This window comes from Lonchura striata, chromosome 31, assembly GCF_046129695.1.
Source record: "Lonchura striata isolate bLonStr1 chromosome 31, bLonStr1.mat, whole genome shotgun sequence".
Lineage (NCBI taxonomy): Eukaryota > Metazoa > Chordata > Aves > Passeriformes > Estrildidae > Lonchura > Lonchura striata.
In genome coordinates, this window is record NC_134633.1 from 2336057 (window position 1) to 2406669 (window position 70613).

General features: G+C 51.7%; 2 protein-coding genes across 2 annotated transcripts; one reads left to right on the forward strand and one right to left on the reverse strand.

Annotated features, from left to right (window-relative positions):
• Positions 1 to 13742: 13742 nt before the first annotated feature.
• Positions 13743 to 26485, forward strand: LOC144247686 (uncharacterized). The gene is made up of 4 exons (XM_077789103.1): positions 13743 to 13767; positions 13966 to 14829; positions 26008 to 26103; positions 26454 to 26485. Exons 1-4 carry the CDS (start codon positions 13743 to 13745, stop codon positions 26483 to 26485), a joined length of 1017 nt encoding a protein of 338 aa, XP_077645229.1.
• Positions 26486 to 39597: 13112 nt separating this feature from the next.
• On the reverse strand, positions 39598 to 40185 carry LOC144247687 (olfactory receptor 14J1-like). The gene has a single exon (XM_077789104.1). It carries the CDS (start codon positions 40183 to 40185, stop codon positions 39598 to 39600), a length of 588 nt encoding a protein of 195 aa, XP_077645230.1.
• Positions 40186 to 70613: the final 30428 nt, after the last annotated feature.

Below are 70613 nucleotides of genomic sequence, written 5' to 3' on the forward strand. Positions count from 1 at the left end.
GACTCGGAGCTTTTCCGAGGCATCTCTCCTGGAAGGAGCCATAAATCCAGCAACTGACATGGAGCAGAGACCTCCAAGAGTGCCCAAGCTGGCCTGGGTGGAGGAAGAGGAAGAAGGCCCTGGACCAGCCCCTGCACAGGAGACTGAAGAAGTGGTGCCATCCAAGCAGCTGCAGGAGGGTGAGTGGCAGAGCTGGGCTGCTGGGCTGCAGGGCTGGTGGCTGCAGCCAGCTTGGCCACATCCCATCCCATCCCATCCCATCCCATCCCATCCCATCCCATCCCATCCCATCCCATCCCATCCCATCCCATCCCATCCCATCCCCTGGGGCCATGCCCATGGACAGGATGGAATAGGGGACGGGCAGACACTCCACAGCCGTGCTCCGTGCCCTGGGCCAGCGCAGGGCTGTCCCTGCCTGGGCAGCGCAGGGCTGGGCTGTGTTCTCCGGTCTCTCCCGCAGCCCCTCAGCTCGGGCTGCGCTCGCTCTTTGCCAGGTGCAGCCGTGCAGCGCACACGAGAGCAGAAACGCACCCATGGCCGCTTCCGCAGAACAGCGCAGGTACCTGCAGCCATCCCCACCTGGGCTGGGCCTGCATGCACCGCTCAGCCAAACACCAAGCTTGGAGCATTCCGTGGAACATCCCTGGCTTTCTGCCCTTCTCCTACAGCTGGTTTGCAAATTCATCAAGAGGATTCGGGAGGAAGAGACCGCCATGGGCACAGGGCTCAGAGCATATGCACCCATCTTCAAAACCAAGACCTCTGCTGCCCTGGCTGATATGCTGGTAGAGGAGGGGTTTTCCAATCCGAAGCAAGTAAGCAGTCTGTGGCCAGGGTTTGATCCTCCCAGGAATTGCTTGGCCTCCCAAGCCATGCCTGCTGCTCCATGGAAGCCTTTGAGGCCATGGCAGTGTGGTGGCAAGGGAAGCACTCCTCTGGAGGCTTTCCAAGTCTCCCCTGCCTTCTCCAGGTGCCGGCCATGGTGAGGTACATCCACCAGTGGCTCGAGGCCAACCAGTTTGCTGAGCACAGGCTGAACAGGACCCTGCTGGATCTCACCGAAGAACGGCCCGCTGACGTAGTAATGACACTCCTGCGTGTGGCCCCATCCTGTGACAGGTACGGGGCCCACCTGCCCAGAGGGCTCAGGGCTCCCCAGCCCATCAGCCTGCACAGCCTGTCCCAGGTGTCTGACCAACAGAGAGTCCCAGGGCCCTCTGGCTGCTCCCTCTGCCAGCCCTGGCACGTCAGCCCCCGAGCCTGCTGCCATGTTCCCTCACTGCCCCTCAGGGGCCTGTCCCCACAGGGCTGGGCTGCCTGAGTGCAGCTGGTGAGGGGCAGTGGGCAGAGGCAGAGCTGGCAGCCAGCTCAGCTCCCCACTGCTGCCCAGGCCACGGTGCTGTGTCTCAGACCCTCCTGAGACGGAGCTCTGACCCCACAGAGCTGCTTTGACCATGTGGAAGAGCATCATGTGCTCGGTGAGGACTGCAGAACTGGCCATGCTCGTACTCCTGGATGTGCTGGGGAGCTGGCCAGAGCACAGCACATGCACCTCCGATGGGGACAAATCGGGTGTCTTTGTCCTGGCTGTGAGTTTCTGCCTTTGCTGGCCCCAAGGCCACCTCTCCAGCAGTTCTCCATCCTCCCTCCCCCACGGCGTCTCCCTGCCTCAGGCGCTGGGCTGAAACCTGGCCTTGGGGCAGCTCCCGGGCCACCAGGCCCGGTGCTCCCCCTGCGTCTCTCCGGGACTCTCCCTCCTGTGCTCGTGCCCTGCCACACGAACACCTCAGCACTGAGCCCTGTCTCAGGGGGCTTTGTCCTTTGCAGGCAACTGTGGTGATATGGAAGATCCTCCAGCTGCCCTGTGTCCCACATATGGTGACCGTCTATCTCCCCCACCTATTTGTGCATCTGCTCTTCCAAGTTCTCTTCAGCACTCTGGATATGCCAGAGGAGGTCGATACCTTCTGGAAGGGATGCCAGCAGCAATATGGCCTTGCCACCAGCCCCAACAGGTGCTCCATGCCAGTCCTCCTGTCCTTGTCACATTCCTGGGCAGGAGCCAGTGCTCCCAGCGTGACCTGGCCTTTGCTCTGCACACAGGTTTGCAGTGCAGACCCTGAAGTCCCTGCTCTGCGAAATGCAGCACGAGGATGCGGTGGTGGCAATGGAACACAAGTGTGGCTGGGACAAGCTGCTGTGTGCTGACACCTACCACCATGCCGTGGGTCTGCTGGCCAAGTGAGATCCCCCTTCTCCCCGCTGCCTCTGACATTTGTGCTCTGTGCCTGGGGTGCCCCACACAGTCCCTGGGGCCATGGGCCAGAGAGCCTTGTCACCGAGGCACAGCCAAGCAGACTGGAAAAGGCTGGGAGAGGAGGGTGCCCACAAGGCGCCACCTCCCAAATAGCCCAGGGGCCCTTGCAGGATGCTGGGGAAAGACCAGACCTCTGTGAGTCAGTCCTGGGAGAGGTTTGTCCCCCTGGCCCACAGTCTTGGTTACTTTGTCTCCTGCCAGGGAGATGTCCTGTGTCTCCATCCCCTTGTGCTCCCGGATCGCTCGCTACCTGCTCCGGCTGCTCAGCGCACAGGAGCCACGCTGGGAGCTGCCCGCCTTGGCGTTCTTTGTGGAGGTGAGCCTGAGGGCCAGCGCTGCCTCGCTCAGCTGCCTCCCGGCTCTCTGCCCTCTCGTAGCTGCATCTGCCTGGGACGGAGCCCGCGCCCTGTGCTGCTGCCTGGGCTCAGCCCTGTGCGGTTCTGGGCTCCTGCTGGCCGGTCCCCTGTCACTGCCCTGTGCCTTTCAGGTCCTCAAGTGCCTGGACATGAGTGAACGCGGTGCTGACAGAGTCCTGCAAGTCTTGTCAAGGCACCTGCGGAGCGGGTGCAGGGAGAAGCGTCACCTGGTGCTCAGGGCCCTTCTGGATCTCATCAATGATCCCTTGATGGTGAGAAGGGGGCAGGGGCTGAGGCTGTGGTTGGGAATGCAGTCGCTTGGGCTTGGCTGGGCTTTGGGGACTGGGCCAGCTGCTCCCAGCTCTCCTGCCTCCTGCTTCAGCTGCCCAAGTGCTTCGGAACAGCCCTTTGGCCTCTAGGCCCTGCGGCAGCAGGATGGCCTTTCACAAACTTGTGTTCCGCACAGAGCAAAAAAATGTGGAGCCTGACTGAAGGTCTTGTGGAGCTCCTGTGGGACGCAGATGGAGAGATAGTTAGCATGACAGCCACGCTCCTCAACTTTATCATCTTGGACAAGGACATGCTGATACCCAGCCCCATCGCACTGCAGCTGGTTGAGGCGCTCCTGCCACTCCTTGACCACGTAAGGCTCCCTGCCCCCAGCCATGGCCACTGGCTGCTGCCCGGACACTTTGTGCCCTGCGGTTTTGCAGGCACCATGCTGAGCCCCATACAGCCAATGCTGAGGTCTTTTTCCTTCCCTTCATACAGGACAATGGCCAGGTGAAGCTGCTCTCCATAGTGCTCCTTGGAACACTGGTGACTCATCCACAGGAAAAGGAAAAAGAGGCCCTGATGACACATGTGCACCAGAGCCTGCTGCCACTCTTCTTCCACTGCCATGATGAGAATCAGCGAGTGGCACAGGTGAGGACTCCTGGGCTGCTTCTGTTCCCCTGGGAGGGGCTGGGCTGGCCCTGCCCTGGTGCCTCGCAGGCTGCAGCCTCCTCCAGGCCCTGGCACAGGGACACAGGTCCTGCGCCCTGGGCTGTGGGGCCATCTCTGCATCTCTGCTGCTCTCCAGGCTTCGCAGGAAACACTGCTTGGTGCGGCCGAGTTCCTGAAGAGGAGTGAACTTCAAAAACTGGTGAAGAGCAAGAAGCTATGGAAGTTCACCGAGTGGCTGGTAAGGAGGGCCGGGAAGCCGCAGCCCCAGCCCGGAGCAGCCCCTGAGCGCGGTGCTCGGTGTGCAGGCTGGCAGCTGTGCCCCTGCCCGCTGCTGCAGCCCGAGGCCGCGCGGGCTCTGCTCCAGGCTCCTGCGGCCCGTGCCGGGTGCCCATGGAGCCCCGGCCCGGGGGGCTGCGGGGCGGCACCGCGGCTCCCCGGGCAGCAGCCGGCCCTCTGCCCCTCCAGAGCCCGGCGCCGGCGGCTGCTGGCCGCGCCTCAGGGCTGTGCGGGCAGGGGAGGCCGGGGCTGGCATGGGGAGCGCCCGGCCCAGGGGCTGAGCCCGCGCCAACCCTTCCCTGCTGCCGCTCTCTGCAGCTGGCAGAGGACAGGAGCAGAGTGGCCGAGCACCTGCGCCGGGCCCTGCCCTACCTGCGGAACCTCCAGGAGCCCCTGCGAGAGGCGGCCGTCAGGTTCATGGGTGAGCCACGAGCCCGGGCTCCCTCCCCGCCCCGCCGCAGCTCGGCCCCAGCCCCGGCTGCTGCCCCGGCAGCGCCACCCGGGCCGGTGCCGCGGAGCCCCGCCTGCCCTGGGCGCTGCTGCCGCCCTCTCCAGCCGTGCCCTGGGGCGGCAGCGAGCGGCGAGAGCCCGGCCCGAGCCCTGCCGGGCCAGGAGGCCGTGTGGGCACAGGGCTGGCGGCGCCGCTGGCAGGGAGCTGTGCCCTGGGCTGACAGGCTCTGTGTTCCCAGGGACGGCCGGGCGGCACCTGAGGGGGAGGAATGAAGAGCTCCAGCTCATCTCTGAGGGTGAGCGAGGGCAGCGGGCTGCCGGCGGGGGCTGCCGGGGGAGCTGCGAGCCCTGCCCCGGCTGCGGAGGGCTCTGCTCCCTGTGCGAACCAGGGCCGGCGTGGGCAGAGCACACAGAGCTTTCAGGGCACCTGGAGGATTCGTGGCCAGCAGCTTCGGGCTGATCCAGCTGGTCCCTGCTCCCTGCTGGCCATGGCCAGAGCCGGCTGGAATGGCCCTGGCACAGAGTCCCCTCGGGTCCCCTCAGATATGGGAACTCACCATGGCTCTGCTCCTCTCTCTTTCAGCCCTTGAAGGAATGGCAAATGACATCAGTGTCGCCATCAGAAGCCTGGCAGTTCAAACATTGTATGTCCTCCAGGCAGTAGAGCGAGCTCGATATTCCATCATCGACAACCTGCATGATCGGCTCTGCAGGGCATGGGGGAGATGGCCTCGTCTGTGGGGGCTCGGCTGGCTGCGCTGCTGGAGCTCTGCAGAGAGCTGATCCCTGAGGCTCTGTCTACTGGGGCCACCTGAGCCCACAGGAATGCTTCATTTATTCAAGATTGTTCTTTCCTTCTTTTTGTTTTTCTTTAGCATATAAATATAGAATGTGTTGTAATAAACAGACTGCCAGGATCTTTCTTTTGCTGCCCAGGCTCTGCAGGGCCGAGGGGAAGAGGGAGAAAAGGGTTCCTGGGCTCAGGCACCTGCCAAGGCATGCAGGGTTGCAGGGAAAATGGCCAGAAGACCCTTGGCCTTTGGTGGTTCTGCTGAAGCCTTTGTGCTGCCCACAGAGCAGATGGGCAGGGGCTGGATCTGTGGGGATCTCTGTGAGAGCGGTGCCTGGAGATGGCCACAAGCCCTGTCCCAGGCAGGAAGCGCCATCCGTGTCCTTCTGCCCGTGTGTTGCTGGCTGGATGGCTGAGTGCTCCCAGGTGCCTCTTGGTGGGGCTCCTCTGGAGCTCCTGTGGGGCTGTGGCGCTGCTGCCGGGCAGGTTGGCCGGGCTGGGGAGACCCTGAGGGGACGGGGCCACGAAGGGATGAGGGGCTGCGGAAGCCCTGACAGGACAAGGCAGTGGGAAGGCACAGGGGGGACATGTGAGGAAGTGGGTAACATTGGCTCAGGGAGGAAAGTGGGTTGGAGCCAAAGAGACCACTCACCCCCATGTTGGTGTGGCAAACAGAGCACGTTTATTCCCAAACCCTTCCTTCCAAAGGGCCTTTGAAATACCCAGTCTGGATGCTTTCACTGAAATAAATGGGCCAGGAGACCTGCTCCTTTTTAAGGCCTTTATTAATAGTGACCAGCTCTGGGTGGGGGCCCGTGGGGTCGTGCACACCACCGCTGCTCCCACTTGGCGACGCTGAGGAGGAGGAGATCGGGTCTGCTAGGCAGCAGAACCGGGGATTCCGTCCTCTCGGGCATGCTCAGGAAGGCAGTTTGCGGCTCGTTGCCTGGGGTCCTGATTCCGCAGTCGCACTGTTTACATTAGGGCGGTGTTCCAGTTTGAAAGTAAAACCAGTGAGAGACTCTAAGTCAGAAATACAATTTATTGGGAAAAGGGGAAAAGGACAAAAATACATGCAATAATACAAAGGGAAAGGCTACTGACAAAGTCAGAATACAACCTGGCCAGCGTGCTGGTAGCAGTTCGAATTGGAGCAGCTGCAGTCCTCTTGGGATGGCAGATGTAGTTGCTGTGTTTTCTCAGAGAACCTGTGAAAAGGCTCTCCTCTGTCTAGAAATCTCCACTTTTATCCAGGTGGGAATGCCTAGCTCCTCCCCTTGGGCAGAGCATCTCACAATGGGTTATTATGAGTCACAAGGTGTGTCCTTAATTACCTCCTCCTCCTGGACAGTGTTATTTCTGAGTCATGTGGCCAGGCATTGATGGGGCCATTAACAGCAGATAAGGAAAACTACCCCAAGGCAACTCCTACTCAGATGGTAATTGGAAAATGTTTTGTTTTTAAATCTTGGACATTATCCACCCCTTTTTCTATTTCTATCTTCGTCATGATGAAACCTTACACATAGTTCTTACTTAAGACTAAATTTCCCTGTGGTACACAACGGGTTTCCCCATCTTTCGGCATTACCCACCAAGTATAACCGGGTCCTTGAGCAAAAACAATCCCACGGATGGGTTTGTCTTTGCCTGGGGTGGGATTAATCCAAACAGTCTTTCCTAAAATACCTTTCATATGTACCACAGGGAGTTTATCTCCATCCACTGTCTGCAAGGGTTCAGATTGGGCAGGACCAGCTCGGTTGATGGACCGTTGGGTGTTGACTATCTAGGTAGCTTTAGCCAAGTTCAGTTCTCAATTCTTGAAAGTTCCCCCACCGTGTGCCTTTAGGGTGGTCTTAAGCAGTCCATTGCATCGTTTAACTTTCCTGGCAGCTGGAGCATGATAGGGGATATGATATATCCACTCAATCCCATGTTCTCTGGCCCAGGTGTTGATGAGGCCATTCTTGAAATGTGTTCTATTGTCTGACTCAATTCTTTCAGGGGTGCCGTGTCTCCACAAGACCTGTTTTTTCTAGGCTTAAGATGGTGTTCCGGGCAGTGGCATGAGGCACAGGGTAGGTTTCCAGCCATCCTGTGGTTGCTTCCACCATGGTCAGTACATAGTGCTTGCCTTGTCGGGTCTGGGGAAGCGTGATGTAGTCAATTTGCCAAGCTTCCCCATACCTGTATTTCAACTATCGCTTACCGTACCACAGAGGCTTCATCCGTTTGGCCTGTTTGATTGCAGCGCAGGTCTCGCAGTCGTGCATGACCTGTGAGATGTTGTCTATAGTAAGGTCCACCCCTCGGTCTTGTGCCCATCGGTATGTTGCGTCTCTCCCCTGATGACCAGAAGCGTCATGGGCCCAACGAGCTAGGAATAGTTTTCCCTTATGCTGCTAATCTAGGTCTTGTGATATTTTCACTTTTGCAGCTCGGTCTACCTGTTCGTTTTTGTGATGCTCCTCAGTAGCTCGACTCTTGGGTATGTGTGCATCCACGTGTCAAATCTTCACGGTCAGCTTTTCTCCTCGGGAATCAATGTCCTGCCAGATCTCGGCGGCCCAGGTGATTTTCCCTCTGCGCTGCCAGTTAGCCTTCTTCCAGCGACTTAGCCATCCCCACAGAGCATTAGCTATCGTCCATGAATCGGTGTAGAGATAGAGCCTCAACTACTTCTCTCGCTCAGCAATATCTAAAGCCAGCTGGACAGCTTTAAGCTCTGCAAGCTGACTTGATCTACCTTGTTCTTCAATAGCTTGTGCTACTTGTCGTGTGCGGCTCTACACTGCAGCTTTCCATTTCCGGCTAGTGCCTATGATTCGGCAGGAACTATCTGTAAAAAGGGCATATTGTCTTTCAGTTTCTGGTAGCTCATTATATGGTGGGGCCTCCTCAGCACGTGCCACTTGCTCCTCTTCTTCAGAAGACAATCTAAAAGTCTCCCCCTCAGGCCAGTTTGTTATAATTTCCAGAATCTCAGGGCGATTCGGATTTCCAATACGGGTGCGCTGAGTGATGAGGGCAATCCATTTACTCCATGTGGCATCAGTGGCATGATGTGTAGAAGGAACCTTTCCTTTAACATCTAGCCCAGCACTGGTAGTCGGGGTGCCAGAAGCAGCTGTGTTTCAGTGCCAATTACTTCTGAGGCAGCTTGAACTCCTTCATAGGCAGCTAAGATTTCCTTCTCTGTGGGAGTGTAGTTTGCTTCAGAGCCTTTGTAGCTCCGGCTCCAAAATCTCAGTGGTCGACCCCGAGTCTCCCCAGGCACCTTCTGCCAAAGGCTCCAGGACAAACCATGGTTCCCGGCTGCAGAGTAGAGCACGTTCTTGACCTCTGGTCCTGTCCTAACTGGGCCAAGGGCTACAGTATGAGCGATCTCCTGCTTGATCTGAGTGAAGGCTTGTTGCTGCTCAGGGCCCCAGTGGAAATCATTCTTTTTTCGGGTGACCAGGTAGAGAGGGCTCACAATCTGGTTGTACTCGGGAATGTGCATCCTCCAAAAGCCTATGGCACCTAGGAAAGCTTGTGTCTCTTTCTTCTTGGTAGGTGGAGACATAGCGGTGATCTTGTCGATTATTTTTGTCGGGATCTGACGACATCCATCTTGCCACTTGACTCCTAGAAACTGAATTTCTTGAGCTGGTCCCTTAACCTTGCTTCGTTTAATGGCAAAAACCAGCTTTTAGTAAAATCTGGATAATTTTTTATCCTTTTTCGAAGACTTCCCCTGCTGTGCTCCCCCACACAATGATGTCATTGATATACTGTAGAAGTTTGGAAGCCTTGTTCTTTTCCAGTGCAGCCTGGATCAGTCCATGGCAGATGGTGGGACTGTGTTTCCACCCCTGGGGCAGTTGGTTCCAGTTGTACTGCACTCCCTTCCAGGTGAAGGCAAACTGAGGTCTGCATTCCGTTGCCAAAGGAATGGAGAAGAAGGCATTTGCAACGTCAATGGTTGCATACCACTTTGCTGCCTTGGACTCCAGCTCGTACTGAAGCTCCAACATGTCTGGCATGGCAGCGCTCAGTGGTGATGTAACTTCATTCAGGCCGCGGTAGTCCACCGTCAGTCTCCATTCCCCACTGGACTTGCACCCTGGCCATATAGGGCTGTTGAAAGGTGAATGGGCCTTGCTGACCACCCCTTGGCTCTCTAATTTACGAATCATCTCATGGATGGGGGTCACAGAGTCTCTGCTGGTACGATATTGCCGACGGTGCATTGTTGTCATGGCAATTGGTACCTGCTGTTCTTCAACTCTCAGCAGTCCCACAGCAGAAGGGTCATCTGAGAGACCAGGCAAGGTATTCAGTTTCTGGATGTCTTCTGTCTCTACAGCAGCTATTCCAAAAGTCTAGCGATGTCTTTTTGGGTCTTTGAAATATCCATTTCTGAGATAGTCTATGCCAAGGATGCATGGGGCCTCTGAGCCAGTCACGATGGGGTGTTTCTGCCACCCGTTCCCAGTTAAACTCACTTCAGCCTCTAATACAGTAAGCTGCTGGGACCCTCCTGTTACCCCAGAAATAGAAATGGATTCTTCTCCTACATATCTTGATGGCATCAGGGTACATTGGGCACCGGTGTCAACCAAAGCTGTATATTTTTGTGGTTTAGATGTGCCAGGCCATCGAATCCACACGGTCCAATAGATCCGATTGTCCCTGTCCTCTACCTGGCTAGAGGCAGGGCCCCTCTATTCCTGGTCATGGTACACGTTGCTCTCTTCTGGTAAATAGGTTCTTGAGGTTCCTTCAAGAGGATCAGTTCTATCATTATTCTTATATTGTCTGGAACTCTGTGTTTGAGAGACTGGAGCAGCATTGACTCTTTTTGTGTTAGGTGTTCTTTTTAGTTCACGTACTCGGGCTGCTAAGGAAGAGGTGGGTTTTCCATCCCACTTCTTCATGTCTTCTCCATGCTCTTGAAGAAAAAAACAGAGGTTTCCTAGTGGAGTGTATCCTCTCTCCTTGGCTTGGGAGCGCTGGCTTCTAATGGCAGAGATTCTTCTTGGTTCTGGTGGAATATGGTAGCCTTCTTCCTTAAGTTCTTTTTTCAGTTTCTTATGACTCTCTTCAATTAAGTCACGAAGTCCCGGACTTGCTCAGGCAACCTTGTTTCCACGGACGAGACATGGGTACGAAATGGGGCAGTGACTGTATCCTCGTAAATTCTTAATTTATTGGCTAAGACGCCCACCCTGTCCTCGCCTTCTCTCCACTGCAGTGTTGCCAGGTAACGAGAGTACATCTCTGGTCTAAGCTGTGCAAATCTCAACCACATTTGTGATGTGCATTGGATACAGTCTGGACTCTTAGGAAATCTCTCGTCTTCTGTGAAAATTATCTCTAACACAGCCAATTCCCTCAGGCATCAGATACCTTGTTCCATGGTATTCCATTTTCCTTGGAGCACCTGGAGGTCTTCTTTATAAAGGTATCTGTCCCTCACACTTGCGAGCAGTTGCCGCCAGAGGCTGAGAGTTTCCTGGGTTCTCCCAATCCCCTGGTCAATGACTACATCCCGGGATAGTGATCCCAGTTGCCTGGCCTCACTTGCATCCAGAATGGTGTCATTGGCTGCAGTGTCCCAGATGCAGAGAAGCCAGGTCAGGATGGACTCATTTGTCTGGCGGGTGAATTCTCTCCGCAGGTCACGTAGCTCACCCAGGGATAAAGAGCGAGTGATGATCTCTGGTTCTGTCTCTTCCGCTGGGTGTGAGGGTCCTGCAGTGTCCTCATCAGTCACTATGCGGACTGATTTGCTCCTCGATTTCTTCTTCTGAACAGGGGCAACCACTATGGGTTCAGGTTGCTCTGGTTTGGTGATGGTTTGTGTGGAGATGCTGATGGTGCTTTCGGTTCCTTCCTCCTCTGTGCCGGTCTGTGTAGATATAGACACTTTTGCTTTGCTTTTTGTTTTTTCCTCCATGACAGTCTGCGTAGACACGGACACTCTTGTTTTCTTTTTGGTTCCTTCTTTCTCTATGGCAGCCTGCGTTGACATGGATGCTGTTGTGGTATTCTGTACAGGCACGGACACTGCTGCTTTGCTTTTTGTTTCCTCTTCCTCAAGAAGACGCTGCACCACACTATGTAGTGTTTTGTTTTTAAGCATGTTGCAGATTGTGCAGAGAAGACAAAGAAGAACTAAGAACAACATTATGCTGTCCTTGGCATCCAGAGGGAACTTAACATTTTCAAAAGCTGCTGTGTCAAGCCTGAAAGGTTTGAAAACATCAATCTTTACCCCTCCCCCCAGGGGCTGGGTGAGATTGCCGAGGCCCCAGATGTAGCAGCCTAGATTAGGACAAGCAAACAGAATTGAGTACATATTCTAAATCATGTTCATTGCCTCAGAGGTCATAATGCAATAGACATAGTAGACCAATAAAGCAATTTTTATACCATACCCTGGTCTACTCATGAGCATTACAATTGCCAAATAATTCCCCACATTCGGGAAAATATGGAGAGCTAGGTATAAGACCCAAAAAAGCATGTTAATCATCATAGTGAATAGGTACCCTCTACAATACAAGATTGTAATTCTGACTTCTCTCAGTACTTTCTTGCCCCATATTGGGCACCAAAAATATGTTCTGGTTTGAAAGTAAAACCAGTGAGAGACTCTAAGTCAGAAATACAATTTATTGGGAAAAGGGGAAAAGGACAAAAATACATGCAATAATACAAAGGGAAAGGCTACTGACAAAGTCAGAATACAACCTGGCCAGCGTGCTGGTAGCAGTTCGAATTGGAGCAGCTGCAGTCCTCTTGGGATGGCAGATGTAGTTGCTGTGTTTTCTCAGAGAACCTGTGAAAAGGCTCTCCTCTGTCTAGAAATCTCCACTTTTATCCAGGTGGGAATGCCTAGCTCCTCCCCTTGGGCAGAGCATCTCACAATGGGTTATTATGAGTCACAAGGTGTGTCCTTAATTACCTCCTCCTCCTGGACAGTGTTATTTCTGAGTCATGTGGCCAGGCATTGATGGGGCCATTAACAGCAGATAAGGAAAACTGCCCCAAGGCAACTCCTACTCAGATGCTAATTGGAAAATGTTTTTTTTTAAAATCTTGGACAGGTGGCATGTCAGAGGCTACTCCGTGGGTCTGGCAATGTCCGGGACCTCTTGACAATTGTCCGATCCGGGCCATGGCCCTGAATTTGGTGTGGCTCGTTGTCCTTGGGGCTCTTTTCGGGATTTTGCGCTCGGTTCGTGATTTGCATATTACCAGAGACGGCGCGGCCGCCATTTTGGGGAGCAGCGGCGGTAAAATCCCAGCGGTCACAAAGTGAAGGGCAAGCGGGTGTAAGAGGCCGTCTGAAGACCCTCACTCATTTGCCTGCCGATTGCCACGAGCAGGATTTCCCTTCCCCCTCTGCAGTTCCGGCTTGGAGAAGGCAACAGTGCAGGTGTAGCCGCTGTACCATTACATGCTGTTCCCAACGAGGACCGGCAAGAACTTGGCAAGGAGTTGGCAAGGACTTGGCGAAGACCCAGCGTGGACCCAGCACCGAGCGGCCTACTGCAATTCCTGCTTCACTCTCCACCTTTAAGCCAAATGAACTGTTGGGGTGACTCTGGTGGTCTCTCACTGAAGACCCCTCATCTGCCTCACTACCACCATGACAGACGGAGATCAAGAACCCTCTCCCCAAGGACTGAGACTGAGACTCCTACCACAAACAGTGGGCGAAGGGAGAGAATGACCTGACCTGTTCTTCTCCAGTAACTTCAATGGACTTATCCCTTATTGTGTTTGTTCAGCCTAGATGATGTTCTGTAAATACACTTGTTCCCCCACAGCAATTTCAATAGACTCTCATTGTTCTGCCTGCTCCCCCCTTTTCCCTCTGTGGACTATAACTGGACCCCTGGGATAGGTAGAACTTCGGAGACTCTCCCCAACACAACAAGACGGATCCACATCGTCCGGACCAGTGAGGACTCCGCCTGTGTTGGTAGCTATTCCCATCCCCCCTTCTCTCTCTCTCTCTATCCTTTTTATTTCTTTTCTGAACCCACTATCGCATTTATTGTTTTGGCCCTTAATAAAGGTGCATTTGTTGTGATTAAACTGCTGATTGTCTTTTGCACTTTGGGATCGGCTAACGAACCATCACGACACCCCGCTATAAGCGGATCGTGACATTAAAATTGGCGTCACGGACAGGATTTCTGTCTAGGCAGAAGGGTGCAGGTTCTGTGTAGTCTGTAACAGGGGAAGGACGTTTCTTGCCAGCCGCACCTAGCCTGCCAGTACAAAAGACTGAGCATGGTCTGGAGAGCAAGGGGTAAGATTCAGATTTCCCACAGACTGCACATTGCCTAGGTGAAAAAGCACCCACACTGTCTTCAGAAATTGCAAAAGATCTCTTAGTGCAAAAGGCGGGACACTGTTGTTTTAAATGTGTGTTTGGACTGTCTGGGAAGGAAGAGACGACTTGAAGAAACTAAGCAGAGCCTCCCAGGCAGATTTTGTCTCTTCACCCACCCAGGGAAGTGAAGGGCGACACAGCAAAGTCTGTGTGCTTTGAGTAACTTAAGTTTGTACCTCCCTGCTGTGGTTTTGGTCCCTTCACAAAATGAGTGATAACCTTAACGATAAGGGTAAAGTTGAATTTTATGCTTTACTAGCTAAATACAATGCCAAACCTTCTCCGGGAGGAGAAGAGTGGGCACAAAGTAATTGGTTTAATTTGGATAATGTGGTTGATAGAATATGTTCTTTACAACATGGTACAAAATTCAAACTGGGCAGAAATAAATCTATCTTATGCTCAGTTTTGGGAGCTTGTCTTACGGCAGCTGTAGAAACTCGCTTCCAGCGAAGAGGTGAGCAAGAAACAATAATAGACACCCTTCAAAATTTGGTTGAAATTTTACAAAAACAATTACATGAAGAAAGGAATGAAAAACATTCATTGAGAAATGAGAACTATGCATTAAGAGCTGCCTTAAAAGAGGAACACGTTAACAAATCATCTAATGCTGATTCCTCTATAAATCCTGAGGGAAAGGAAACTCCTCACATTAACCAAATTTATCCTCACAAAGAACTTGAGGCAGTAAATAATTGTGGGGAACATTGCTGCTCTCACTTAAGACCTTTAATTAAAACAGAATATAACTATCTCAGTGATGATGATCTTGACCCCCACATCACAACCAAACACATACCATACACCGCCACTGAATTGGCTAAGCTTAAAAAAGAATATGGACGCCTCCCATACGAATCAGAAACAGAATATGTTTTCCGGGTGTCCCTCACTGGTGGCGATCAAATTAAACTAACTGAACAAGAAGCCAGTGGGTACTGGGGACATGGTGTCTTCTTAACAACAGGAGATAAACGTGACTCATGGTCCCTGACACAGCGCGCGGCTTTTTGGGCCGGGGGAACGAACCCCTTGGAAAGGGGAGATCCTATAGCTATAATCAGCACCCCCGACCAACTCCTAGAAAGTGTACACAAAGCCGCCTGTCTGCAAATGATTCATGAAAAGAAATTAATTCCTGGCTTTGAATCCCCAATGCAATTACCTGTGAAGCCTGAACTAATGACTCCTTTAATTCGTGGGCTTCCAGAAACACTCAAACCTACTGCCATAGCCTTACAGAAAACTATCATGACATTAAGCCCTACAGAAAAACTAGACAGATTTCTTGGTAACCCCACTAATCGCACTGGATCTACTGATCCTAGCTTTACTCCATCCTGCTCTCCATTCCAAGCTGTAAATTCACAAGCTAGTTCACCTGGCAGTAATCATAAAATTTGGACATGGGGTGAAGTTGCAGAGGATTTGATCAATTATTGTAGAAAATATGGACCTGTAAAAACCCCGGAAGAGAAACCAGAAAAATCAGAGAAAACAAAAGGGATTCGGTCTATTGGGACTCCTTACAGTAAAAATCCAGAAAAGGGAAAACAGAACCCTAGCCGCCAGCATTGGTGGTCACTGGGAGTCCAAAAGGGGGTCCCCAGAGAAGTGATGGATGGTCTGCCCCTTGATAAATTACAGAAAATAATAACTAATTGGTGCTATCGAAAATCAAATCCATCAGTTCAACCCAGTACACACCCTAGTGCACCCACTCTTCCTCATAACATGGGCAGCGAACCAACTCTCCCTCAGCCTCTCCTTCCTCTCCCGAACACGGGTAAGGAAACAACTTTCTCACTGTCCCTCCTGCAAAACAGGGGCAGTGGACAAAAACTAACCATATCACAGCTTTCCTCTCAGAACTCAGGCTGTGACCCAAAATTAACATTCTCCCAGTTTCTCTCTCAAAATCCAGGCAGTGAGTCATCTCTTTCTCAGCCTTTTCCTCAAAATCTGAGCAGAGATTCCTGTGGTTTCAGAGACGCTGAGAAAAGGTACACTACCTGGGAGAAGGGATTGTTTGTGGTCAGCCTGGCTCTCATTGAAGTGGAAAGACTTGCACTACAACTACCAATTGTATTGAGAAGCCCTTTCAATGATATTAAGACAGTCACTACTGGGACCCTCCCTCCTGATGGGGTGGCCCAGAGGGCCTCGGTAAGAAAGTGGTATGCTCAGATTGAACATTACTGTCACTTCTTCTCAATAACAGATGGAGTTGTGAAAAATTTGGCAATACAAGAAACTGAGAGCTTGGATAGCAGCCAGGACACACCTGCCTCTGTAATCAAAATGGCCCCTCCTTTTTCCCCCAAACAATTGGCAAGTTCTTGGTTCACTGAACTAATTAATACTGAGGGAGAAGGCAGTGCTCGGGTTGGGGAGCTGATAGCTGTTTGGAGTGCTTTTCAATGTAAGGTACAGAACATCTCTCTTGTCTCTATCTACACTGACTCCTATGCTGTGCACCAAATGATCCTGATAATCCAGCACATTACCCTGGCCAAACTGTTCTGGTGGATATCCCTTACTACAGGGCTGGTACCACTTGTGCTAAAACCCCCTTGGAATGAATGTGCATGGAAAGCCTCTGGTGCTCTAGGGAAAGAACATTGGATAAATACATGCTGGATAATTCCATCATTCTAACCTTTTCTGCTTCTCGCTGGCAGGAGTCTGTTGTGTTTACTTTTACAGAAGAACTCCGAGGGACATGAAGACCACTTAATCCATGATAAAACTGGTAATACTTTCCTGCATCCTACCACAACCCCAGAGCCAGAAATCAGCTGAGTGTTTGTGGCCTGAAATAATTGTGGTAGCATGCAGAAAAAGTGAAAAGATCTCTTTAAGCACAAAAAGGTTTGTACGCACCAAAGCGTACAGGATTGTTGGCACAATTTAACATTAACACAAACTGCAGAAGTAGTTTGTCTTTGGTTCAAAAATACTGAAGGACTTTCTTTTAAGTTTATTCATACCACCACCACCACTCAAACCCAACCACCAGTTATGCTTACCCCGAAAATTTCTAAAGTTGGACCATATATAATTAGGGAAACTGGCCAACAACAGATATTGTTCAATCCGGCATGGTCTCTTAAACAAGTTAAATTGCTAATGCAAAGCAATGTCTCTGAAATTCAGCCAGCTTGTTCACCTTTCTTGCAAACTTCTTTCCACGGTTGGACGACCTGGTTGCGACAGTAGAACCCTTCTGAAACACGGATGCCAAGAGACATAACTGGTGTTGTGGGAACAGGATTGGGAATTCTAAATAGTATTAAGATTTCCAATCCTGGTGGAATTTGGTGAACTTTACTTATGATCCCACCACAAACTTAGCCACAGCTTTTGTGTTAACCATTCGCAATGCCTCGGTGCATTCAATATTCCCCATTATTGCATTAGGATTAAATCATGATGGAGCCACTCTCTATCCTTCCGAGCATAGAGAATGGGCCCGACAAATTGATGGTAAATGGCAAACTGTTAATTTAGAATCCTGTATTGTCCGAGAACAACAAGGGTTCATCTGTGAAGGCAATGCAATTATAGCTCAAGATATCTGTTTAGACACAGAACAAAATATCTGTCACTTTGAAATCCATCCTAACAAAACTTCTAAAACATTCCTTGTATATATAGGAAATGGATGTGCATGCTTTAGAACTGCTTGTAATACAGTGTATGTAGAAGACACAGTAGTAGATACTAAAAATCATTCAAATTTTTGTGCTTGTAATTTCACTAAAATTTCTGGATGTGATTTTTCTTTTGAAACTCCAGTTACTTCATATCAACTTTTAGAGTCCAATTACACGCTGATTCATAAGCTATTGCCTACCCCCATTGGAATGAATCTTACTCTGGTGAGGCAATTGTTGCTTCACCAGGATTTAATTGAAATCTTAGGAAAAATCAAGGAAAACGGACAGAAAACATTGGTAACTGTTCATCATGATGTACAAGAAATACATCGGGTTATAGAAAGGGTGAAAAGTGATGCTGAACACAGGTGGTGGGATACACTTTTTGGGTGGTCACCTACTGCTACAGGTATCCTGAACAAATTGTGTCATCCCATTGTTGTCCTTTTGATTTTAGTTTTGATTGGTTTTGCTTTATCAGCAATCTTGTTTGTCATAAATTGGAGAATGATAAAACGATTAACAAAATTGACAGCTATAATTAATGCACACCACCTGGCCAATGTGCTTTATACTGTAGACATCCCCAAGACTATAGACACAAAGCAATTATAAAATTAGAAGATGATTTGTTTTAGTCACTTAGAAAACCTGATTTGAATTTTTATATTGGTTTATTAGAAAATTGTTTATTATTAATATTGATTATATTGCTTATTGTTGTTTCAATTAATACTAATTATTGTTTTAGTATTTTCCCTGTTCTCTTTTCCTCTCCTTTTCCTTTTTTCCCTTCTCTGGGATATGCTGCCAACACTAGACGAGTCCTGAAGACTTCACAACAACACTACGAAACCCTGCTGAACATCTCTCGAGGGCAATCGTCAGTCACGGGGTGGTGTAAGAGGCCGTCTGAAGACCCTCACTCATTTGCCTGCCGATTGCCACGAGCAGGATTTCCCTTCCCCCTCTGCAGTTCCGGCTTGGAGAAGGCAACAGTGCAGGTGTAGCCGCTGTACCATTACATGCTGTTCCCAACGAGGACCGGCAAGAACTTGGCAAGGAGTTGGCAAGGACTTGGCGAAGACCCAGCGTGGACCCAGCACCGAGCGGCCTACTGCAATTCCTGCTTCACTCTCCACCTTTAAGCCAAATGAACTGTTGGGGTGACTCTGGTGGTCTCTCACTGAAGACCCCTCATCTGCCTCACTACCACCATGACAGACGGAGATCAAGAACCCTCTCCCCAAGGACTGAGACTGAGACTCCTACCACAAACAGTGGGCGAAGGGAGAGAATGACCTGACCTGTTCTTCTCCAGTAACTTCAATGGACTTATCCCTTATTGTGTTTGTTCAGCCTAGATGATGTTCTGTAAATACACTTGTTCCCCCACAGCAATTTCAATAGACTCTCATTGTTCTGCCTGCTCCCCCCTTTTCCCTCTGTGGACTATAACTGGACCCCTGGGATAGGTAGAACTTCGGAGACTCTCCCCAACACAACAAGACGGATCCACATCGTCCGGACCAGTGAGGACTCCGCCTGTGTTGGTAGCTATTCCCATCCCCCCTTCTCTCTCTCTCTCTATCCTTTTTATTTCTTTTCTGAACCCACTATCGCATTTATTGTTTTGGCCCTTAATAAAGGTGCATTTGTTGTGATTAAACTGCTGATTGTCTTTTGCACTTTGGGATCGGCTAACGAACCATCACGACACCCCGCTATAAGCGGATCGTGACAGCGGGGCAAGGGGGAATCAAAACAAGGGTGCACATAAGTCGATTTTAACGGGGTTTGAACAGTTAAGAGCATTTTAATTAACATTTTCAATATAAAACTGAATTTATTCATAACAGTCTGATCTCTGTGCCCCTTCAGATTCTGACCTGAGCAATGCCTGCAGCCTTGGGAGAGATGTGATGGGCCAGGCCCTTGTCAGTCAAACCAGGGCTGGTACATTCACCCCGTACAAGCCAGCCTGCACGGTGACACACGGCAACAGAGTGCGAGGCACAGCTCCAGGAGCTCCCCGTGAACCTCAGCTCTGGGACCACTGTCTGCCCCAAGCTTCAGGGGCTGCAGTGGGAGCCCGGCTGGGCTCTGCCCTGGGACCATCCTGCAGGGACAGCTGCAAACCACCTGCAGCTTTGGGAATGGCATTAGTGCCTATGGTGGGGGGGAAGCTGCAAGTCCTTGACTGCTGTCTTGTGTTGCTGAGAAGAGGAAGGACATCTCGGAACTGGGGATGCTGTATTTGAGGTCAAGCGGGCAACTTTGTGGTGCGGGAGCTGTGTGGGCCAAAAGGACCCAGGGGTGTCAGTCAAGAGCAGCTGAAGTTGGGCCAGCACCTGCCCAGGTGGCCAAGAAGGCCAAGGATGCCCTGGCCTGTGTCAGCAGCAGTGGGGCTGCAGGAGCAGGGCAGTGACCATCCCCCTGGGCTGGGCAGCTCTGCGGCCATAGCTGGGAGTGCTGTGTCCACTTGTGGGCCCCTCTGAAGCAGAAAGTCCTTGACAGGAGCATGTGCAGAGAAGGAAACGGGAGCTGGGGAAGGCTGTGGAGTGCAAGGCCAAGGAGGAGGTGCTGAGGGAGCTTTAGCCTGGACAATGGGAGGCTCATGAGGGACCTTCAGATCCACAGATCCGTACATGACAGTGCTCACCACAAGGGCTGTTTCCCTGCCAAACATGTGTCACTTCATCCAAGTGCTTTAGCCACCTGAGGAGGGGACACTTCCAACTTGTAGTTTGTTGGTTTGCTAGGAGGAGAAGCCCCGCCCATTTTCTCTCTTTCCAGCAAGTAAAGAGTCTCCTGCACAACCTTTCCTGCCCTTTTCATGCACTGCATGGGATTCTGATCCAGTTTGAGTTTTCCTTTTCTGCCACAGCAGTAACAAAGTCTGTGCTGGCTATCTCCTGCTTTTCCATTTCAAAGCTTTCAAAAGCTAAAAGCCGCATTGTGCAGAGGCACCGTTGCTTGCTGATGGCAGCCAGGGAGGACTATCAAATTCATAGAGTTCATCAAATAGAGTTCTGTTGAGTTAGCCCATTTTAATATGGTCGGAGAGACTTAGAGTCCCATCGCTAACAAAGTCGCTAATTTCTCCTTGGAAGTGGTGTTTGTGGATGCGAGGAGGAACGAGGTCATAAATGAGAGGTAACGGCCTGTCCCTCATGCTTCTCTCTTGCCGCAGATGGCAGAAGGAACAGCGGTTTCTGCCCCAGCTCCCTCTGCTCCTGGAGAAGAGGCAAAAGACGGGCAAAATGAGCAAGACGACCACAAGCCGACAGCTGTAGCAGCAGCAGAGCCAGATGGTACGTGCTGTGTACGTCTGGTTATTTCTTTTCTGAGGGTCGGTGTATTGAGTGCAGCTGTCAGCAGAGCTGTACCCAATGCTCCTCCTGAGTTTGGTGTCACAGGGCCATTTAGGACTCCCCAGAGGAAGTGCTGTGCTCCGAGGCAGCGAGAGTGCTCTGGGTGTTCCTGCTGCCTCTGGAGGCAGCTTGGACTGGCTTGGCTTTGCCTGAGATTTCCTCTCTGCTAAAGGCTGAAGCAGGGATTTTTCTTGCATCAGCAGAAGGCTGTGACCTAGCAAATCATCTAGGCAAGTCCTGCATGCTAGTGGCCAAACTGAAGAGATTTTTTAGCTTCCTTAATTCCCATTAGAATCCTGACTTCCAACCAGTCATCAGAGCTAAAAAAATCTTCACAGAAATTTACTGGTTTTGGAGTTTTGTCTTTTTGGTTGGGGATTTTTTTGGGGGTCGGGGCAGGGGGAGGTGTGGATGTGTGTGGTTTTGTTTTGGTTTTGTGGGGTTGGTTTTGGTTTTGTGCTTTTTGTGGGGTTTTTGGTTTTGTTTGTTTGTGGGTGGTTTTTTTGGTGGAATTGCTTTTTCTCCATCCTGAAGGAGCTCTTCTGTCCCACATGTCTTACTGATGTCATTTTTATGACATTTTTACATTGCTACTGCTACTACATCTACAGTTTATTTTTTAATGAGAATGCCATATTTTTGTCAATAAGAACTACTTTGAAAGAGCTTTGGTTTCAAGGACGAACAGAGAGCAGGAGGTGTTTTCCATGTGTCCCCAAAGGAAAAACAGCTACTTTTATAACAATCAGTATTTCATATCCTAGTTTTATACTTCTAAAGATGTGTCCAAGAGACACATCGAAGTGGCATGAACAGAAAAAACTGTACTGCAGGCATTTCTCACGAGACAGCCTCCAGCCCAGCCATGGTATATTCCTCAGATCCATGGCACTTTTTCATACCTGATTTCCACTCTTTCCCATGACTGTTAGAATCCTACCCATTGGCCCAAGCCCTGCTCACATCCGTCTCTAGGAAAACACATCAAGTCCTCTGGGATTCTGCAGCACAGCCCAATGGATCTGCTTCTTGCCCATAGCAGCTGCCAGTACTGAGCTCTCAGATAAGACCTGGTGGGGCTGAGAGCAGAGCCCAGTGGATTCTGTGTCTGCCATCCCCTGTTGGGACAAAAAGGGCATTGATCTGCACCTCGGTGAGTCTGATCTCAAAGCCCATCCTGTTGTGTCCTGAATGGGGGCAACAGTTTGTACGGGGCTCAGGCTGCCTGTGGCTTCTTCCCATTGCTTGTCAGTGCTCATGCTTGAGCTTTGCCAGCCTGGCTGTGGTAGCTGCCCTGTCCCTGAGGGTTGGTGGGACTGCAGGGGCTGGAGCCTTCCTTGGCCCCAAGAGGGGTGTCTGTGAGCTCAGCCTGCTCATAAAGGGTGAGGTTCCTGATGCTGAAGGCCCCGTTGGAATTGGTTAGAGCGTGAGCTGCTCTGGTTTACACATGGAAAAGCATTGTTTTGGCTGAAAGGTGGAGAAGATGTGCTCCTCTCCTGGGAGTGCATACCCCTGTGCTTTGTTTCCTGTCAAGAGAACTCTTCCAAGGACTGTACAAAATCAGTCTCTGTGCCAGCCATCTGCACTGCAGGGCTGCCTGTCTTGTTGCTGTTGTTGTTGCTGTTGTTGTTGACCAGCTGACCACCCCCAGACACTGGGGCTGCCTTTTCTATCTCCTGGAAGCTGGGATCTCTGCTTTAAAGTGAGCATCTTGCATTTTGTTTCTTTCAGGGAAAATGGTGAATGTGGAAAATCCCAAGATGAAATACACTGAACTGGATATATTGGCAAGGGGTGAGTCCAGCCACAGTTACTTCTACAAAACCATGGGCCAGGTGTTTTGCTGGTGTATCAGGTGTTTCACTGGAATATCTGTCCAGCGTGAATTCAGGCCAGCTGCAAACGTGTTCAGATACTGGAGATAGATTGTCCAATGTATTCAGTACTGCTCAGAATTTGAGAGTGCGCTCAGAAAGCATTGTCAGAGACATCTCCATGCTGCCGAGGTCTTGCCTGCATCAAGGAACAGGACCTGGAAGATCTCCTTGTCTCTCAAGTGTGGGACAGCTCTGTGTTAACTTCTTTAGCATTTTTGTATGTCTCAAAATCACACTGCCATACTAATGAAAAAAGAAGAATCTTGCTTGCCTGAAAGAGCAAGCTACCCCCATCAAAGCTGTGAAATAACAGTTCTCAGGAACATTTCTTTCCCGTGGTTTGTGGAAGGAAATACTCCATGGTCAGGATAGGAATCACACAGTTTAGAAACTGAAACCCAAGATGAAAGAATAAATTCCATTTAGGGGCTGAGGCAGTAAACCCCAATGCTTCAGCAACTGGCCCAGGCACTGCCCATGCATTTGAGAGGAAAATGCATCATCTGCCTTCTGACAGAGCCCTCCTGCATCCTGCAAGTTTTAGGCATTTACAGCAGAGATCTCCTGTGTGGGCTGGCTTTCACTCTAAGAAATAAACAGCTTCTCTTTTCTCTGCTTCTCTTTTGTTTCTAGGACTTTTGGACATGTGGTTAGAGCACTCAACAAAGCCACAGGAGGAGAGGTAAATGTCAACAGCCCCCACAGACTCTGCTGCACTCGAGGGGCTTTCCCCTCTGGTGTGAGCAGCTGTGGCCAGAGCTTTGGGTAGAGCTGTGCTGAAAAGGCAAAAGAAGCACAGACTGATGCCAGCCTGCAAAATACATTTGGGACAGTCTTTGTCCTTCTGAGCTGCCAAAAAGAAGGCCCAGAGGGCAGCAGTTCATTTTGGAGAAGGATGTGCTCACTCGCTCTCAATGGCTAAAACAAAGGTGGTTCCTTAGAGAATCTCACTGCTCTTTGGGGCTACAGCTTCAGAGTCCTGAATTCGCATCTCTGCCTGCCAGCAAATGCATCTGAAAGTTACTGGTAGTTCCTTAGCCACCTGCAGTGCTGCACTTGGGAACTGCACATTGGGAGAGATCTGCAAGGCGTCCCTAAAAGCCATAGCCCAAGATGTATCCACAGAGGATTAAGGCATGGATTACTTCTTCTGAATCCCATACAAAGCAGCAGGGAGTGTGCTCAGAGGTTTGTGAGTGATAGCTGAGACACCACTGTTAGCAAGTGGACAAGGCAAAACCCCAGTGGCCCCGTGTCCTGTAACTGGCCCCAAGGGAGCGGAGCCATGGGCTGTTGCAATGTCAGTTCCAGTTACTGCAGTGCCTAATCCCGAGGCAGTTTGGCACAGCTCAGCTGCGTCATTGCAAAATCACTCGCTCCATGTGCCTTGTGGTCTTGTGCCACCAACTTCTCAAGTTACTGATTTTCAGTGTCATTTTAGGTGGCCATAAAGAAAATAAGACTTAAAGGATTGAAGAGGAAGCAAGTAACCGTTCATGAAATCAGTATCATGAAGAGGCATAGGAGTCCCAGTGTTGTGAATTATTTAGACAGGTGAGTGGTCATGGTTTTATCCCATGAATTTGTGTTTACATACAGCAAACATGAGTGGTTAAAAACCCACTTTGGTCACCTTTAGAAAGTAGAGCTGTTAATTATTATGTATTAATATTTCTCTACTCATCTCCAATGTCTGAGAAGAGAGTGCATCTTGTCTGCATGAGTCTTCCCTGGCACGCATAGTTTGAAAATTATTCAGAAATTATTCAAAACCTGGGTCAGCTCTGTCTTACTAAATTAATACCCTCTAAGTTCACTGCCTCCACATATTTTTGGGATTAATTTTTAAAAGTTTCTTAAATGCCGATGAACCATCCTTAAGTGGATTTCCCTTGGATTGTTGCCCCTCTTTTCCATTACTATGCATGCCAGGAACACTAGGTGCTTATTTCCAGAAACACCATGCGTGACAGGCTTTTTATCTGGGCTGTTCCTAAACCACGCTTTTCACTTACTGGCCATCTAGGACATCTCCTTTTTCACAGCTGTTCTTTTCTCCTTGAGACTGCACAGATTGCAAACAACGCACGCCGAGAGGGAATGTCTATTGCTTTGATTCTGCCTTTGTCTCCAAGGGACGTGAAAACAAGAATCAAGCCCTGTCTTTTCCAAACAGCAATGTAGCCATGTATGTTCATCCCCATGCCCTTGTTTCCTTCTTTCAGCTACCTTCTGGGTGAGGAACTCTGGCTGGTCATGGAGTACATGGACGGAGGCACTCTGAGCAATGTCATCAGCAAGACCTGCCTGTGTGAAGGTGACAGAGCATCCATCAGTCAGGGGGTCAGCAATCCCACCTGTGCTTCCAAGGGTTTGGGAAACAGGGGCTCAGAAGAGGAGAGGTTTCATGTATAAAGCTTTGCTTCTGCATTGTTAGTATGCTATAGGCAAGTAAAAGCATCTCCAGAGAAATGCCTGCCAGTGCCCTTGCACTCACTGTACTCTGTTCTTGTACTCTTATCTCCTGCTGTTGTATTCTCACTCTGCCTCTTGTATTTGCTGTTCTCCATCTTGCCTCCTTTAACTTTTGCCTCTCTTCACTTCATTCCTTGTTTGTAAAAGCAAAGCTGCTGGTAGCAGGATTTAAAATGAACAGCAAAGAAAAAAGGAGAGACTCATTTCTCTCAGTCCTCAGCTAAAAAGGACAGCAGTGCTTCTGAGCACATCCCCTGCAGCAGCAGCAGTCATCCTGGCTGCTTTGCAGGGACAGTGTACAACAGCAGCAGGTGCTGTTGCTCTTTCAAAAACTGACATGCCTTTCCTTAGAAAGGTCCTGCTCTGCAAGTGTTGGAGCAGCAACTCTTCCTCTCAATGGCCCTGCATTCTGCCATTGCTCGCCATTCCCCTGCAGAGAGCATCTTTTAGATTCTTTGTTTCTTTTCTTGTGCGATGAAATCACACCGCTAATTTTTGCTCTCCTGTTTGTGTTTTCTCTCTCAGTGCCTGCAAGGACTGGATTTTCTTCACTCAAACCACGGGATCCACCGAAATGTGCAGAGCAGCAACATCCTTTTTGGAACCGACGGCTCTGTCAAGCGGGGTCAGTATATCCTTGGTCAGGTGCAGCGTTCAGGGATGTGGGGATGTGGGGTGAGGGGCTGCTTTGAGTGGCTGCCAGCTCCCCAAAAATGGTGCTGGTGGCAGTGCAGGGACCCCCGCTCTGAGCTGATGACACGGTTGCAACGTGCACAGACGTATGACAAGGAACAAGCAGCCACGAGTGGCATTGCTCTGTGTGTGTCCCTTCCAGAGGGAGGGAGTTACAAGTCTAAAGCTTCCAAAGAGCAAAAGCCACTGCTGAAGGCAGTGTAAAAAATGTGGGGATTTTTTAAGTCGCCAATACCATATTTCCTTGGCTAAAGTCCTGAGGAAACAGCGCAGGGACAGTTGTCCAGGACATTCCAACAGCATGTTCTCAAAGTTCTACTGGGGAATTCTTTTGCTCGATTTCCTAATTGCACAGAATTAAAATAAAACCAGTATTTTGCTTTCCCCTCAGCTGATTTTGGCATCTCTGTTAAGCTCGGCCCTGAGGAGAAGAGACTGCCCTCGGTAGCTGGGACTCCTTGGTGGATGGCGCCTGAAGTGGTGATGCGTAAACCATGTGGCCCCAAAGTGGACATATGGTCTTTTGGAATTGTGGGAATTGAAATGGTAGAACAAAAATTTCCTTACTGGAACCAAAGTCCTGCCATGGTAAGGAGCAAATACAGATCCCGCTTCTCTTTCTCACCTGCCCCGTGTTCTGCGTGACATTGGACAAGATCCCATTGCCATCTGCTGGAACTACTTCCACCTAAAAACGTCCCTGCAACACATCAGCATCTGCTGCAGTTTTGGCTGCATCAGTGTGGAACTCAAGCCTCACCACATGCAAACAAACCCCATTCTCAGGCAACACTTTCCTTTGGGTTATAAGCGGTTCCAGTTCTTTTGTCTGTGTAGATGACCCCAATAACAGGAAACAAGCATCTTAGAACTGGTGTTATCCTTCCAGAAATGAAGGAAAGAAACCCAAACCCAGCAAAGTTTCTAAAACAGTGGTTTCTAGAGAGGAACTTAACCCCCTTTGCAGTTTCTGCTACTGGGAAACATGCCTGAAACCTGGGCATGAGGCTTCAAGGCCACAGAGTCTCTTCTGCTTCTTGTGCAGTGTTGCTGAAACACTCAGTGACCGTGTTTCTCTCATAGCCCAAGCCACGTTCTCCACGTCACCAAGCCGGAGCCTTGTGAGGGGGAGAGCCTGCCAAAACCTCCTGTTTGTTTCCTGGCATTTTCTGGGATGGGCCTACCACTCATTGACTTGAGTAGGCAAATGAGCAGAAGGTGTCCAAAGGGGTGGCATTTCTCCTTTTTCTGAGCAGGAAAAGTTTTTCTTTTGTTGCATAAGAGAAGCTGAAATTTTAAGACTGCTGAGAGACAGAGCTGCAGGTGGCTCCTTTGTGCCCAAACAGGCATTTTCATCCCAATATATTTGTGCATGCAACTTAATGTGTCTGTGTTGAATATGAGATTGTAAATGTTTGTTTCTTTACCTGGGGATTAACTGATGGATTTCCTTTCTTTTCTTCCAATTACCATTGTTTTCAAGAACAGGACAAAAAACTTGATGAGTCTTGTTCTATGGCAACTGTGCTTAAGGGATCAACAAGCCCTGCAGAGATGCCTTTCATGTACTAATCCTTGGAATTAGTTAGTATAGCAAAGTCCCCCTTCCAAAAAGGCTGTCAAGCTGGTGTGAATCCTCAGAGAAGGAAATGTGCTTTTCCTGATGTAGCTCCCACTAACTAGGTCAGTCAATGAAATCGGCTGCCAAGGCAAGATTGGCAGGATGTTGGCAAAGCTCTGGCTGCATCAGAGTTTGGGTTTTTTGTTGGTAAAGTCATCCCTGGGTCTCTGCCAGGGCAGAAACTGCCACTGCAGAATGGAGGTTAAACAATGGGCTCTGGGAGGGCAGTTACAGATGGGAAAGAAGCAGGTGGAGCCTCGTGTTCCCTTTTTCTCCAGACTAAACTCCTGATAGCCACAGCAGGGACGTCACAGCTGCAGCAGCCCAAGCTCCTCTCGGCTTGGCTGCGTGACTTCCTGAGCTGCTGCCTGCAGAGAGACGAGGAGCGGCGCTGGTCTGCCAAAGAGCTCCTGCAGGTAAAATGCCAAGGGGCTACAGGTGAAAGAGTGTCCGAGGGATGGGCTCCTCCTCCACTGAGGCCCGAGGCATCATATGAGCCCCCTTCCTCCTCACCTCCTCCACTCTTGGTGCTCTTCAAATGAAAATGCTGAGGAGTGCGGGCTGGGCTGGGCTGGCAGGGCTCTGTAAAGTCCTGTGGTACAAGTGTCCTGCAATTAACAGGGACATCTTTAAAGAGATCAGGTTGCTCAGAGCCCTGTCCCACTGACCTGGAATGGTTCCAGGGATGGGGCACCTACAAGCTCTTGAGACAACCTGTGCCAGGGTGGCACCATGCTCCGACTAAACAAGGTCTTCCTTAGACCTACTCTGATTAGATCCCCATTTTGTATAAAACTATTCACCCACATTCTATTGTAACTGGCCCTGTTAAAAATGGTGTCCCCCACTTTCTTCAAAGCCATTCTGAAGTCTTGGAAAGCGGCAAGAAAGTCTCCCTGGGGCCCGTTCTTCAGAAAACTGAATAACTCCACCTCTCTGCGCATTTCCTGAGAGGACAGGTGCTCTGCTTTCTGACAGTTTCTGTTGCCCTGTTTTGGAACTTGGTGGTGTGTTCGGTTTTACCTAATGGAAAAGGAATTGAAGTAGAGCAATGCAGGGTACAGAGCCATGAAATGGTGGTGGAGGAACCCAAGGCTGCCAGTCCTGGCAGAGCAGTCTGGAGAGATTTGGCTGTGGGCAGGAGGGGCTGTGGGGCCTCACTGTGAGCCTCTGAGGGGCCCGGGTTTGTGCCCCCACCCCACCCTGAGAGGCTTCTGGCACACAAACAGGGACAGCTGAGAGGGACTTGTCCCAGCCCCGTCTGCTGCCTGGCACGCTCAGGCAGAGGGGAACTGGTCCAGGCTGACTGCCAGGTTGTGTGGCAGAGAGGTGCGGGGACGCTGTGCTCCAGGACGGTTTGGATGGACGGAGACAAGAGATCTCTGAAGGCTGCTCTGAGAATATCAGGTTTATTAGGGATGGTGAAAAGTCCTGCATGGAGCTGCCAGACGCAGCACGTGGCAGGGCCTGAGGGAGTGGGAGAGGGGAGAGACAAGGGGTAGAGAGAGACAAGAAGATGCTCCAGGAGAGGGTGGAAGTTCCAAGATGGGAGGAGTTCCAAGAGAAGAGGAGTTCCAAGAGAAGGGGAGTCCCAAGAGAGGGGAAATTCCAAGAGATGGGAAATTCCAAGAGGGCGTCTGGCTCCTCGGAGACCGCTTACCAGGGGGCTTCAAGGTGGGCTGGAACAAGACTTGGGCCAATGGGGTCACAGAGGCCTGATGCTTCAGGGGAGGGTTACAGGTGTGGGATGAGCCATACATTTTGGGAGGTGAGATAGAACAGTCTATTTGACTTTTGGTCCTATCTGTAGGCAAGGGCATTGTTCAACCCGTAGGGGGGATTATTTTCATCCTGGCTGTACTATTGTAAATCTTTTGCCAGGCAATCATATTTATTCATCTTCCCCAACATCGAAATTTTAAAAGCAGCAATGGTTTAGAGGATGTAATTGCTACTTCTCTAACTTCACTGGTGAAACTAACAGTCCATCAATTCACTCTTCCTATAAAGGAGAATGTACAAAAATTATTATTTACATGAACAGTGCATGAGAAGTCTAGAAGAAAAATGTAAACATTAGGAGGCGGAGAAATTTTTTAAAATAAATTTAAAGCATATAAAAGAGCAGGGTGATATTACACAGCCTTCCTGTGTTTTCAAAAACACCTGTCATATCACACAGCCTTTTGTCATGTCACACATACAGCTCTGTGATGTCATATTACCCCTGTGATGATACACAGCTCTCTGTGATGTCACACAGACATTTCTGTGATGTCACACAGCCCCTCTGATGTCAGACAGCACCTATGATTTCACACATCCCCTGTGATATCACACAGCTCTCTGTGATGTCACACAACCCCTGTGATGTCAAACTGTTGCACTAGGACACAAAGTAACTCACATATTCATATTAAGATTAAAAGAGTAAAAGGAAGTGGCTTTTAATTTTGATTTATGTAATACATGAAATTTTAAAAGTGGCAATGGATTGGAGGATGTAATTGCTACTTCTCTAACTTCTCTGGTTAAACTAACAGTCCAGCAATTCTCTCTTCTTATAAGGAAGAATGATTCCCTGGGGTCCAGCAGTGTCACAATAGACCCCAGGTTCCAGAAGGCCCTGCAGTGTCCTAATGGTCCCAATGATTCCATGGTGCCCCACAGTGTCACAATGGTCCCTTGGTTCCACGGTTCCTGTGCTGGTGCGTTCCCCCCTCCCCTTTCTCAGGCCACCCTGCCAGATGAGAAATGCTCGCTGGCCTCGGCCTTGGCCAGCAGCCCCTGGGCTCAGCTCCTCTGGAGCTCAGCACAAACACGCTCTGCTCCAGGCACTGCTGCTGCCCAGCCCGCTCCTGGCTGCTTTAGGAGCAGCCCTGGGAACTGTTTGTGTTCCCTCGGTGGCACAACATCCCTGTTCTCACCCTGCCAAAGAAAGCTGCTGATGCCAAGTGCGGCCAGGATGAAACATGGCTGGGACTGCAGCCCCTCTCTTGGGGCCCTACAAACAGCGCTCCAGAAGGAGCCCTTGGAGCTCTCCTGGGCCAGCGACTCCCTCTGAGTGGGGCCTCTCCGAGCCGGGAACTCTCCCGTTTGCTGCACTCGGGGATCCCCAACAACGAGGGAGCCTGGGCCGATCCCCCCACTCCTCCAGGCTCAACCCTTCCCCGCTGGGGAGATGCCAAAGCATCCTCAGGGAGCATTTCCCTGCCCTCAGGGGAATTTCTCACAGGTGCCTTGCACTGACTCTCTGTGTCTGTGTGCACACAGGAGTGCCTGTACTGGGGAAATGTGGCAGAAATGCTGATCCCTGACAGCTGAGCCAGTCAGGCCTGTAAGTGAGGTTAAATTATGAGGTCTAAGTTAAGTTAAATGCTTCTGGGAGTTGTTGTTTTGAGAAGTTGTTATGTTTAATATAAGCTATAGGCTGAGTTAAATACTGTCACATATTATTCCTCTGTTAAATTGCTAAGTTGTAGGTAAGAAGTTGGGTTAAATGCTGTTAAGCTCTTCTCTTTTGCTAAATTGTGACTGTGAAACTATCATTTAAGGTTTAGATGTAAGTTAAGTCCTGTTAAGTTGGAGCTCTGTTAAGCTTTTAGGCCATATTCCTTTTATCCTTGCCCTCACTGCCCTTTTGTCACACACACACAAACACACACACAGACACACACACACACACACACACACACACAGTTCTCAGTTCATTTCTGGTGTGATTGCCTGGATTTTGTTTGGTTTTGTTGTTGCTTTGTTTCCTTGCTGTGCCTAAAGTGTCTAGTCAGGAGCAGAGTGACTCTTGCCAAGGAACTTTGTGCTGCTGTCACTTAATGTTAAATCTGGTTTTTGCTGGGGATTTTTTCAGCTCTCCCAAGCCCTCGTTGGTCACAGGGCGAAGGAGCCCTGGCCCAGGCTCTGGCCCTGAGGGACACGGGGACAATGCCGGGGGGTCCCTGTCCCCCTGTCCCACCCCCACAGCCCCGGTCCCCGTCCCCGTGTCAGGCTCTGGGGTCGATCTCGTGGAACATCCTCTGGGGGAGGCTGCAGCGCCGGGGGCGGGGGGACCCGGGGGGACAGGGGACCCCGCTGTGCACGAGCAGCGTTGGACTTCTCTGGGGGAACTGGGGGGGGGAATGGGGCAGAGTGACCTCCCCAGTGACCTCACACAGCCCCTGTGATGTCACACAGCCCCTGTGATGTCACACAGCCCCTGTGACATCACACATCCCCTGTGATGTCACACAGCTCTCTGTGATGTCACACAGCCCCTGTGATGTCAAACTGTTGCACTAGGACACAAAATACCTCGCACACTCATATTAAGATTAAAAGAGTAAAAGGACGTAACTTTTTTTTTTTAATTTCTATAATATATGAAATTTACAAAGTGGCACTGGATTGGAGGATTAAATTGCTACTTCTCTAACTTATTCTCCCTTCTTATAAAGAAAAATGCACAACAATTATTATTTACATGAACAGTGCATGAAAACTCTAGAAGAAATATGTAAATCTTCGGAGGCAACGAAAACTTAAAAGAAATTTAAAGCATTTAAAACAGCAGGGTGATATTACACAGCCTTCCTGTGATGTCACATGGACATTTCTGTGATGTCACACAACTTCCTGCAATGTCACACAGATCTCTGCAATGTCACATGGACATTTCTGTGACATCACACTGACATCTCTGTGATGTGACACTGACCCTGTGAGGTCACACAGCTGTTTGTGATGTCACCCAGGAATTTCTGTGTTGTCACACAGACATCTCTGTGATGTCACACGGACTTCTCTTTGATGTCACACAGCCCATTCGATGTCACTCTGTTCTACTAGGACACAAAATAATTCACTCACCCTTACTAAGATTAAACGATTAAGAGGAAGTAACTTTTACTTTGATATTTGTAGTATATGAAATTCTAAAAGCGGCAATGGATTGGAGGATGAAATTGCTACTTCTCTAACTTCACTGGTTAAAATAACAGTCCATCAATTCTCTCTTCCTATAAAGAAAAATGTACAATGATTATTATTTACATGAACAGTGCAGAAGAACTCTAATAGAAATATGTAAACACTAGGAGGCAAAGAAAACTTTCAAAAGAAGTTTAAAGCATTTAAAAGAGCAGGGTGATATTACACAGCCTTCCTGTGATGTCACACACCCCTATGACATCACAGAGCCTCCAGTGATGTCACATGGGCATTTCTGTGATATCACACTGACTTCTCTGTGATGTCACACAGGCCCTGTGATGTCACATAGCTTTTTGTGATGCCACACAGACATCTCTGTGACATCACACAGACATCTCTGTGATATCACACAGATCTCTGTGATGTCACACAGACATCTCTGTGATGTCGCACCAACACCTCTGTGAGGTCACACAGTTCTCTGTGATGTCATACAACCTCCTGTGATGTCACGCAGACATATCTCTGATGTCACAATGCCTCCTGAGATGTCACACAGCCTCTGAGATGTCTCACAGCCCCTGTGATGTCCCACAGGCATTTATATGATATCACACAACCTCCTGTGATGTCACCCAGGCATCTCTGTGATGTCATAATGACCCTGTGATGTCACACAGCTCTCAGTGATGTTGCACAGTCATTTCTGTGATGTCATACTCTCTCTGTGATTTCACACACCCCTCTGTGATGTCACACATACATCTCTGTGATGTCACACTGCCCCTATGATGTCATAGAGCCAACTCTATGATGTCACCCTGTGATGCCATAAAGCAGTGCTGTGATGTCACAGAAGACTCCATGATGTCACAGTCACCCTGGAATGTCACAGTCTGTTCTGTGATGTCACAGCCTGCTCTATGATGTTACACAGCCACCTGGTGATGTCACAACCCTGTCTCCCATGCCACAGAGCCACCCTCGATGATGGCAGAGCCTGGTCTATTGAATCACACCATATGCTGTGACATCACAGCCAGCTCTGTCATGTCACAATTGCCTCAGTAATGTCACAAAACCCTCAAGAACTCAGTTACATTGAAACACTGAAGTTTCTTGTACTTTGAAAATATCCGTGTCATGGAAACAACTGAGACAGTGTCCCCAGGTTCCAGTCAGAGCAGAACACTGGAGGCACTGATGACAGCTGGGGACAATCAAGGGAAAGGTGTCTCTGGTGCTGAGCAAACCTGGATGTGTTTCAGGAGTGCAAAGGGCCCAGGCCTGAGCCCCAGCCCCTGGCAAGGCAGATCCTGTCCCTCCCTCATTGCTCAGGGCTCTTCCTGGGATGGGCACTGGGGTGTGGGGATGTGCAGTGCCAAGGGCAGGACCATGGGGCGGCCCCTGCCAGGCTGCTGAGCAGGGACAAGGAGGCACTGAGGCCCCAGGGCTGCAAGGGTCACTTGTCCCCTCGTGGCCTCAGGCCCAGGGCCAGCAGCCATGGCCAAAGGGCTGCACAGGTTGGCTCTGTCAGGGCCTTGCAGCTGCTGCACATCCCTGAGCCCTCTGCAGCCCAGGCTGTCCCACGGTGTCCCTGCCCTGCGCCTCTGTCCCTGCAGGCTGTTGTCATCCCCCTTCACATGAGTCTTTTCTTTCTCTGGCTGTTCTCTGCCATGTCAAAGGATCCACCACCTCTGGAACCACCCTTCAGTCCCTCCCAGGGCTCTCCTCAGCTGTCCTCAGCCTCCACCCCACTGAGCACAGAGCTCCTGTGTCCTTCTAGAGTGGTCAAGTGCATGAAGCCAAGAGAACCCGGACAAGAGGGACAGTTCTTTTCTACAGGAAGGAAACCACAGGGCCCCAGGGTTTTGAAAGCACATGAGAAGCAGTCACCAGAGGCCAAGGCAGGCCAGACCTGTCTGTCCTTGCAGCTTTTGTCTGAAAGCAGCCTTTAGATATATGGGGAGCTGTTGCAGAATTTCTGAGAGAAAGAGGGCATGATTTATGTCTGGATTAAGAAGTGAGCTACCCCTCAGACTAGGCCCCTGATAAGTGGCCTTGGTGGGGCCTAGGAGCCTTTGATGCAGTAGGAATTTAATTGTGGCACAGTTTAGAAATTATGTTAAGGTAACTACAACGTAATGAGCTATCTGAGTGTGAATTAGGGTAGAGTTGCAGTGTGAAAAGCCTGACCACCTTAAGGCAAAGGTAAACAATGTTAACTTGCCAATGAGAGTGCCTTTGTAAACTGTAAACTGTATGGAAGTGTATATAAACCACCATCTTCTCACTAATAAAGGGAGAACGTAGCTTTAACCATATTGGTTCGACCAATGTTCGTCCTGTCCAGCTTTCCTGTCTTATGAATACCCTGGCTTTGGGGAGTTTTGGGGGTGGAATTCCATTTCAGCCGTGGCTCCTGGAGTGGAATGACAGTTCTCCACAGGAAGGAAAGGGTGCAGTCCCAGTGTTTCAAAGGTTGATTAGAGGCAGCCCCAAGCAGGCCAGGGCCAGCCAGGCCTGTTGTCAGGTCCAAGGAAGGAATCCTTAGACAGACAGAATTTGGGAGGCCAAACCCCACTGTTTTTTATAGGCATCTGGACGAGAAGGACATTTCTGTTCCACAGGACGGAAAGTATGGAGCCCCAGTGTTTCAAAGGCAGATGAGAGCTGTTCCAAGGGAACTTGGACAGTCCTGGCAACTTCTGCCTGGGAGCTATCCTTGCATATAAGGAATTTTGGAGGTGGATTCTCAATTTTGCCATGGATGCCTGGATGTAAAATATGTTTTTTTTTCCATGGGAAGAGAAGCGCAAGCCCCCAGTGTTGTAAAGGCAGATGAGATGTGGCCCTCAAAAGGCCAAGGCCAGCCAGAGCTGTCTCTCCTGGCAGGTTTTGTATGGGAATAATCCTTGGATATAATCAAATTTAGAGGAGGAATCCTAATTTCAGCCATGAACCCCTGGGGAGAAAGACAGTTCTTTCCCACAGGAAGGAAAGCATGAAACTCCAGGGGTTCAGGGGCTGATGAGAAGTGACCCACAGCATGCCAAGGTCAGCTGGACCAGTCAGGCAGCCCCCAGCAGGCCCATCCAACCAGACCTGTTCCATGTTCTTGGATCCTTGGGGCCCTGCAGCATCACAATGGCCCCTTGGTTCCATCAGGCCCTGTAGGATCACAACAGATTTTTGGTTCCATGAAGCCCAGTGATATCACAATGGCCTCCTTGGCTCCACAGTGGCACAATGGCCCTTGCTTCCATGAGGCCTTGCAGTGTCACTATGGTTTCCTTGTTTCCGTGGGACTGTGCAAAGCCACAATGGCCAATGGTTCCATGAGGTTGCAGAGTCTCAAAATGGCCCCTTGGTTCTATTGGGTTCTTCAGGATCACAGTGGCCCCTTGGTTCCACCAGGTGTGGATGTGTTACACTGGCCCCTTGCTTCCATGGGGACCCGCAGTGTCACAGTGGCCCCTTGATCCATGAAACCTTGCAGTGTCACAGTGGTTGCCTTGGTTCTGTGAGGCCCTGTGGTGTCACAATGGCCCCTGGGTTCCTTGGGGACTTGGAGTGTCAGAATGGTCTCATTGGTTCCATGGAGCCCCACAGTGTCACAATGGTCTCTTTTGGTTCCGCAGTGTCACACTGGCACCTTGGTTCCCTGAAGCCCTGAAGTACGGAATGGCCCCTTGGTTCCACTGGGCTTCACACTGTTCCACGAGTCCTCAGTGCCACGGAGCCCTGCAGTGTCACAGAGCTCTCCTGGGTTCCATGGTGTCACACAGGGTCACAAGGGCCGCTCAGTTCCACAAGGCCCCACAGTGTCACAAGGGCTCTTGCTCCCACGAGGCTGTGCCATGTCACAATGGTCTCATTGGTTCCACGAGGCCCTGCAGTTCCACAATGGCCCCTGAAGTGTCACAATAGTCTCAGCGGGTTCCCTGCTGGTTCACAATGGCTCCTTGGTTCTGTGATGCCCCGTTGTGTAACAATGGTGCCCTGGGTTCCACAGGCAGAATGGCTCCATGGTCTCATGGAGCCCCACAGCCCCTTATGGAGCCCCACAGTGTCACTGTGATCCTCTTGATTCCATGAGGCCCTGCTGTGCTACAATGGCCCCTTGGCTATACAAGGTCCTGCTGTCTCACAATGGCCCCTTGGCTCCAGTGGGTCCTGAAGTGTCAGAATGGTCTCCATGGTTCCATGAGGCCACACAATGTCACAATGGACTTTTGGTTCCATGAGCTTTCATACTGCCAACAGCAGTCTCCTTGGTTCCCCAGTGTCACAAGGGACCCTTAGTTCTGTGAAGTTCAGTAGCATAACATGGACACCCTGATTCCATGAGGTTGTGTAGTGTCACAATGATCTCCTTGGTTCTGCAGCCCTGCTGTGGCTGCTGTGTAACAATGGACCTGTGGTACCATGAGGTTCCACAGTGTCACCATGGTCCCTTTGGTTGCACAGGGCCTTGCTGTGCCACAATGGCCCCTTGGTTCCATGAGGTTTGGTACTGTCAACAATGATCTTCTTGGTTCTGCAGTGTCACAATGGACCCTTGGTTTCATGACACCCCAAAGTGCCATAATGGTCTCCACAGTTCCTTGAGGCCCCACAGTGTCACAGTGGATCCTTGGTTTGATGGGCCCTCCTAGTGTCATAATGATCCCTAAATTCCATGGAGCCACACAGTGTCAGTACCGTCCCCTTGGCTCCATGAGGCTCAGCAATGTCCCAGTGCTCTCCATGATTCCATGAGTCCCCACAGAGTCACAATGGTCCCCGGGTCTCACAGGCCCCACATTATCACAATGGTCCCTTGGAGAAGCCATGCTATGATCTGATCTTCCTGAGAGTCCTGGTGGAGGTGAGCCTGTTGGCCAGCGCTGCCTCGCTCAGCTGCCTCCCGGCTCTCTGCCCTCTCGCAGCCGCAGCTGCCTGGGACGGTGCCCACGCCCTGTGCTGCTGCCTGGTCCCCGCCCTGTGTGGTTCTGGGCTCCTGCTGGCCGGGTCGCCTGTCACTGCCCTGTGCCTTTCAGGTCCTCGAGTGCCTGGACTTGAGTAAATGTCGTGGCAGCGCTCTGGAGACCATGTCAAGGTACCTCTGGAGTGAATGCTGTCACAGGCATTACCTGGCGTTACGAGGCCTCGCGGTGCTCACCAAGGATCCTTGGATGGTGAGAAGGGGACAGTGGCTGAAGCTGCGCTGGGCAAAGCAGCCCCTTGGGCTGGCAGGGCTTCAGGAGCTGAGGCAGCTGCTCCCAGCTCTCCTGCCTCACCTGCCCAGTGCTTTGGGACAGGACTGCGGCCACTCTGTGATGCCACACTGACATCTCTGTGATGTCACACAGCTCTCTGTGACATCACATTGCAATCTCTGTGATGTCCCACTGACCCTGTGATGTCACACAGCTCTGTGATGTAACACTGACATCCTTGTGATATCACACAACCTCCATTGGATGTCACAGTGACATCTGTGTGATGTCACTCTGCCATCTCTGTGACATCACACAACATTCTGTGATGTCACATTGACCTCTCTGTGATGTCACTCAGCGCTCTGAGATGTTGCACTGACATCTCTGTGATGTCACACTGATGTCTCTGATGTCACAAAACTCTCTATGATGTCACACTGACCCTGTGATGTTACTAAGCTTTTTGTGATGTCACATAACATCTTTGTGAAGTCACACAGACATCTTTGTGATGTCACACAACCTCCTGTGATGTCACGCAGACATATATATGATGTCACACGGACATCTATGTGATGTCACACTGACCCTGTGAGGTCAGAAATCTTTTTGTGATGTCAGACAGACATCTCTGTGATGTCACAGATCTCTCTGTGATGTCACACAGCCGCCTTTGATATCACACTGACATCTCTGTGATGTCATACCGTTCTCTGTGCCATCACACAGGTCTCTGTGATGTCACACAGCTCTCTGTGATGTCACATTGATGCCTCTGTGATGTCACTCAACTGAGATGTCACACTGACATCTCTTTGAAGTCACCCTGAAATCTCTGTGATGTCACACAGCACTCTGTGATGTCACATTGACATAACTGTGATGTCACATTGACATAACTGTGATGTCACAAAGCTCTCTGTGATGTCACAGAGACATCTCTGAGATGTCAAAAAGACATCTCCGTGATGTCACACTGACATCTCTGTGATGTCACAATGACATCTCTGTGATGTCACAAGGACAGCTCTGTGATGTCACAAAGCTCTCTGTGATATCACACTGACTCTGTGACGTCACACAGCTCTCTGTGGTGTCACATGGACATCTCTCTGACATCACAATGATATCCCTGTGATATCATACAATCTTGTCCAAGATTAAAAAAAAAAACGTTTTCCAATTCCCATCTGAGTAGGAGTTGCCTTGGGGCAGTTTTCCTTATCTGCTGTTAATGGCCCCATCAATGCCTGGCCACATGACTCAGAAATAACACTGTCCAGGAGGAGGAGGTAATTAAGGACACACCTTGTGACTCATAATAACTCATTGTGAGATGCTCTGCCCAAGGGGAGGAGCTAGGCATTCCCACCTGGATAAAAGTGGAGATTTCTAGACAGAGGAGAGCCTTTTCACAGGTTCTCTGAGAAAACACAGCAACTACATCTGCCATCCCAAGAGGACTGCAGCTGCTCCAATTCAAACTGCTACCAGCACGCTGGCCAGGTTGTATTCTGACTTTGTCAGTAGCCTTTCCCTTTGTATTATTGCATGTATTTTTCCCCTTTTCCCAATAAATTGTATTTCTGACTTGGAGTCTCTCACTGGTTTTGCTTTCAAACCAGATCAAATCTCCTGTGCTGTCACATGGACATCTCTGTGATGTCACACAGCTCCCTGTGATGTCACACTGACATCTCTGTGATGTCACATGGACATCTCTGTGGTGTCACACAACTCTCTGTGATGCCACATGAACATGTCTTTGATGTAACATAAACCGCCTGTGATGTCACCCAGACATCTCTGTGATGTTACACTGAACCTGTGAGGTCACATGGCTTTTTGTGATGTCACACAATCATCTCTGTGACTTCACATTGACATCTCTGTGATGTCACACTGACATCTTCGTGATGTCACACAACCTCCTGTAATGTCACAGAGACATCTCTGTGATGTCACACAGGTCTCTGTGATGTCATACGGACATCTTTGTGATGTCACACAACCTCCTTTGATGTCACACTGACATCTCGGTGATGTCACACAGCTTTCTGTCATGCCACACTGCTCTCTGTGATGGCACCTCAATGGCACAAACAATGACATATCTGTGTGGACAAGCTGAAAAAACTAAAACAACGAAAAAGAACCTCTGAAATGAAACAAACAAGAAGTATCAAAAATTACTTTTATTACAAGTGATTTGCAGAAATTGGCCAGCAGTTTAATGTTTCTGAAACCATCCAGTCATCAGTCTCCTCACTGCAGCCTTGAGCTCCTGGTTCCTCAGGTTGTAGATGAGGGGGTTCAGGGCTGGAGGAACCACCGAGTGCAGAACTGACACTGACAGATCCAGGGATGGGGAGAAGATGGAGGGGGGCTTCAGGTAGGCAAATGTGGCAGTGCTGACCAACAGAGAGACCACGGCCAGGTGAGGGAGGCAGGTGGAAAAGGCTTTGTGCCATCCCTGCTCAGAGGGGATCCTCAGCACAGCCCTGAAGATCTGCACATAGGAGAAAACAATGAACACAAAACATCCAAATCCTAAACAGGCACCAACTGCAATGAGCCCAAGTTCCCTGAGATAAGATTTGGAGCAGGAGAGCTTGAGGATCTCTGGGATTTCACAGAAGAACTGGCCCAGGGCATTGCCATGGCACAGGGGCAGGGAAAATGTATTGGCTGTGTGCATCAGAGCATTGAGAAAGGCACTGGCCCAGGCAGCTGCTGCCATGTGGGCACAAGCTCTGCTGCCCAGGAGGGTCCCGTAGTGCAGGGGTTTGCAGATGGACACATAGCGGTCATAGCACATGATGGTCAGGAGGGAAAACTCTGATCCAAGGAAGAACAGAAAGAAAAAGAGCTGTGCAGCACATCCCGTGTAGGAGATGTTCCTGGTGTCCCAGAGGGAATTGTGCAGGGCTTTGGGGACAGTGGTGCAGATGGAGCCCAGGTGGCTGAGGGCCAGGTTGAGCAGGAAGAAGAACATGGGCGTGTGCAGGTGGTGGCCGCAGGCTACGGCGCTGATGATGAGGCCGGGGCCCAGGAGGGCAGCCAGGGAGATGCCCAGGAAGAGGCAGAAGTGGAGGAGCTGCAGCTGCCGCGTGTCTGCCAGTGCCAGCAGGAGGAAGGGGCTGATGGAGCTGCTGTTGGACATTTGCTGTGGCTGCACATGGGCACCTGTTCATGGAGAAAGGACAGGGACAAGTCAGGAGAGGCTGCTTGGAGCCAAACCTTGGCCATTCCCTGCAGACTGTCCTGCTGCGACTCACCCACCTTTGTTCCTGCTCTGGGAAAACCTTCACCCAGGTCCCTGCCTGAGCTCCAGTTGTGCTGGCTGAGTGTGCCACGAGCAGCCAGGGCTGTGTGTGGGGGCTCTCGAGGAGCCATCCCTGCCCTGCTGCCCTGGGTTTGTGGCCATGTTGCAGAGGAACAAGTCTGGATATTCAGGAGTTGTCAGGGGAATCACTCCCAATGCAGAAAGGCTTGGTACCATCTGCACTCACATTTCTAAAGGAAACAGATTGCAGGAGTTGGTTTTAGGAATTGTTTTCTTACTCACACATCATTCCTGGCTCTCTGAGGTCAGAAATCCCCAGCATTCCTGCTGCACTCAGAGTTTGCCACTGAGAGCTGTGAGGGGAAAAGGATTCCCTGTGGCCGAGGGAAGGTGAGGGGCTGGATGGGTTTGTTCCCCCAGCACTGCTGTGCTCAGCCCCCTCTGCTTCCCTGAGCATCTCCCTGGGCCTGGACATCCCCTCCTGAGAGGTGCCTTGTCCCTGCCAGCGCTCACAGAGCCCATCCCACCCTGTGTGCCCTCGGCCCGGCCCTACAGAAACCTGCCTGTGTGCAGGGCCCTGGCTGGGGCAGGCTCTGTGTGCAGCTGGGCAAGGGCAGCTCAGGAGAGCCCTGCTGGGCCCTGCAGAGGTGATGCTGCTGCTGCCCAGGGCTGAGGAGTGGCTGAAGGCCCTTTGGGAGGCTCCCAGCAGAGACACTGACCACCCAAAGTCACAGTTCTGGAGTCTCTGTAAATGTTCAAACATTCCTTTGATGATCCCGTGTGTCCCTTTCAACTCAGAATGTTCTGTCATTCTGGGATTACAATTCCTGTTCTGCTTCTCTCATCCCTCTGTTGTCTATAATCAAAAGAGAAAAAAGAATCCTTGCAACAGTGTTAGAACAGTAAAGCAAAAACGAGACCTTTATTGGAAGCTTCCTGGTGTCCCAGTGGGCATGGGGCACACCAACCTCTGATTTCAACAATTAATTAAGGTTAATTAAATAGATTATTTAACAGGAAAATCCAATATGAGATTCAGCTGCACCAGTTACATAAACTTGGGTCAGCCCCTGGGCGTATGCACAAAGGCTTTTTGCATGTTTTTTTTAGGACTGGTCACATTCTGGTCAAAAACCAAAATGTTCACCTTGTATGTCCTCTTCCTAATAATAAGACTATACAGTATTTCAGGAATGTATTTAGACAGTTTATTGTTCTAAAATCAAAGATAAAGGTAAGGAAATGTACTAGAGTAAAAGATGACAGTTATATAAGTATATAATAGTATTTTAATAGAGTCAATTAGGGTTTAATAGTTAAGTAAGGATAATTATTTTAAAACTATATAATAGTAATTTATAGAGCTATGGTCAGCTGAAAAATATATGAAAAGCAAAAATCTTTTTCTCAGCAACCACATCTTTCACCCCGTGCTCCAAGCAGGAAATTGAAAACACTTCCAGCAAAGCTCCTGACCTTTACAGCAATCCCAGGCTTCCCTTCTTTGGGAAGTGTCCTCTGGAGCTGTGCCCAGGCTGGTCTGGAGCTGGGAGCAGCCCTGCCCCAGCCAGCCCCTCTCAGCAGCAGCACCTGCCCTGCTCAGGGTGGCTCCTTCCCCCCACAGCTCCTGGCCAGCGCTGGGAGCAGCTCCAGGGCCGGCTGAGAGCTGTCCCTGGCAGGCAGCAGAGTCCCTGGCCCAGCACAGCGCCCTGGGCTGCAGGACCCTGCTCTGCAGGACAGCCCTGGGCACCCCTGGCTGCTCTGCACAGGAGATGAGCAGAGAATGCACTCACAGGCTCTGTGGGCATTGGCATGTTCCAGCTTTAGGAGATCTCTCCAGGAGCTGCAGCTGCATTGTCCTGCAGCCAGAGGTTCCTGTGCCAAGGGCTGGCAGTGATTCTGCCCCAGGCACTTCTCAGCCCCTTCCCAGCCCTGACTAATTGAAGCTCTCTGTGCCTCTGTGCTGTGCCCGCACTGGCTGCAGGCAGTGCCCCAGCCCTGCTGGGCTGGGAGAAGAGCTGCTCAGCAAGAACAATGTGCTTTTGAAGCTCTGCTTGGTTACCAGGATCACCCTCTGTGCCAGGAGCCCGGCCCAGCTCAGCAGCACGGACACAGCACAAGGACTTTAATGACCCTCTGGAGCTTTGTGCTCAGGCCCTGAACATCAGGCCCTGAGAGGGAGCTGCAGAAACCTCTCCAGAACTCCAAGTCAGAATCCAGCTCCAAAGTTTCTCTGACTTTTAATGGGTCCCACTGAGGGACACGACTGAGAAAGTGGCCCCAGGCCCCAGGCAGAGCAGAGAACTGGAGGCACTGATGCCAGGTGGGGACAAAGAGAAGCCAAGTCTTGGTGCCCTGGGGCACAGCAGGGTCTGTGCCACCAAGGGCTGTGAGGAGACACCTTGTCCTGAGGCTCTGGGGCCTCCTGGCACAGCCCCAGCCAGGCTGGGCACTGTCAGCCCCTGGTCCTGCCCTCAGCATCCCCCCTGGCGCACATCCCAGTGGCCTCAAGGATCTGCTGGAAGGAGTCCCTGGGGAGCCTTGGTCAGGAATGGCCCTGGGGGCTCCTTCATGCTCCCAGGGACTGCAGGTTTTTGAAAGGACTTTGGCTTTTGCTTTTGCCTTGGAGTCTCTGAGAGCTTTGTGCAATCATGGCCTCCAATTATCTGCTGTAATTAGTCCCTGGAGAGGCTTTGTCAGGAGCAACACTCAGTGGAGCTCATTAATGCTTCAAGGTACTTCAGTTCTTTAAGGTACTTGGTGTTACCCTTTTGCTACAGACTCTGAGAGAGGTTTGTGCAATCATGGCCCCAATTATCTGCTTCAAAAGCACATTTCTCTTGCTGAGCAGCTCTTCTCCCAGCCCAGCAGGGCTGGGGCACTGCCTGCAGCCAGCGCGGGCACAGCACAGAGGCACAGAGAGCTTCAATTAGTCAGGGCTGGGAAGGGGCTGAGAAGTGCCTGGGGCAGAATCACTGCCAGCCCTTGGCACAGGAACCTCTGGCTGCAGGACAATGCAGCTGCAGCTCCTGGAGAGATCTCCTAAAGCTGGAACATGCCAATGCCCACAGACCCTGTGAGTGCATTCTCTGCTCATCTCCTGTGCAGAGCAGCCAGGGGTGCCCAGGGCTGTCCTGCAGAGCAGGGTCCTGCAGCCCAGGGCGCTGTGCTGGGCCAGGGACTCTGCTGCCTGCCAGGGACAGCTCTCAGCCGGCCCTGGAGCTGCTCCCAGCGCTGGCCAGGAGCTGTGGGGGGAAGGAGCCACCCTGAGCAGGGCAGGTGCTGCTGCTGAGAGGGGCTGGCTGGGGCAGGGCTGCTCCCAGCTCAGACCAGCCTGGGCACAGCTCTGGAGGGCACTTCCCAAAGAAGGGAAGCCTGGGATTGCTGTAAAGGTCAGGAGCTTTGCTGGAAGTGTTTTCAATTTCCTGCTTGGAGGAGAATGGGAAATTTTGGGTGGTGACAAAATTTTTTTTGCTTTTTATATATTTGTAATATATTTGTAGTTCTGTAAATTACTGTTATATAGTTATAAAACTGTAATCCATACTTTTCTCTATTAATGTCTTAATTCATTCTACTAAAATACTATTATGTACTTATAAACCTGTAATCCTTAATTGATTCTAATATATTTCCTACCTATCTCTTAGATTTTAGAACAATAAGCTGACTGTCTAAATACATTCCTGAAATACTGCATACTATTATTATTAAGAGGACCCACAAGAAGAACATTTTAGTTTTTGAATGTGAGCAGTCATAACAAAAAGTGGGGCAAAGAAGCCTTTGGACCTACTTCAATGGGTAGAGCCCAGGATGAGTAAGTTGGGAAACTGAATCTCCTATTGGATGTTCCTGTTAAATATTCTAATTAATGAACCTTGTTACCTTATTGAAATTGGGGGCTGGGTGTGCCCCATCCCCACTGGGACGCCTGGAAGCTTCCAATAAAGGTCTGGTTTTTATTTACTGTTCTAACACTGTTGCAAGGCTTTTTTTTTTTTCCTCTTTTGATTATAGACAACAGAGGGATGAGAGAAGCAGAACAGGAATTGTAATCCCAGAATCACAGAACATTCTGAGTTGAAAGGGACACATGAGATGATCAAAGGAATGTTTGAACATTTACAGAGACTCCAGAACTGTGGAACAGAACTGTCCTTCTCGTCCAGATGCCAATAGAAAATAGTGGGGTTTGGCCTCCCAAATTCTGTCTGTCTAAGGATTCCTTCCTTGGACCTGACAACACGCCTGGCTGGCCCTGGCCTGCTTGGGGCTGCCTCTAATCAACCTTTGAAACACTGGGACTGCACCCTTTCCTTCCTGTGGAGAACTGTCATTCCACTCCAGGAGCCACGGCTGAAATGGAATTCCACCCCCAAAACTCCCCAAAGCCAGGGTCCTCATAAGACAGGAAAGCTGGACAGGACGAACATTGGTCGAACCAATATGGTTAAAGCGGGTTCTCCCTTTATTAGTGAAAAGATGGTGGTTTATATACACTTCCATACAGTTTACAGTTTACAAAGGCACTCTCATTGGCAAGCTAACATTGTTTACCTTTGCCTTAAGGTGGTCAGGCTTTTCACACTGCAACTCTACCCTAATTCACACTCAGATAGCTCATTACGTTGTAGTTACTTTAACATAATTTCTAAACTGCGCCACAACTAAATTCCTACTGCATCAAAGGCTCCTAGGCCCCACCAAGGCCACTTATCAGGGGCCTAGTCTGAGGGGTAGCTCAATTCTTAATCCAGACATAAATCATGCCCTCTTTCTCTCAGAAATTCTGCAACAGCTCCCCATATATCCAAAGGCTGCTTTCAGACAAAAGCTGCAAGGACAGACAGGTCTGGCCTGCCTTGGCCTCTGGTGACTGCTTCTCATGTGCTTTCAAAACCCTGGGGCCCTGTGGTTTCCTTCCTGTAGAAAAGAACTGTCCCTCTTGTCCAGGTGCTCTTGGCTTCATGCACTTGACCAATCTAGAAGGACACAGGAGCTCTGTGCTCAGTGGGGTGGAGGCTGAGGACAGCTGAGGAGAGCCCTGGGAGGGACTGAAGGGTGGTTCCAGAGGTGGTGGATCCTTTGACATGGCAGAGAACAGCCAGAGAAAGAAAAGACTCATGTAAAGGGGGATGACGACAGCCTGCAGGGACAGAGGTGCAGGGCAGGGACACCGTGGGACAGCCTGGGCTGCAGAGGGCTCAGGGATGTGCAGCAGCTGCAAGGCCCTGACAGAGCCAACCTGTGCAGCCCTTTGGCCATGGCTGCTGGCCCTGGGCCTGAGCCACGAGGGGACAAGGGACCCTTGCAGCCCTGGGGCCTCAGTGCCTCCTTGTCCCTGCTCAGCAGCCTGGCAGGGGCCGCCCCATGGTCCTGCCCTTGGCACTGCACATCCCCACATGCCAGTGCCCATCCCGGGAAGAGCCCTGAGCAATGAGGGAGGGACAGAATCTGCCTTGCCAGGGGCTGGGGCTCAGGCCTGGGCCCTTTGCACTCCTGAAACACATCCAGGTTTGCTCAGCACCAGAGACACCTTTCCCTTGCTTGTGCCCAGCTGTCATCACTGCCCCCAGTGTTCTTCTCTGACTGGAACCTGGGGACACTGTCTCAGTTGTTTCCATGACACAGATATTTTCAAAGTACAAGAAACTTCAGTGTTTCAATGTAACTGAGTTCTTGAGGGTTTTGTGACATCACTGAGTGTCTTGGTTCGACAAGACAAGAGTCTGTGAAAGAGGGCAAAGCCTCCTGTGCAATGGAGAAGGCAAACCCCCCTCCCTCCGAATTACCAGGATCTTTAAATTAAAGGGCTCTCAGGCAAAGATATGGGAATGGGAGTAACTATTCTTTACTAGGAGAAAACTAGATAACAATTTAAAAAAAAAGCAAATGCAATCGGTACAAACAAAACTAGTGAAAAAGTCCACAACCTGAGGATTCGGGGTGCCAGTAGCAGTCTTGTTGGGATGATTGATCCTCTTGCAGTGGTTGATGAATTGCAGCTGCAGTGGTGATCTTTTGAAGGGTATAGTTTTCCTCTGAAGATCTGGTGGCAGTGGGGCCGGTCTTCCTCTGCGCCAGGGCTGCCTCCGAGCTCCGCTGCTGCCGCCTCACTCCGCTCCGGCTGCTTCTCTGCGAGTGCCGCCGAAAAGAGCTGCTTCTCTGGCAATCCCCCAAAGTAAAGAGCTGCTCTGTCCCCAAAAAGGTACCCCCTTATATCCAATAAAAGAGTGCTTGGCTTCCCCCTCTGGGTGGAACATCTCACAATAGGATGGTGTTACGTTACCAGCCCTGCACTGAATCAGTCAATGGCTCACTAACAAACCATTACCTCTTAGGAGCAAAACCGGTTCTTGGAAAAGGTAACAAACCTGCCCAACCTTCAACAGATGGCAAATAGAATACAAGCTTATCTTACAACCCAGGACAAAGTAAAAGGATGTGGCTCGGCCAGGAGATGAGCCATGTCTGGAGAGATACGGGACCCCAGGTGCTGATCATCGCCTGAACGACCCGGGATGGACATCATGGAAATCCTCGGACAGATACATGTGAATGCAACATTCCTGTAAATTTCATCAGGGGATTCTACAACTCCAGACACTGAATTGTTCCTCCTCATCACTAAAAAAGAAAATCTTATTAACCTATGGACTCTGAATGGAACAAAAGACTGATTGCTGAAATCTTGGCCTCAGGCAGAATTTTCCCTATAAAATCTGCTTGTGCCAGGATGGAGGTGTGTGGGCATAGGGGAAAAAACTCTCCTGTGGCTGACTCCTTGTTGCACACCCAGAGTCGATCCCTGGGCTCGGCACTGTGTTGTTTTGTTTTTTTTTCCCGTGGCTGGCTAGATAGAATTTGACTGCTAATAAAACTATTTTTATTTTTAATTTGGATGACTAAATTTTCATTTATAGGAATACTATATAAAAAGGAAGATATTAAAACTACATACTCTATTCTCTAACTCTAACACAACTTGTGACTCTCTCTCAAGAGTCCAGACACAGGTGGAGTGGATTGGATTGGATTGGATTGGATTGGATTGGATTGGATTGGATTGGACTGGCCATCAGGCTCAAACAATCCTCACCACAATCCAATCAAGCACTCACACGATTCTCCAAGCACATTCCATATAAGAAAAACAAGGAGCAGAAATAGAAACTGTTTTCTCTTTCATTTCTCTCTGTGCACCTCTATGAAAAATACTGAGAGGGAGAGAAATGTGCTTGCCATAGTTGCTGTCTCTTTTACCTCGGGGAAGGGTGGAGGCAAGGAGTAAGGGGGACCAACAACCAGGAACAGGAGAGGAGGTCTCAGGGGACAAAGGACACCTGGATGGTCCAAAGCTCCCCGGGTGCAGAGGGCATCTTTTGAATCTATCCAATCACTTGATGCCCTTCTGGAATTCCAGAAGTGACAGACAGTGCATGGCAGGGGTCAGGGTGGGGAAAGGAGGAGTGATTGACACACCTGGGAGGAAATGATCCGGGGAGAAACCCGGGGTTGAGGGTTAAACCATGAAATCACACTGCAACAGGGACTCTCGTGCACAGCAGGGCCCAGAGCTGGCAGGGCTCCCCAGCACGGCTGGAGCGGCTGGCACACCTTGGCCCAGCTGCACAGCTGCCCCTCGAGGCCCCGGCGAGCAGGGGACGGCTCTGGGCAGCTCCCTGCCACCCAACACAGCCCAGCAGGCCGGGAGGAGAGCCCGGGGCCAGCGCAGCTGCTTGGGCCGTGGCTGCTTGGAGGGACAGGGGCCAAACCCATCCCTGAGCAGCCCCTGCCAGCCCTGGCCCTCCCTGCCCTGGGACAGCTCCCCCAGCCCCAGGGGACAGAGCCAGGCCCTGTCAGGAGCCAGTGCAGCCCCTGCCCAGCTGGGAGCCAGGGCTGGCTCTGGCCCTGGGCTGGCAGCAGGGCTCCCGCTCGGGGCTGCTCCTGTGCCTGGGGCCTCTGGGCACTCAGGGCGGCTGCGGGAGCAGCTGCAGCGGGAGGGACGTTGGTGCAGAGTCCCGATTCCCCGGGGCTGCCAACGAGCTCCAGAGGCCTGGAAGCCCAGGCGCCTCCAGCTTTGGCTGCTGCCGGGCCGTGCAAGGGCAGGGCCTGGGGGAAGAGCTGCTGCCACACAGCCCCGCCGAGGGCTGAGCCCGGCTGAGCCCAGCACAGCAATCACCTCCTGTGCCTGTGCCCGTGCCTGGCATCGCCTCCCTTCCTGCAGCAGAGGCTGCCAGGGAGCCATTCCTTCCTCTAGGAAAGCAGCAGTGGGGCAATGAGGCTGCCATGGGGCAATGAGGCTGCTATGGGCCCTTTCCCACTGTGCTGGGCTTGGCATGTCCAGATGTCACTGAAACCTCAAGGTAAAAAAAGCCCTCTGACAACATTTTATTGTCAGAGGATCAAGGCATTTATTCTGGCCACGATGTTGTTCTGGCCACCATGTGTTGCATTGCTCTCGGTCTATGCTTTTTCCCTTTCCAGGGACCCCTGTGACTGGGATCTGATAGTTTGGTCCCCTCCTTCCTGCCCCAACGGGGTTGGCAAAGGGCCAAAGGGCCTTCCCTGTTCTGAGCTAGATGAGGCCTTGTCCCTTCCTGGTCCTCTCTCTTTTCCCCTTCATCTCATGGAATAAACAGCTTGGACAACCACAGCAGGGGAATTGAAGCCTCTTTGGAATCTTTGCCCAACTCCTGATGCGCCTTCCCTCAAGGGCCCCGTATATCTCGGCCAGCCTGGTGATATGAGGGCTGTGAGGGATAGGCGCACCAAGAATGTACAACAGAAATTATTTCAATCACACATAGCATGGGTGGGCCAAGAAAATCATCCCACGACACCTGAGTTTTACAAGATTTTGCCCAAACCTTTTACAGTCCAAAACCAACAGAAGCCCATTTGTTTAATGTTCATTGGTCTCCATTTGCAAAGTTCTTAGTATTTGTTTTCCCACTGGACCTGGATTTCTTCACCTCTGATGTTAATAAAGGCCATACTCCTTGATTTCCTTCTCAGGCTTTTCCAGTCCAGGTGTCTCCAACTATGCCAGGGGGCAGTGTCTGGGGTTGACGTTCCTTGCTGTTTGCGGATGATGGTCGTAGATTTTTCTCAATGGTCATGATGTTTTTGGGTACCTTTTGGGTTATTCCCAGTTTATTGAGATGTTAAGCTCATTTCCCTTGAGTGGTGTAACATCCCTTTAAAAACCCATTAGAATTCCTTTCCCCAAGGCAAAGGCAAACCAAGCCTGACTAAAGAAATGAAAAAAAATTAAACTTGGTGTATTATCCAACACACATGTGCAGAGCAAACCCCTGGCTGCTGAGTCTCAGCAGAAGGCTGAGGGAAATGCATCCACTATGTCCCCTCTGCGACTCACTCGGCATCTGGTGCAGGTTTGGATGCCTGCAGGGGTTGCTTGTCTCCTCTGGGTGTGTTCTTCCTTCCCTCTGGGAGGGCCTTAATGGAAATTAGTTCCATTTCTCCTGCAGACCAGAGTGGCAGGGAGTCCCTGCAGGCTGGTGATACTCCGATACAAGGAAACGGGTGTGCATACAAACCACACTGTGAAAAGCCAGTGTCCATAAGGGAGCCAGAGGAGCCCTGCATCTTTATTTGAATAAAGGGAGAGAGTCCATGGGGACATCTGCTGCTGGGGTTTTCTCTCTCTAAGTTTTGGAGGACACAGCCTCCTTTTAAACTCCTGGCCACATGCTGCCCTCTTCCTTTCCCCACTGGCTGGGGTACCAGGCCAGGGGACCACAGGGACCTTTGTACCCTCTTTTCCTTTTGCAAGGTATTAGTTCTGGTCTCCATCCAAACTGTAATAGAGAGATAATGAGATGATTTGCTCTTGCAATTAAGCGATGAATATTGTGGGTATCTTAAGAGAAGCTTTATTGATGTAGAGTTATGTTATTGTGATTTGTTGTTCTCTGCTCTCCCCACAGTCCCCTTTCCCCTTTTATAAATGAAAATTAGTCCAGCCAAATTAAAAATGAAATAATATATAATTTATTTAGGAATTAATTCTCTCTGAGCCAGCCACAAGGAAAAGGACAGCGCTGAGCCCGGGTTCGGCGCTGGGTGCGTGACAGGAAGGAGCCTCTCGGCAGAGGTTCCCCTGGACACACACACCACGCTCCTGGACCCGGCAGTTCTTATAGGAAATTTTCTGCCCAAGGCCAGGATTTCAGTCATCTGCCTTTTCTTTCTATTCAGAGTCACACATATTCCTAAAGTTCTTTTCTCTGAGCCAGGGTTGAACAATCCAGGTCCAGGTGTGGACAGTTTTTCCTGATGAGGTTATGGGAACCGTGGCATTCAGATGTATCAGCCCGGAGGACTCCAGCGATCCCAATCTTGGGTCCCTACCAGCATGATCAGCTCCCAGGTGTTCCAGAATCGCCTTTTGGGACAGCCCATCTCCAGACCAGCCACATGTATTGGATTGTAAATGAGGCATTGTCCAAAAAAAACCTGGCTCTGGTGTAACTGAGTATGTGGAGGGGGCAGCTCTCAGTGCTGGTGTGTGTATTTTGTAATAACTAAATATTTTGTGGAACTCTGGGATTTTGGGCATTTTACTGGAATTTTTGGGGGACTTAATGGCATTCTTTGGGGATTTGGTTTTTGGTTTTGTTTGGGTTTTTTTTTTTTGTGGTGGGATTTTGGGGGATTTTGTGGGGTTTTTGGGTGTTGCAAGGATTTCTTTGGGTGTTGGGGGGATTTTCTTGTGGTTTTGGGTACATTTTCGGGGGGGATTTTTGGGGTTTATTTGGGATTTTGTGGGCTTTTATTGGAATTCTGGGGTGTTCTAATGAGGTTTTTGTGAGATTTAATTGGGATTTTGTGAGTTTTATTGGGACTTTCAGGGGTTTAAAGGAGATTTTGGTGCCTCTCAGCCCTTCCCCACACCCTGGGACAACTGCAAAGCCCCCCCAAAATTCTTCTTAAACACCCCAAAATGCCAATAAAACTCTCCAAAACCACAAAGAATCCAATAAAATCCCAGTGAAACCCACAAAATTAAAAAAACTGCCAAAAACTTCAATAAACCTTCCAAAAAACAACATCCCCAAATCCCTAAAAAAGATCCCTCAAAATCCAATGTCCCCAAAGCCACAAAACCCCGAAAAATCCTGTAACCCCTCTAAAACCCAGTATTTCTCTCCCAAAACCCAATAATTCCCCCTAAACTCCCAACAAAATCCTCCAAATACCAAAAACGCCATCAAAATCCCCCCAAACCCCCCCAGAGCCCGCCAGACTCACTGGGGGCTGTCCTGGGTCAGGGGCACCGCCCGGTGGAACAGGAGCCACTTCAGGGGCCCTCGGAGCTTTTTGGGGAGGGGGCACCATGGGAGACCCCCAAAATCGGGGCAGGGGGAACCCCTGTTGTGCTCCTCCCCCAAACCCCCAGACCCCGGCTCAGGGTGGGCCTGGGACCCCCCGGGACCCCCAAATCTCCCCAGGACCCCCTCCAGGAACTCAAACCCCCCAGAGACCCCCAAGGTTGGCCCAGGACCCCTGAGAGCCCCCAGACCCCAATCGAGCCCAGCCCAGGATGTCCCCTGAGACCCCCCCAGACCCTTCCCAAGACCCCACCCAGGACCCTTCCAGGACCCCCCCAGACCCTTCCCAAAACCTCTGAGGACCCACCCCAGACCTCATAAGACCCCCCCCCAAGACCCCTCCCCCAGGACCCCCAAGACCCCTCCGAAAACCCCTCCAGGACCCCCCAGACCCCTCCCAAAACTCCCCCCGGATCCCTCCCCAAAGGCCCCGATCCCCCCAGCCCCAGCCCCAGCCCCAGCCCCTGTGCGGACCCCCCTCCCCAGCGGCGCCGCCCCAGCCGCTCCCGCAGCTCCGGCCTCTCCCAGCGCCTCCCCCGCTCTGGCAGCGCCGCCCGCAGGGCCCGCCCGAGCCCGCTCCCGGCTCCCTCTGATTGGCTGCCGCGGCGCGGGGAGGCGGGCTCTGCTGAGAGGATCCGCGCGCTGATTGGTCGGTTTGGCACGGGGCGCGCCGCTATTGGCTGGGGAGCCCGCGCGCGTGGCGGAGGCGGGAAACTGTGAGGGGAGCGCGGCTGAGGAGGAGCTGAGGGGGGGCCGGGGGGAGCTGGGGGGGTTTGGGGCGGGTCTGGGGAGAAATTGGGGATTTTGGGGGGGATTGACGGGAAATAGGGGGTGTGCGGTGGGTTTGGGGGCAATGCGGGGGTCTGAGGGGGCTTTGGTGGGTCTGAGGGGGTTTAGGGAGCTTTGGGGAGAGCTTGAGAGGGTCTGGAGCATTCTCAGGTGGGTTTAGGAAGATCTGAGGGGCATTGGAGGGTCTGACGGGTTTTTGGGGGGGTTGTGAGAGGAACTGGGGGGTTCTGAGAGGATCTGAGGGAATTTGGGGGTGTCTGAGGGGATTTCACAGGGTTTAGGTAGGATTCAGGTGTGTAAGGGGGATTTGGGGTGGTCCAATAGGATTTGGGCGGTCTCAGGTGGGTCTGGGGTCAATTTGGGGTAAAGTGGGGGGATCTGAGGGTACCTGGGGGGTTTAGGTGGGTCTGGGTGGATTTGGGGCTCTGGGGGCACCTAAAGGGGTGCCAGGGGGTGAAGGGGTCGCAGCCCCCAGACGCCCCTGAAGCCCCCCTGTCCCCACAGAGGGGTCCCGGCCCTGGCGGTGCAGGACCCCCGGCCCCAGCCCAGCGTCTCCATCAGCAGCTGAGCCAGGAGATCCAGGAGGACGGGGGGCTGGGGGGTCCTGGGGGTCCGAGAGTGTCTCTGGGTGTCCCCAGAGGCTCAGGCTGTCCCCTGGGTGTCCCAGAGCTGGAGAAGTCCCTCTGCGCCGTTTCCTCGCCGTTTGGGCAGATTTTGGACATTTTGGTGCGGCGCAGTCTCGGCCTGCGGGGCCAGGCCTTCCTCACCTTCAGGGAGATGAGCAGCGCCACCAACGCCCTGCGCTCCCTGCAGGGCTTCCCCTCCTGCGGCCAACCCGTGGGGAGACAGAGACTGGGGGAGTTCTGACACTGGGGAAAGAACTGGAATGCTGGGGAAAACCCGCCAAACTCTGGCCTCAGCTATCCCCAAAATCCAACTTGGAATCCCTCCAAATGCACCCCGATCACCCCAAAGCTTCCCCTTCTATGACAAGCCCGTGGTGAGACAGAAATGCTGGGGGAAAATCCTGGAATACTCAGGGAAAAAACCCGAAATCCTGAGGGAAAAAAACCAAACCCAACCGGGATTCCCCCCAAAATCCCATCAAGAATCCCTGAAATCGAATTGGGAACACCCCCTAAATCCAACCAGGAACCTCCTAAAGCTTCCCCTTCTATGACAAGTCCTTGGTGAGATCCAAATCCCTGGGAAAATCCTGACATTTTGGGAAAAAATCCTGAAATTCTGGGAGAAATCCTGAATTCCTGGGGGGAAAACTCAAAATGCAGCCTCAAATATCCCCACAGTCCAACCAGGAGCCCCCCAAAGCTTCCCCTTCTACCACAAGCCCATGGTGAGAGAGAAATCGGAGTAGAAATCCTGAGATTTTGGGAACAATCCTGAAATTCTGGGAAAAACTCCAAAATCCTTGGGAAAAAACCCAAATCCAGCCTCAATTATCCCTAAAATCCACCCTAAAACTCCCCAGAGCTTCCCCTTCTGGGATAAACCCGTGGTAACAGCACAATCTTCAGAAAAATACCAAAATTTTGGGAACAATCCCGAAATTCTGGGGAAAAAGCACAAAATTCAGTTGGGAACCCACCCAAAATCCTGTGGGAAACACCCAAATCCAGCCAGGAACCCCCCAGAATTCACCCTGAATCTCCCAAGCCTTCCCCTTCTACCCAACAGTGAGATCCAAATCCAGGGGAAAATCCACAGATCCTTGGGAAAACAGGAAATTTTGGGAAAAAGCCTGAAATCCAGGGAAGAAACAGAAATCCACCCCGAATCCCCTGGGAAGGACCCCAGACCCCTGTTGGAACCTCCTAAATTCCTCTGAATTCCCCCAAAATCCTGCTGGAATTTCCCAAATTCCTTCTAGGACTTGCCAAAATCCCTCAAAAACGTCCCTGATTGCTTCTGGAACTGCCCCAGATCCCTTCTGGAGCCTCCCCAAATCCCTCAGAACTCTTGAAAATCCCTTGGAAAACACCAGAGTCCTTCTTGGAACTGCCCCAAATCCCTGAGAATTCCCCCAGACCCCTCAGAAAACCCCAAATCCTCCCCAGATCCCCTCTGAATTCCCCCAGACCCCTCAGAAAGCCCCAGGTCCCCTCTGGAACCTCTCCCAGATGCCCCCAAAATCCTCGGGAACAACCCCAAACCCCCCGAGCCGTCCCCAGCTCCCCCCGGACTGATCCCAAATCCCCCCGGAGCCAGCCCAGGTCCCCTCTGGAGCCTCCCCGAATCCCGGGAAGCCGCAGATCCCGGGAGCCGCCGGGCAGCGCCGGGAAAGCCCAAAGCCCCGCGGCAGTGCCGCATCCCGGCCGGAGCTGCCCCGGGAGCCCCGCGGGGCCGGGGCCGGGGCCGGGATGCGCCGTCCCAGCGGATCCAGCGCGCCCGGCCGGGCTCGGCCAGCGCGGCCCAGGGCAGGGAGCGCTGGTGGGGCGGGAGCGGGAGCGGAGCGCGAACGGGACCAGCGCAGAGCCAAGGGGGGAGAGGCCCCGGCCCCACAGAGAGCGGGGCCGGAGCGCGGGGCCGGGCGGGGATGGCTCGGCGATTGTTCCGGGCGATTCGGGCGCTCGGAGCGATCTGGGCGGGATTCCTGGGCTGCTTCTGTGAGGTTTGGCCGGGATTTTGAGGGAAGTTTCTGTGGGGATTTTTTGGGTGCATTTCCTCGGGCTTTGGGTGGGATGGGAAGGGACTTGTGGGCATTTTTTGTGGGATTTGGAGGGGTTTGGTGGGATTTTGGTATGGATTTTTGGAGTGGATTTGGAGTGGATTTTGGGGGGATTTTGGGGAAATTTCGGAGGGATATTTTGGGTAATTTGGTGGGATATTTTGTGTGGATTTTGTGTGATTGGGGCATTTTTGGGGGCATTTTTGTACAGATATTTTTTTTGTGGATTCTGTGGGATTTTCATGGGAATTTAGTGTGACCTTTTGAGGGATTTTCTGTGGCATTTGCGGGGGGGGGGGGGGTTGAGGGATTTCTGTGAGCCTTGGGGTGATTTTTGGGGTGAGTTTTGTGGGCTTTTGGGTGGAATTTTTGTGGAGATTTACCTGGGATTTTGTGTGGATTTTCTGGCATTTTCAAGGATTCTATGGTGGAATTTTTATGGGATTTTAATGGTATTTTTGGTAGGAATTTTTGTGAGGATTTTGAGAGATTTTTGTTGGATTTGGGGTGTTTATTTGGGGATTTTTTTGGATTTGGGTGATATTTTTGTGAGGGATTTTGGGGCATCTTTGTGAGTTTATTATTATTATTATTTTGGTGCGGTATTTTGTGGTTTTTCTCAGGATTTTGTTGGGATTTTGGTGTTTTCTCTTGGGATTTTGGGCAGATTTTGTGTTGTGTATCCAGAGTGACTTTGGGCAGCTCTGGGGCAGCTTTTGGGGTTTGTCTCCCGTGTCCCCCAGCTGTGGCAAAGCCCCGAAGCACATCCTGTTCCTGCCCAGCTCCCTGAGCAGCCCCAGGAGCTGATGCTCCCCCTGCTCCTCAGCCAGGGAGATCTGGGGCAATCCCGGCATTCCGGCATTCCGGCCGGGCTTTGGGCACTGCGGGATTTTGGGGCTTGGGGGTGAGAGGCTGAGGGGGGCTTGGAGCTGGATGTTTTGGGAAAATATCGGGATTTTGGGGGTGAATGTCTGGGATTTTAGGGGGAATTTCTGGATCTTTGGAGGAAAATACCAGGATTGGGGGGGAGGATATTCTGGATTGTTAGGGAGGAAATTTCTGGATTTTTGGTTGTGAATGTCTGGATTTTTAGGGGGGAATTTATGAATTTTTGGGTGAGGACTTACGGATTTTTTGGGAAGGGATTTCTGGATATTTTTGAGGGGGAATGTTTCTGGATTTTTTGGAGGAAAGTTCTGGATTATTTTTGGGGGGAGAAATTTCTGGATTGTTGGGAACGCTTCTGTATTTTTGGGGAATGTTTCTGGATGAGGAATGGGGTTAGTTTTGGATTTTTTGGGGAGGAATATTTCTGGATTTTCTGAGGAACAGAAATTCCTATTTATGGGAATGTTCCAGGATTTTTTGGGTGAACATTTCTGAATTTCTTTGGAGAACATTTCTGAAATTCTGGGGGAATGATTCAGAGCATTTCTGAATTTGGGGAGAACATTCCCAGGTTTTTTGGGGAGCATTCAGAGGTTTTTTGGGGAACATTCCTGGGTTTCTGGGATAAGATTCCCAGGTTTCTGGGGGAACATTCCTGGGTGTCTGGGGAAGGTTCCCGGGTGTTCCGGGCTCTCCTGGCCCCGTTCCCATCCCAGGTTCCCGGGGTTCCAGGAGCTGCGCTGGTGCCCGGGCGCCGCGACATCGCCTCGCTGCAGTTGGACACCGAGGTGCAGGCGGGCGCCGCCCGCGAGGCCCTGCAGGGCTCCAGCATCACCCAGAGCCACCCATGGAGATCTCCTTCACCAAAAAGTGACCCAGAACACCCCAAACCCCACCAAAATAACCCCAAACCCCCAAAAAACGGGCCTGAAATACCCCAAAATCCCTAAAAATCTGCGTCAAACCCACCCCTAAATAACCAAAATGTGCCCCCAAACACTCCAAATCCCTCCAAACCACCCTGTAATCTCAGAGGAATGCCCTGAAATCCCTCCAAATCACCCCAAAATTCTTCAAAGCTGCACCAGAATACCCTAAAGCTGCCCCAAAACACCTCAAATGCCTTCAAGCTGCCCCAAAATCCCATGGAAACACCCTGCAGTCCCTCCAAACCACATAAAAATCCCATAGAAATACCCTGAAATCCCTCAAAGTGCCCCAAAAAACTTTAGAAACCCCTGAAATCCCATAAATGTGCTCCCTAATCCCATAGGAACACCCGAAAATCCCTCAAAACCACCCCTAAACACCCTAAATCCCATAAACCTGCACCCAAATCCCATAGACCTCCCGCCAAATCCCAAGAAAATACTCCAAAATCTCAGCAAACTGCCCCAAAAATGGTCCTGACCCTGCCCCAAACCCCCTGCACGCCCCCACTCGCCCAGGTAAGTTCAGCTCAGCCCAGCCCAAATCCTCCCTTTTTTATCCTAAATCCTTTTTTGTCCTACATCCTCCTTTTCTATCCCAAATCCTCATTTTTTTAATTCCAAATCCTCCTTTTTTTAACCCCAAAATCATTTTTAATCCCTAATGTCTTTTTCACCCTAAATCCTTCTTTTCCCAACCTAAATCCTCCTTTTCCCATGACAAATTCTCCTTTTTAGTCCCCACATCCTTTGTCTGTCCCCAAATCCCTTTTCCAATACCAAAATCTCCCTTTTCCACCCCAATTCCCCGCCTCGTTCCCCTTTCCACATCCCAGATCCCCTTTTCCCATCCCAAATCCTTCCCAGTCCATCCTAAATCCCCTTTTCCCACCCAGGATCTTTCCCCATCCTGAATCCCCCAATTCCCACCCATTCCCCTTTTTTTCCCGGTGTTGTACCCAGGGTCTTTCTGCAGACATTGCACCTGGAGCTGCCCCAAATAACCCCAAACAAACCCCAAATAACCCCAAACAAACCCCACTGTGTCCCCCAGGGTTGGAGTGGATATGGGGGGTCATGACCCCAAACTCTGGGGACTGGAAGGATTGATCCTAAAATTTGGGGTTTAGTGGGGTTTGACACCTCGGGGTTTGGGAGTTTTTGACCCCAAACTTTGGGAACTGGGGGAGTTCGACACCCCAGGGTTTGGGATTTTGGGGTTTATTTCCCATGATTTGGGGATCAGGGGGTTTCACCCCCAAACGTTGGGATCAGGGTGATTGGACAACCCAGGTGTTTCAACCCCCAGGATTTGGGGTTTGGGGGTTTAGACACAAAAATTTGGAAACTGTGGGGATTGACCAACTGATTTTGGGGGATTTAACCCCAAAGTGGGGGAGATCAGGGGAATTTGACACCCCAGGGTTTGGGATTGAGGAGGTTGACCCCAAAGTTTGGGAATTGAGGGGTTTGACCCCAAACTTTCGAGAGGAGGCGGGTGGACAACCCAGATATTTCAATCCCCAGGAGTCGAGGCTTGGGGGTTTTAACCCCAAACTTTGGGGGCTGGGGGTGTTGGACACATCAGGATTGGGGATTTGGGGGTATTTAACCAACCCAAGCACCTGCAGCAGCGTGTGTTACCCCCCTTTGGACAGAGGGGTGAGGAGAACCATCTCTGTCCAGCCACGAGCTCCAAAGCTCTCTGTGGGAGCTGTGAATTAAAAGGCCTTTACACACTCACTTTTCACATCTTCCCTGTCTGCTGTGTTGCAACTCTTGGCAAGATTTGCCTCCTGCTTGCTGGGAGCTGCTGTGGCCCAGGGCCAGCACAGAGCTGGGCTGGGTGGGCCAGGCAGTGTGGTGGAGAGTCTTGGCTGATCTTGGTGTGTGCCTGGCCTCACAAAAGGCTTGGAAGGTTTGCCTGCCAAGGTGTCCTGCTCACTGGCTCTCCCTGTGCATCTTGGAGAGCACAAGGTAGGCATTTCTGGCAGCTGGGCATCAGCAGGCCTTCCAATGGGGGCGTGTTGTGGAGCGAGCCCAGCTGAGATACCCTGAGAGGAGCCCAGGGCTCCTTGCTCCTCTCTGCTGGCCCGTGAGCGTCTGTCTGCTCTCGGGATGGCCCTGGCTGTGTCAGGGCTGCTGCGTGGGCACGAGACAGCCGGTCCTGTCCCGCTGGGTCCCAGCAGTGCCTGGCAGCCGTCCTGCATCCATGTCAGGATGCTGGCCAAGAGAGGCCCTGGGAGCTGAGCAAGCTGATTTGAAGCTTTTGCAGGTGCCAACAGGTCAAGGCCAACAGTGTTCCCTCAGGATACAGCATTCCTGAGGGGCTTCCCCGGAGCTGCCTGATGCCACCCACTCCTTGTGGCACCAGTTGCTTTCCTGTGGAAGGTTCTACCTTCCCCAAGAGCAGAGAGGGAGCTGGAGAAAGAGCTTGCTAGGCTGCTCTCCATCCTGTACCAGGAGCCCTGGGTGAGCGGAGTAGTCCCAGCTGAGCGCAGATGTGCCAATGGAAGAGCCGTGCCAATGGAAGGCTTGGTGGGAAGGATGATCCAGGATCCATAGGCCTGGCAGCCTGAGCTTGCTGCCGGGGAAGGCCTTGGAGCAGATCCTCCTGAGTGCCATCCCATGGCATGTCAGGGAACCAGGGGGTCTGCGGGAGGGAGGGAAACTCTGCGGAGGGATGGGGACAGCTGGGGGTCCTGGCAGGATGTTGAGGGCTTCTGTGCGGTGTTTGCAGGGTGTTGGTGTTGGAGGTGTGTTGGGGAAGGAGTTGTCTGGGAGGTGAGAGGTCTAGGCTGGAATTTCAGTCCATTTGAAGGCAGCATCTGTGACTTGGCACAGCTTTGCTTATGGGACGCAGAAGGAATATCTGTGACGGCTTCTGTTCATGGTCCTGATTCTGCTGCAGCGAACAAGAGGGGAGAGCTGTACTTTATTGGCCACTTAGATCTCTATCCCGGGGCAGGGTTAACCATTTTGCCATCTACTCATTGTTGCCAGCAGTTGCTCCAGGTGTTCCTGCCAACAGCCCCTGCAGGCAGGAGCACAGCCCCCAGTGCCCGTGGGTTTGGCTCCCTCTGGTACAGAAGCCCCCAGGGACACAGGTCTCTGGGGCAGGAGACGGCACCAGCCCTGCCAGGGCTTCGGGGGTGGCAGGTCTGCTTGGGCAGGGACTCTGCCTCACCTGCTGGTGTCAGCGCTCCCTGGGCCCCAGGGCTCAGAGCAGCATTCCTGCCCTGGCCCACAGTTCCTTGTCCGTGTCACACTCGGGGGTTTAGGATGGCCACGAGCCAGGACGTGTCCTGAGGAGGCCGTGCCAGCTTCTGTGGAAGGCCCTGTGCCCTTCCCAGCGTGGCTGCGTCGGCAGCCCTGGGTGCTCCTTCTGCTGCCCTGAGCCCGCAGAGCAGGGCAGCGTTTGCTGATGGTTTGAGCCCTTCCTAAAGATCCTGTTGGGCTGTCTCAGACACTTGAGGCCAGGGATTCCTTCCAACCTGGGCCACTTTGGGTGGGCAGGGGGCAGCCCCAGCACAGGGGGCAGTGTTTCCAAGGGCCCTTTGTGACACATGCAGCATGGAATGGAGCCCGGTGTCCAAGGGCCCTTGCTGACACGGTGCAGCATGGAATGGAGCCCGGCGTCCAAGGGCCCTTTGTGACACATGCTGACATAGGAGCTGGAAGTGGCAAGAGCACGCCACAGAGCTCAGAGCAGGCGAAGGGACAGGACGGGACAGAGCGGTGCTGTGAGGAGTCCCGGCACAGCGCGCTCGTTCCTGTCCGACCCAGAGCTTTTCTGAGGCATTATTCCTGCAGCTGACCTCGAGGCCAGACCACAGGACTCAGTAACCTGCGGCCTTCCGAGACTTCAATTCTGCAGGTGCCCTTGAGGGCAGAGCGTGGGACTTGGTACCCCAGAGTTTTCCAAGGCATCTCTCCTGAGGGTAGCCAGAAATCCAGTCAGTGACATGGGGCAGGGAGCCCTGAGAGTATCAAGCTGACCTGGATGGAGGAGGAAGAAGGTGACCCTGCAGCTGCCCCAGCACAGGAGACTGAATAGGTGGTGCTGTTCCATCCACCACAGGAGGGTGAGTGGCAGAGCCAGGCTGCAAGGCCGGTGCCTTCAGCCAGTTTGGCCACATCCCATCCCATCCCATCCCATCCCATCCCATCCCATCCCATCCCATCCCGTCCCGTCACATCCCATACTCTGGTGACATGTCCATGGACAGGACGGAAGAGGGGCCCGGGCAGTGTTGCCTTCATGGGAGGCAACGGCGACCTGGTTGCAAGGAACAGCACGGCAGCCCAGTCTCCCCTGGTCCACTCGGGCTAACGACACACGCAAAACACCAATGTGGTGGACGGTCGAAAAGCCTTTATTATCTTATCTCATGGGTTTAAATAGTCTTGGGGGACTCTGCTACGTCAGGGGGGGTTGGCAGGGTCTCTAGGGTTAGTCAGGAGTGGAAAACTACTGGGTTAGATGTGGTTACATTCTTTGGGGTAATGGATAACATGTTGCAGGGTGAGAGGGGGATGGGGGTCTTTCTTTCTGTCACATCCCGAAATCTTCCGTTCGCCTGTTCCTATCTACTACATCTCTCCCCTCCTTTTTATAAATAAAATGAGGTAGTTGTAGATATAGGCACTGGAGTGAGGTACAAACTTGTAACTTGGTAAGGAAAAAAGGGGTTTGGTAAACCTGAGTAATTCTCGCAAGGTGAGTTTTGAATGCTTTTGCAACTGACTGTGTTCGCAGTTTTTGGTTTACAGCATTTGTTGCTGTCCCATGAACAGAATGTTCGCCCGTTCTAGACGGGCCTGAACAAACGAGACTAGCTTGTTTAGCAGGCATGGTCATATGGTAACAGCTAAAAGCAGTATTGCCAGTGGACCTACCAGGGCGGAAATTAAAGTGGTGAGCTAAGGTGATTGATTGAACCAGGATTCGAACTAGCTCTGCTGGGTTTCCCTGTCTCTCTTTCTCTGAGCCAGTCTATCTTGGAGTTCTGCCATGGAGTTTTTAACGACTCCTGTATGATCTGTATAAAAGCAGCATTCCTCTTTTAAAGCTGCACACAGTCCTTCTTGTTGCATGAACAAGAGGTCTAGTCCTCGCTTATTCTGTAAAATTATTTCTGAAAGCAAAGAGAGTGATTTTTCTAGATAGGAGATGGATTTCTTGATCTTCTACAGGTCTTCGTTGATGGTCATTTGTAGCTGAGAGAGTCCGTGCTGTTGGGTTGCGATGGTTGAGAAACTCGTGGCTGTGCTAGCTGCTCTCAGGCCGAGCAGCATTGCGATAGTTATACCTGTGATTATTTCTCTTTTGTGGAGTTTGTCAGGTTCTTTGAAAAGGTGGTACACTTCTTTATCTGAGTGGTACAGGACCTTAGGAACAATCAGAACTTGGACACAGAAGTCGATAGAGTCATTAAATTTGGCAAGGAACACACAAGGACTCACTCCGGATCGCTGGCAAACCCACATTCTAGATGCGGATGGGACCACCTACTTATTGGTCTTTCTGTTGGGCTTGACAACTTTAGTGCAGAAGTTGCTTTTTTGCTTTGCTAAAGTTGCATTGCCAAAACATTTGCCCTGTCCTGTGATTTGACTCAGGGTGATTCTTCTGCAGGGAGTGTCCCATCTGCACTGGTGGGGGGCATCGGCTGTGGAGTAACTGAAGGGGGTGTTTAAAGCAATGCCTTCGTAGAAAGGGGGTTTAACATTATAACAAAGCTAACAGGAGTTAGTCAGGTTCGGTTTGGTTTCGTTTAGGGTTAGAAAGGTAGCTTTTAGTATACGAAAGTTTGGGTTTGGATCGGACTTGGCTGTGCAGCTTATCTGGAAGGCATCTGTATGGCTAGCCGGGGTGTCGGTGACTTTTGGGGGCAAGGTTTTGGGGTGGGTTGTGTTTTTTTCTTTTTTGTATGAAGCGTTATAGCTACTAATTGGGTGCTTTTCCAAGCTCGGGACAGCTTTTTCACTTCGTTCACTGGGGGGACTTCTTTGCATTGCCAGTGTCGGGGCTACAGTGCTTGGGGAAAAATCGAGCAGTGTGCTCCTGTGTCTGCCTAAAACTGAAGCCCTATGACGTGGGGGTCCTGACTGCCATAAAGGCAGCACGTCCCCCACACCTTTGGGGGCTCTTTTTCTATTTTCATGGCCAGGGCTACCCAGGGGTCCCATTCTGGGGCGTCTCTTGCTGACTCTGCGGCACGGGAGCTGCTTGCGGCGGTAGTGGGTACGAAGGTACCGCAGGCTGTGTTGCGAAATTTGCTGGTGAGGGTACGAAGCTGGCTGCCTCCTGTGGGGGTATGGGGTATAAGGGCACCCCGTCTCACTGGGGGTTGGCATAGATGGGCTGCCTTGCATTCGCGGCGGGAGGAGGCTGACTGCAGCCCGCACGCCCCTTCTCTCTCCTGTTTCCCTGGGGCTGGGACCTGCAGTCTTTGGTGAGGTGCGCCTTCTTCCCGCAGCCCCAACAGGCTCTTCTCGGGCGTGTTTGGGGTGGAGGCGCCGCGGCGGGCTGCCGTGCCGGCTGGGGACCATTCAGCGCAGGCTATTTTTATTTCTCCCCAGTCGGTAAACTGGGCTGGTTCGTATTGTGGCTGCTTTTCGGTGCGGCTTAAAGCTTTACTCGGTTTTGTTTTAAATTGCGTTGGCTCTGTTTCCTCCGTCTCAGAGTCCCAGCCGGCTTCCGTCAGCTCTTCTGAGCTGCCGGAGCTGCTGCCGGACTCCGAGTCGGAAGTCGAATGCCAGCAAACTTCCGGGGCTCGTTGCCGTTTTGTGCGGCTCCGACCCCGCTCCTCCCCCCGGGGGTGGCACTGCTGCCGCCCCCGGGCTCGCCCTGCCTCCTGCAGTGGGGGGTTTCTCCCTTACATGGTAGTGGCTTCAGGCGCGGCTGCCAATTGGCTCCGAGCCCTCTGCCGCTCTCCTCCTCTTTCTCCCGCACATGCGCATTAGCAAAACTCCGCGCCTCTGGGCTCTTCGCGCCGAGACTGCCCACGCCCTGCCCCTCCCCTTGGCTGCCGGTGCCATTTTCAAAGGGGTATGGAGGTGGCGTGGGTAGGATCTCCTCCAGAGCCACGGCCTCCGCGCCTCTGGCTTCCCCCGCCAGCCTCCGCCAACAGAACCCCGCGCGCCACTGCACTTCTGGCAGCGGGCCACCGACCGGCGGCGGTGGGGCGGATGGGGAAGCCGCAGATTTTTGGGAAGGTTCTGTGGGGGGATTTGGGCTCTGGTCCGGGGAGGGGGGGTGACGCGCTGGGCCCCCCCGGATCCCCGCTCCCGGGCGGATTACCCTCAGGGGCGGTTTGCGTTGCCGCTACTACGCCTAGCTTGGGTGTAACTAATAAACACGTACCCGCTGCGCTCCATGTCTCTTGCTCTTCTATTGCTTTGCCTAGGGCTTTCTCGACTTTGCCCCATGCCTTAAGGCATTTGCCGCTGCCTGAGGATTTCGTGTCCTCGGCCAGCAAGGCTGTGCATTTTTCCCATATTTCTGGATGCAAAACCTCCACAGGGAGTTCAATTGCCCCAAGCTCAAGCAGCCTTGCTATAGCAAGATAAAAGTCTTTGAGCTTAGACTCAATTCCCCATTGCTTATGAACCTCACTTACGACCCTGGCGATGGCGTCTATGACGATCGTGGGTCCGGGGACGTCTCCCCTGCCGAGAACACGGTTTCACCGGTCTGGCCGCTGCTCTTGTCCAGGCGACACCCGCTACACGAGCGAATTTTTCCCGGGTTTCGGCACCAGATATCTTGCTTTCATGGGAGGCAACGGCGACCTGGTTGCAAGGAACAGCACGGCAGCCCAGTCTCCCCTGGTCCACTCGGGCTAACGACACACGCAGGACACCAATGTGGTGGACGGTCGAAAAGCCTTTATTATCTTATCTCATGGGTTTAAATAGTCTTCAGGGACTCTGCTACATCGGGGGGGTTGGCAGGGTCTCTAGGGTTAGTCAGGAGTGGAAAACTACTGGGTTAGGTGTGGTTACATTCTTTGGGGTAATGGATAACATGTTGCAGGGTGAGAGGGGGATGGGGGTCTTTCTTTCTGTCACATCCCGAAATCTTCCGTTCGCCTGTCCCTATCTACTACAGGGCAGACACCCCGTAGTGGCCGTGCTCCATCCACCTGGGGCATCCCGGGGCTGTCCCTGCCTGGGCAGCGCAGGGCTGGGCTGTGTTCTCCGGCCTCTCCCGCAGCCCCTCAGCTCGGGCTGCGCTCGCTCTTTGCCAGGTGCAGCCCTGGACCAGACACAAGAGCAGGAACCCGCCCTTGGCCGCTTCCACAGAACAGCACAGGTACCTGCAGCCATCCCCACCTGGGCTGGGCCTGCTGGCACTGCTCAGCCCAGCAGCACACCTGCAGCACTCCATGGCTTCTTGCCCTTCTCCTACAGCTCGTTTGCAAATTCATCAAGAGAATTTGGCAGGATGAGACCAGCGCCATGGGCCCTGGGCTCAGAGCATACTCAGAGCTCCTGGGACATGAGACCAGTGCCACCCTGCTGGATTTGCTTGTGCAGAGGGGTGTTTCCAGAGCAGAGCAAGTAGGCAGCTGTGGCCAGGCTTCAATTCCCCCATGAGTCACACGGCTTCCCAAGCCACAGTGCTGGGCCCTGTGAGCCTTTGAGGCCATCGCAGTGCGGTGGGAAGGGAAGCACTTCTCCGGGGACACTGGGAACACTGCTCCCTCTGGCAGCTTTCCAAGTCTCCCTGTGCCTTCTCCAGGTGCCCACCATGGTGAGGTACATCCACCAGTGGCTCATGGCCAATGATTCTGCTGAGCATAGGCTGGACAACGCCCTGCTGTATCTCACAGAAGCGCAGCCAAATGACACAATAATGACACTCCTGCATGTGGCCCCATCCTGTGACAGGTATGGGGCCCACCTGCCCAGAGGGCTCAGGGCTCCCCAGCCCATCAGCCTGCACAGCCTGTCCCAGGTGTCTGACCAACAGAGAGTCCCAGGGCCCTCTGGCTGCTCCCTTTCCCAGCCCTGGCATGTCAGCCCCAACCTTGCTGCCATGCTCCCTTGCTGCCCCTCAGGGGCCTGTCCCCACAGGGCTGGGCTGCCTGAGTGCAGCTGGAGAGGGGCAGTGGGCAAAGGCAGAGCCGTCAGTCAACCCAGGCCCCTAGAGATTCCTAGGCCACAGTGCTGTGTCTGAGATCCCCTGAGACGGAGCTCTAACCCCGCAGAGCTGCCATGGCCATGTGGAAGAGCATCATGTGCACGCCCTGGACTGCAGAGCTGGCACAGCAGATACTCCTGGATGTGCTGGGGAGCTGGCCAGAGCACAGCACGTGCACCTCCGATGGGGACAAAAAAGGTGTCTTTACTCTGGCTGTGAGTTTCTGCCTTTGCTGGCCCCAAGGCCACCTGTCCAACAGCTCTCCATCCTCCTTCCCCCACTGCATCTCCCTGCCTCAGGCACTGGCCTGAAACCTGGCCTCGGGGCAGCTCCAGGGCCACCAGGCCCGGTGCTCCCCCTGTTCTCTCCGGGCCTCTCCCTGCCACGCTCGGGCTCTGCCACACGGACACCTCGGCACTGAGTGCTGTCTCAGGGGGCTTTGTCCTTTGCAGGCAACCGTGGTGATATGGAAGATCCTCCAGGAGCCCTGTGTCCCAGATATAGTGATGGAGCATTTCCCACAGTTATTTTTGCATCTGCTCTTCCAAGTGTTCTTCAGCACCAAAGAGATGCCAGAGGAGGTCGATACCTTCTGGAAGGGATGCCAGGAAGAACATGGCCTTGCCACCAGCCCCAAATAGTGCTCCATCCCAGTCCTTCTGTCCCTGCCACACAGCCAGGGCAGGAGCCAGTGCTCCCAGTGTGACCCGGGCTTTGATCTGCACTCAGGTTTGCAGTGAGGACCCTGAAGTCCCTGCTGTGCCAAATGGACTATGAGGATCTGGTGGTGTCAATGGAACGCAAGCATGGCTGGGACACACTGCTCTGTGCTGACACCCACCATTATGCCGTGGGTCTGCTGGCCAGGTGAGACCCCCTTCTCCCCATTGCTCCCGGCATTTGTGCTCTGTGTCTGGGGTATCCCACTCAGTCCCCGTGGCTGTGGGCCAGAGGGACGAGGGACGGCCAAGCAGACTGGGAAAGGCTGGGAGAGGAGGGTGCCCAGTAGCAGCCACATCTCCAAGGGCCCAGGTCCCCCTGCAGGGTGGGGGGTAAAGACAAGAACTGTGTCAGTCTGTCCTGGGAGGGGCTTCCCCCCCCGGCTCAGGGTCTTAGTGTCATAGGAGCAGGCTACCAGCCGGGTAATCATTATCACTGACTCCATGTATTGCAGAAGTATGATCAATAATTAACTTTATTAGGAAACCCATTGTTCTTATAGATAGTTATAATATAGGTAGATTTAATTGGTTTTCTAGTCTAAATACTATTACCATTAGATAATTAAGAAAGCACCCTTTGGTAGACAAATCTCCATAACATATACCACATGTTCAAAATACCAGTTTCAGCATGTTAAGATAAGAATGTTTTTTCTTTCTTTCCTCTGATCTTCTCAGACTTTCTCAGGCGATGCCTGGGAAAGTTGTCTGTTTCTCTCTGAGGCCAGAGAGCTGCTGCCACATTTAGTGCCATTTTCCTCCTTGCAGAGAGATGCACAATGAATCCACCTGCTTGTGCAAAAGCATCTCATGATGTCTCCTTGAGTTTCTCAGCAAAGAGATGCTGTACTGGCACTTCCCTGCCCTGGCATTCCTTGTGGAGGTGAGTCTGAAGGCCAGCACTGCCTCCCAGCTCTCTGCCCTCTCGCAGCCGCAGCTGCCTGGGACGGTGCCCACGCCCTGTGCTGCTGCCTGGTCCCCGCCCTGTGCGGTTCTGGGCTCCTGCCGGCCGGGTCCCCTGTCACTGTCCTGTGCCTTCCAGGTCGTGCATTGCCTGGACTTGAGAGCATGCAGTGACAGCATCATGGATCTCTTGTCGAGGCACTTGCTGAGTGAGCGCACAGAGATGCGCCGCCAGGTTCTGAGGGCCCTCCTCTTGCTCAGGGATAATCCCTCGCTGGTAAGGAGGGGCAGCAGCTGAAGCCGTGCAGGCAGCGTGGGGCTGGGGAACGCAGTCGCTGGAACTTGGCTGGGCTTCAGGCACTGGGGCAGCCGCTCCCAGCTCTCCTGCCTCCCACTTCAGCTGCCCGGGGGCTGCGGGACAGGCCTGTGGCCTCTGGGCCCTGTGGCAGCAGGATGGCCTTTCACACACTTTTGTTCCAAACAGGCCAAAAGAATTTGGAGCCTGACCGAAAGCCTCGGGGAGCTCCTGCAGGAAAATGATAGTGATATGGTCAGGATGGCCATTGTTCTACTTAGTGATTTGTTCCTGGTTAATCACACCCCAATACCCAGCCCCATCGCCCTGCAGCTGGCTAAGGTGCTCCTGCCACTCTTTGACCATGTAAGGCTCTGTGCCCTCAGCCACGGCCACTGGCTGCTGCCCAGACACTTGGTGCCCTGTGGAGATGCAGGCCTGTGCCAACGTGGGCCAGAATCAGCTGATGCCAAGGTCTTGTTTACTTCCTGTTCCACAGGACGATATCCACGTGCAGCAGCTCTCCATGTTTGTCTTTCGAACCTTGCTGTCTGCTGTAGCAGAAGAAGGAAAAAAGCCCCTGATGACACAAGTGTGTAAGAGCCTGCTGCCACTCTTCTTCCACTGCCATGAAGATAATTAGTGTGTGGCAGAGGTGAGGACACCTGGGCTGCTGCTGTTCCCCTGGGAGGGGGCTCGGCTGCCTCCTGCCCTGGCGCCTTGCGGGCTGCAGCCTCCTCCTGGCCCTGGCACAGGCATGATGATCCTGGGCTCTGGGCTGCGGGGACATTTCCATGTCTCTATTGCTCTCCAGTCTTCTCAGGAAACCCTGCTTTGTTTGGCCAAATTTCTGAATAGGAGAGACCTTGAAAAATCTGTAAAGAAGGAGAAACTGTGGAGGTTCATTAAGATCCTGGTAAGGAGGGCCGGGAAGCTGCAGCCCCAGCCTGGAGCAGCCCCTGAGCGCGGTGCTCGGTGTGCGGGCTGGCAGCTGTGCCCCTGCCTGCTGCTGCAGCCCGAGGCCGCGCGGGCTCTACTCCAGGCTGTGCTGTCAGTGTGACATCACAGAGATGACCGTGTGACATCACAGAGATGACCGTGTGACATCACAGAGAGCTTCATGGTATCATTGAGATGTCAGTGTCACATCACAGAGAGCTGTGTGAAATCACAGAGATGTCTCTGTGACATCACAGGAGCTTGCATGACATCACAGAGATGTAAGTGTGATATCACAGACAGCTCTCTGTGTGACATCACAGACATGGCATTGTGACATCACAGAGATGTCAATGTGACATCACAGAGAGCTGTGTGACTTCACAGGGATGTCAGAGTGACATCAAAAAGATGTCTAGGTGACATCAAGTGGAGCTTGTGTGACATCACAAAGATGACGTTGTGACATGACAGAGAACAGTGTGACATGACAGAGAGTTGTGTGACATCAAAGAGATGTCCGTGTGACATCACAAAAAGCTGTGTGACATCACAGAAATGTCACTGTGACATCACAGATGTGACCGCATGACATGACAGAGAGCTGTGTGACATCAAAGGGATGCCAATGTGATATCACAGTATTTTGTGTGACATCACGGATATGACAGTGTTACATCACAGAGATGTCAGTGTGACATCAAAGAGAGTTGTGTGACATCAGAGAGATGCCTGTGTGACATCACAAAATACTGTGTGACATCACAGAGATGACTGTGTGACATCACAGGAGGTTGTGTGACATCACTGATATCTCAGTGTGACATAACAGAGATGACCGTGTGACATCACAGAGAGCTGTGTGACATCACAGTGAGTCAATGTGACATCACAGAGATGTCCATGTGACATCACAGATATCTGTGTGACATTACAAATAGCTCTGTGACATCATAGAGATCTCCATGTGACATCACAGAAATGTCTCTGTGACATCACAGGAGGATGTGTGACATCACAAAGGTGTCCATGTGACATCACAGAGAGTGGTGTGACATCACAGAGATGTCATTATGACATCACAGAGTGTGTAACATCACAGGGAAGTCAATGTGACATCACAGAGAGCTGTGTGACATCACCGAGATGTCAGTGTGACATCACAGAGATGTCATCTTGACATCACAGAGATGTCAGTGTGACATCACAGGAGGTTGTGTGACATCACAGAGATGTCCATGTGATGTCACAGAGAGCTATGTGACGTCACAGATATGTCAGTGTAACCTCACAGAGAG

Bases quoted from the DNA above. Each gene is read 5' to 3' on its own strand.
- LOC144247687 (XM_077789104.1), bottom strand. From the start codon at position 40,185: ATGTGCTATGACCGCTATGTGTCCATCTGCAAACCCCTGCACTACGGG.
- LOC144247686 (XM_077789103.1), top strand. From the start codon at position 13,743: ATGAGTGATAACCTTAACGATAAGG. The intron at 13,768-13,965 runs GTAAAGTTGAAT...GTCTTACGGCAG, and splicing joins TGATAACCTTAACGATAAGG to CTGTAGAAACTCGCTTCCAG. The intron at 14,830-26,007 runs GTAACCCCACTA...CTTTCCCCTCAG, and splicing joins AAAACTAGACAGATTTCTTG to CTGATTTTGGCATCTCTGTT.